Source organism: Emydura macquarii, unplaced genomic scaffold (assembly GCF_026122565.2).
Source record: "Emydura macquarii macquarii isolate MOO-44397 ecotype Brisbane River unplaced genomic scaffold, CSIRO-AGI_Emac_v2 contig_1253, whole genome shotgun sequence".
NCBI lineage: Eukaryota > Metazoa > Chordata > Testudines > Chelidae > Emydura > Emydura macquarii.
Window position 1 is genome coordinate 39,347,737 of NW_027131390.1, and position 71,943 is coordinate 39,419,679.

The following is a 71,943-nucleotide window of genomic DNA, read 5'->3' on the forward strand; positions in this document are numbered from 1 at the left end:
AAACCAAACTGCACCAATCTGGGTACATTTAAAAAGATAGCTTTGAATTGTTTCAGTATTGGGATTTGCATTATAACCCCCCAGGGATCCTAGTTCCTGCAGGGATTGAACCAGAAATCCAATCACTAGCCAGCCCATAACGATACCTATTACCATTATACATTTGATACAACAATCTGGATATTCCAGACATCCGCAGCACATCACATCTCAAGGAATAGTCAAAGACTATTGTATTGTTCCCAAAGCATCGCATGTGTCACACCTTACATTAGCTTCAATGGGAGTATTTGTAGAATAGGTACTACTCAGTGAAGATATCACAAGCTGGCATCTTTACTCTGTGTCTCAGGCAAACAGAGGAAATGTAACACCACCCTCCACTTCCCCCAAAAAAAGGTTTTCCAAGACACAAGTCACTTTTGGTGATTTAATGTCCTTGGAAGAAGAAAAACCCTGAAGCAGAAGTTTGGATTGAGGACTGGCTCGATGTTACAGAGCACGTGTAACTGCAGAATCAGGGCAACACAAGTGAGGGATAAATCCCATACTCACTCACTCACACTCACAGACCTGAGCCTCCAACTCACTGTGGTGAAAAAAAGAAGCAATTCCTATTTTATTAGCCAAAAACAAATCTGAAAAGCTTGATTACAAAGACTGATTGAAGAACATCCTAGTGAACAGACTGTTCATTACACGGCGTTAAGATAAATGCATACATCTGACAGGGTTAAATGTGTGTGTGACTCTATGCAATAGTGTTCCCCCAAATAATACTCTACTTCAGCAAGTTGCTCAGGAGAAATTCCAGCTTCTTAAGACCTGGGGAAGGGTGGAGAGCAAGGTTAAACAAAGATCTCTGCCCTCCACCTTTGCTGCTGGAGAGGGAGGTTAAAAGAAGCTGAAAAATACATACAGGAAAAATATTTGTTTCAGAAGCTTATACATTCCTGGTGGTTTTCCCCACCTTCTGCTGCAAGGGGGAAATAAAACAGCACGTCATTATAATGGAGAGTGTATAGCCACTTCCACAGAGGAGGGGTCAGTTTCTAGTAGAATCACTCCTTGGCAATTTTGTGTGTCCCGTTTATTCAGTGGCTGCTGGATCCAGAGGAGATCACACCTACACTAATCTTGTTCCCTACCACAAAGGCACAGGTTTCACTCCAATCTCTCATCAATAACTCTAGGTAATTTCTCCCTTGCTCTAGTCTGAGTCCTGAGTGTCTGAGCTTCCTGAGGTAGTAGAGCCTTGCCTAGTAACAAGTGCTGCTAGGAGCAGGTGCCCCCTGAGAGAGGAAGGATATAAAGTGTCACTGGCTGTGTTGCCCACAGCGCTGTTCTGAGATACGGTGATTTAGACTCGAGTAATCTGGTAGCACACTGCCATGTACAAACACCACTACCATTCCAACAAAATCCTGACACACCACGTCCCACAGGCTGTAAAGGAATTCATGAATTCCACTCCCTCTCAAAGGCAAAGCTGTCAACTGAGCTTTAGCTCAATGTTTCGATGGCAAACTCCCTCTGCATTCCCCAAATTTTTACAACACCCAACACAAAGGGGATTTTCCACCCATTTCTATATCTAAGCTGTTCCTGAAACCACCCGCTGCCCCAGTGCAGTGTTTTGAACCCAAGATGTTGTAGTAAAAGCACCAAAAGCCAGAAAGTGGCACTGTCCAGGCTAGCATCACTGTCTGAGCTGCATGAAGTGCCGAGAGGTGGAGTTCTCAAATTTTCATTTTTATCCATCTGTTAAATTGTATTTATGCTTTCAAATCATGAGCTTTGCTGGCTGTCCCTGTGTGTGTGAAGCACCAGCTCCCTTTAATGACGAGAAGAGTATTCTTTGTACAGGGCTTGATGAGGTTGTTTTCCTCCCTGCTGTGATACAAAACAGAGAGCTGCCTCCTCTAGAAGAAACTGCCAGCACTAGAGCAGCCTCCAATTCATGGGGCTTGGGAAACCCACAACTGAAAAAATAACCTCCCCCATCCCAGGCTTACAGACCTGAGTTCCCAGCTCCTGGGTCACTATCGCACGTGTCCCCATTGGTGGATTACATTGGGTGTTGCAGTTACTCCATGACCAAACCCAATGACTGATGTGATGCTTTGCTGTTTAGGGGAGCGAGTCCCTTAAATGCACACTGTCACCCATGTAGGTTTCGTAGGAGTTTTATGAACCCTAGTACGCGGAAACATTCCTCTGTATGTGAACTAAATGAAGACCACTGGCTTTATATGGAACACCCACACGTTGTGTTTGCAGCACCACAGCAGCTGGCTAGTTCAGAAGAACCACACAGCGAGACCGACCAGCCCTGTTTCATTTCCCAGACTTAGTGAGCGGAAAAAAGCAAACTAACAGCCTGAAGAGTGAAAAGTAAATGAGATTTTGAGAACTCCTCTGGGCTCTCATGGTCAGCTGTCACTGGTAACAGGAAAGGGTCTGCTTTCAAAGAGGATTTCTATCTTGACAGTGTCCCTTTCAAATACCAGTCATTCCTATGCAATCCACTTCTTCCTGGGCCTGAAAGACATCTCGTTAGCTACTTTCACTAGGAAAACATAGTGTAAGATCCCAATTCTCTCCCAGAAGCAGGTTAGCGAGTTTCCCTGCACTGGCTCTAGCCATCAGGCAGAGAGAACAGAAAGGCACAAGTAGCAAGTCTGCAAGAAACACTGCAGCAGCTGAGCCTTTGCTCTAGGTGCAGGGAAACTCTCACTAGATAATGCAGCAGGCTGTGGAACCAGTGGGTACAAGCCTACTCTGCTCCATGCCAAGGAGGGGCATAGGAAATGCTGCCCTTGCCTTACACAGCTGTGATGAACTGCACCTTGCTCCCTCCCAGATCTTTCAGACTTCCCTGTCCCACAAACCTCTTTGGAGAGGTTCAATACTACACTGTCTGATCCATTTCGGTCATCAGTCAGCACAGCTTGCATTCAATTATGGGAGAAGGATGACATTGTATCTGCCCCCAAATTAACGCACGTGGTGTGGGGCCAGGGGAGGCATTTAAGGAGCAGGAAAGAGAACTCATTTAAACTCGTCACTACGCTCATGTTGGAGTAATTGGTGTTTGCATTGGATTTCGCTGAAGAAATTGTCTTGTTCTCTCTCAAGCAGGAATCAGGTCTAGCTCAGGGTCAAAACAAGGCAATCAGCTGCTCTGGCCTACCACGTGCAATGAATCCTAGAAGGCTGTTGACAAAACACCCATGGAACGTGAGGGTTTTACTACATTTAAAATCCAGAAGGCACTTGACTGGAATGCTTCGCATCAGCTGGCGTTTGTCAGCGTCTCAGCTCCTTGGTTTCTTCCTTGTCAAGCTGAGTCAGGTTGTGCTGAAAGGCCAGGGGGGTGGAAAGCAAAAGTGGTCTCTCCCTCCCCCCATAGCTGACAATCAGGTACTGCTCTGGTGACCCCTGACTTCCACCCATTCCCCCAGGCACAGAGAAGTGTTTGGCGGGGAACAGAGGGATGTTTGAGGTATTTAAAATGTGTTCATTCTGGTGACACACAGTTCTGGGAGTGCTGTAGTTGATGCAGGTTTTGTTGCCTCTCTGCTGCTGACAGTCCATGTTAAGCTTGCAGCCCCAGGAAGCGTGCCGTGTTTACCATATCGTCCCTCGTCAGGTAGCATCCACACAGCTGCCGGTATCCTGTGAACGATTCCCGCCCATGCAGGACGCGCCAGTTATCCACAAACAGCGCCTACACAAGAGAAGAAAAGCACTGAGAACACGGAGTGAAAGAAGCGTCCACATTAATAGAGGTCAGAATAGAGCAGAGACCCCACACAAGTTCAGACATGAATGGCACATTGACACATTAGCTGAGGCCCTTGAGCTGCTTCTGGCAAGCTGCCAAATCAATATACAGGCATTGAAATGAAGACTGAATTATTATTTGTATTGCAGTTGCTCCTAGGAGCCCCAATCATGGACCAAGGTTCCACTGCGCTAGGTGCTGTACAAACACAGAACAAAAAGAAAGACACTCTCTGCTCCAAACAGCTTACAGTCTACATATCAGGCAAGAGATGACAGATGGATACAGACACACGGGAGTACAAAGAAACAATGAGACAGTATTGGCACAGCCCATACCATTTGCTTGTGCTTCTATGGTAGTGGCCTGTTGGCAGAGTTCACCAGCCCTTCTCCTGCGGTAACTGGGAGAGAGCGGAAGGGACACAAACTCTGACCTGAGGGGCTGCCACATTCCACTTTACAGGCTGCCCTGTCTCCACTCAGCCATGCAGGAGCAGAGGGAGGTTGCAGCAGCTTTCTGACGCTCCTCCACCCCAGCAGACTTCTCCATTACTGGGGCCTCATTCTGGGCTGAATCTGGCATGCATAAACCCTTTCAATAGGCTTGGACTGGTGTGTCCACAGGGCCAAAATGCGGCTAGGATCTGCACACCTGTCACATGGTCTACTTCTGTGCATTGCAGTTGTAATGCTAGACAAGGGGTTAAAACACAGCACACCCCGGCTGGCATTGTAAACCCCGGGGGAGAGCATCTTTCTGCTTCAATGGTTCATGCACCAAGCACTTCAGCTGTTTCTGTGGTGGGGGAATATTTGATGTTATAGATTGGTCTGCAATGTCAGACTCTGAAAGCAGCCCAAGCAGACAAAGCTGGATAGGATTGTTGGTCTCATCTGTTTCCTTGGATGCCCGCTGCATCTTTCGTATATTTCCATTAACAAGATCTCCCACTTCTACAAGACCTCAAAGCACTTCTCACATTAACTCTCACAGCCTATCTCACACTCGTATTTTTATTGGTCCTACTTCACAGATCAGGAGATCTATTTCCCTATCTGTGGCAGCCCTCCGACCACACTGTTTTTGGGTGAATTTTCATTATTTTTGCTCTGTCTTGCATCCACATCCTCCCTCTGTGTCTCCCTTTTTCTGGTGGTAAGAACATATGCAATGGAGATTTGTGTGCTGCTGATACCATGCCCCTTACCATGGGATTGTGAGAGGGAAACTGAGGGACAGAAATTTGTCCAAGGTGTTATTACAAGTCAGGGGCAAAATCAGCCATCTTGACTGCCAGGTCAGTCTGTTATAACAAAATAGGTGCTCTTCCTCCCTCAATGCAGTGAGCTCACATGCTCCCCATGACCTGTGACTCTACCTTGCCTGGCTTCAGTTTGACCCAGAGTTCATTTTCTGGTCTTCGTAACTCTGTGGTGAGTGTGCGGTGTGCAGCGTACCAGCGATGCACAACATCATAAGGCACTGTGTTGATGACAGCTCGGTCGTAGTTATTGTACCTAGGCCAGAACAAAACAGAAGAGATGGTCACCATGGATCTACAAGCAGAGCAGAGAGAGATATTTTCACAGGAAACCTCTAGAGTTTAATGCCCAAAGGACATCTTTAGGAAGGCCACAGAAAAACTCATTAGGGGTTGCTGTGTTTTTGTAGTGACTGGGAGGGAGAAAGAGGGGGTGGGATTTAAGCAGGAACAAGTTTAAATCCAAACAAAAACTATCCTATCTGACTTCTTGTCCAAAATCAGAACAAAACACCACACCACACTTCTGTTAGTATTTTGTTTTGGATTTTTTATTTTAAACCTGCTGACCTCAAATGACCTGACTGTGTCCCTTTCTTAAAGCACCCCTTTTAATTACAATTGACAATTTACACTGTGCACATGCAAAATGTCAGAGCACTGCAGTGTAAGACAGGCAGCCTGCTGGGAGGGTGAGATTCAGAGTGCAGAGAATGCAGAGAGCTGGCAAAAGGCTCGCACACCAAAGTGATTATTTCTTTATGGCTGGCAAATAGGAACAAAATCAAAAGATGCCCAGTTAGTGACCTGCATGTCAAGGGACAGATGGGTATAAACTCTAAGTCAAAGATCAACCCTGATGCATCATGGAGAACCTTAAACTCCTCCTGTCATAATAAAAGAAGACTGTGCAGAAAGCGCGCGTGCAATCTACTAACTTACCCTCCAATCAGTAACTAGCTCAACACTGTTTTGGGGATCATCTTAGGTGCTATTATGAGGCACGAAGATGGCAAACAAAACTGATCACCACCCAAAGTAAAGAGTACAAGCTGGACAGCCTGCATTCTAACCAGAATCAAAGACTCAGAACTTATTTTTCCAGATAAAACTTAAGCTAGGTTTTACCCCACCTCAGTGTAGACTAGGTGTACATCCAGAAAGACTTGCCTAGGAAGGGCCCAATCCTGCTGACATTGAAGTCAATGGCATGACTGTCATTGACCTAAATAGTGCAGGATCCAGCTCAAGAGGAAGACCTATACCATCTGCAGCCCCCATGCAGAAAGGTGATTGGGCAGGGCACTGGGGTGGCTGCACTGAGTGTGGCAGATACTCCCAGTCTGAGAGTAAAGAGCCGGCGTTATCCATTGAAATACATACAGCGTTTGGACTGTGATTTCATGGTGGTGTGGCTGCTTGTACAGGAGATGATGACCTGAAAATTCCCTGGACTTCCCCATTTGAGATCTCCACACTGTCTGTCTGGTAGCTCAGCAGGGATACAACAGCCCCATGTGATTGTTTCAGACAGTTAAAATGAATGGCCTCAGTAACCATTAACAACACGTGTGTGGAAATGGGTGAGAATCACATAAAATTTTCAGATTAGAATAGTGGCTTCCACCCTTCCTGGGCAACTGTCCTCATTTTTCAGACAAAGCCCTGGCCCGTAGCCAGGACCCGTCACCTCCCTTTCAGCTGAATGCCTGTAACCCATATTAGAGCCAAAGCTGCTTTACACTCTGTCCTGCAACTGCTCTGTGGCTGGGCAGACTGCTCGCAGCTGAATGGGAGATGGGCAAAGTGGCATCACCAGAGCTCAGGACAGAGGCTTATGTTTAAAAGATAGGGCAGAGAGTCTATAGTACCAGTAAGAAAAGCCTTCAGCTCCAGCACTGGTACAGGGACCGATGGCTGGGAGGGGTAGAGAAAATGCAGGATGTATTTTGTACAGGAGAGTGGTTCTTTCAATCTACACTGCAAAAGGACCAGTGTGTGCTGGAAAACGCACAATGGCTGCTCCCTCCCTCGTGAACGATGGTACAATCCATTACTCCTCACCTGATCAAATACAGCTCATTGTTCCAGGGGTAGATATTCAAAACCGGCCCAACTCCAATCATGTGGTTGCGACAGCCCCCGACGTTCTCAATGTACTCATGCTTCAGCGGCACTTTGGTGAGGAGCTCAAATTCTTCAGGAGCTTGCTGGAGAACCTGCTCTGCTGCGTAGAAGCCATCCACCAGCAGCGTCCTGCCGCCTGTTCCTTCGTGTTTGAGGCAGTGGAACACTTGGATCCTGCAAGGAGGGAGAGAACACACATCACAAAGGAAGCACCCGTCAGTCTGTCACATGATAGAGAACGAAGCCATGTGAGCAGTTATAGGATGATAGTTACTACCAATGTAGGGGAAAGAAGCTGGAAAAGAAGCAGCTCATGACAGCTTCAGAGTCTCTTTAGTAGTATACTTCATTTAATTGAGACACCTGCCAGGGAACTGGTATGGCTCAATAGCAAGTGATAGATGCTGCTGTTTTATTATGTCAGGTATCGTACATTTCACTGAATGAGGACAGAGTCAATCAGTGAAGAAAGCTAAGTGTATTTAACCTGAAGGTATTAGTTGAGAAATTCTAACGTCCCAGTCTTAATACCGAAGTTATCAATTGAAGATGCCGGTTTATTTAGTACAGTGTCCCCCTCCACCCCACCCCGACAACTTAGGTCAGAAATGGCTCCTTCTCTTACTAGAGGTGAGAGGACATGCTAGGACATGGCTTAATTAAAATACCGTGTTACAGTTTTTATAGCAGTTTTCACAACAATCAAATCACTTTGAAGTACTTTAAGCTACTCCCAACCCAAAAGAAGATTCATCCTGGATTTAAAAAGTTCAACAGGCATAAAACTAATCCCTCTAGAAAATGTCTTAGAATAAAGTAAATTAAAAAAAAAGAGTAAGCTTTGAAACATGGGGAATCCAAAGTTAAAGTTCTATTTAAAACATGAACCTCTGTCCTTCTTAGGGCTTATATTGCCTCTTTATTGTAGCATCTGAGCACCTCACAATCCTTAATTTATTTATCCTCACAATCTCCCTGTGCGTTAGGGCAGTGCTGTTACTCCACTATACAGATAGAGAAACTGAGGCACAGAGCCCGAGTGACTTGCCCAAGTCACACAAGGTGTCTGTGGCAGAACAGGGCCTTCCATAAAATATTATAAGGCGTGGAATTGCTTAGACAAGGGCATCCAAACAACCTGAAACTACCATCTCCAACAGATCTTCCCCCTTTATTTGTCTTCATATCTACTTGGTAAGGTGTAGTCTGACAGACCCCTCCAGCCGCACAGAGCTCCCCAGCACAGTTTTATGGGTTGACGGTGTTACTGTTAAATTACCACCACCAAACCACTTTCTACAGCACTCAGTGCTTTCCCTGGAGCTCTCCAGTCCAATTCTGACTGACTGGTCCTAAGTTTTAGGAGGCCCCATGAGAAATGGTATGCAGTGATTCATCCAGCTCATTCTCACCTGCAGCTTCTCTCTGGTGGGCTCTAACTATTACCATACGTGCATCAGCTGCAAGGGACTTCAAAACTGGCACTACCCATTCAAAGTCGAGTCTCCTGACAATGGAGAGAGAGCTGTTGACAGACCAAGGGGGCTGCAGAAAGGTTGCATGACGACACTTTGGCTTTCAAAAGGTCAGTGGCCTTGCATACAGTAGCACCTAGGGGTAAATCCTGCCTGCTTATCTTAGGATCTCAGAACCAGTGATAATGCTGCAGGCCATTGCAGACAGTGACCATGTTTGACTCGGGAGATGGGTTTCTTTCAGAGCAGAAAGGAAAAACAATAGCTAACAAACAGCAGTTTCTCCAGCTACTGGTTTAATCAGAAACTGCTCTGCAAGAAATAAAGGCATTCACTGTTAAGGACTTTTTTGTATTTGTCTCTGTGGAGCTTTTGTTGGATGGTTCCTTAATCAAATCAGCTGTGCAGGGAACCCTACACAAAAAAGGCCTCAAAAGAATGCCCAGCAGTTCATAGAACATAAGAGAGCAGGCTAGCACCTGGGTGGGAGTGCACCAGCATGACCTATGTTTTATGCACATACTCCCCTCCCACATACCCGGCATGCTAATAAATCATTGTCCATTTAACATCCCTAGCTGCTATGCAAGTTACTCCCTGACACCTAGAAGTTTCATTGCCACGGTAGTACCTGGGATGTGACCTGGGCAGCTGGCCCTTAACTCCAGTAGGAAGCTGTGTAGATTCCCTCTACCATTCCTGAGGGCTGCTCTGCAGTGCAGATCCAGCCAGAGGGTCTCTCCCCATTAGTCCCTCCTCTACTTGAGAAGCTCCATGTTGCAGTTGCTGCCCTTTAGGGTGATTAGAAAGTGCTCAGCAGCACTGGTCCTTCCCTGGGCCAACTCCTGGTGACCAAGGAGCTGCCTCTGCAGCATTCCCACCCTCCTGCCATGAAAAGACAAATTGCAAATGGAGCTTGAGTCTCCTGCACAACAGTGTGATCAACATTAGGCCGGCTGCCTTTACCTCTCAGGGCATAAAACCTGCCTCACAAACAGAGTATACAAGCTGCACCACAGAGGCCAGATTGGGCTAAAACTACTGTGAACATAGAGTCTGGAAATGAGCATTTAATGAGCACCTTGCAGCTCCGAACAATTAACAATGGAGACTTTGGAACTGAGGAGTCAGAGAAGCAGGCTGTGTAACTGATTACAGTAACACATTACTGGCGGAAAATAAATCCAAACTAATTTGATAACTGACCTTTCTTGGCATTCTTGCTCAGAGCATGTGTAATGGTGGTACAAAAGTCAGCATTACCCATCCATCACACATCACAGCCTACAAATAAACAGTCACTAACATGCAACTTGTGAATTTTGGGATTCTGTAATCCATAGTCTCAGAATAGATTTTCATAGTAATTTTACTAATGCTGGAAAGCATACTAGGTAATTGGGTGGCTGGGCCTACTCTATATGGTTGTATGGCCAACTTCATCCCAAAAGAGCACCTAAGATGTACCTGAGTCACCTTGGTCGCAAGAGGTAGTCATCCAACAGCCAAGCCCCAGTAAATATGTGTGCCTGAAGGACTAGGAAGTTTTAGGTGGGGGAAAAAGGGGATTTATAATATAAAGCATGCTGACAGATTCCCAAATCAAACAGGATTACAGTGCAGCAGTACCATATTGTTGGAATGGGTGAGACTGTGTAGTGCATGGCTAAGGTCTAGAGCCAGCCAACCCACTTATAAAAAGTTCTGCCATTAGAAACTTCACTTTAGTGAATTACTCTTGCCTTTTGAGCTGCATCTTTGGGAACCAGCAAGCACATACCCACAGGGCTCCTGGAAGTAGGTGGTGTCAGTGTGACGATCCAGAGCCAGTTTCGTGTATGCAGTGTCTCCCCGGGAGAAGTCAGAGGTGAAATACCACATTCTACCATAGATGGTCTCCCTGGAAGAGAAAAGGCAGGGGATATGGTCAGGTGTACATCATATAGAGGGGGCAGTAAACACAACTGGTGTGGCACAAACTGTTTTAGGGATCATCCTAGCTGTTTTCATAAGTGTAACTTTCACCATCCCCCAAAGTGTACAAGTCAGAATGATATAGTATGCTGCATATTTTATCATTTAAATTTTAAGTGACTTTAGTTACTAATGTCTCGAGTGATGGGGTTTCTACTACTTTCTTTAAGCGTTTAAATCCTCTTCCTCATAACAGAGGCTCAACCTCTCCCCCGTGTAACTCTCATAGCTCTTGAAGTCTCATGACCACCTTCCTTCTAGTCTAGCAGGTGAATTGATCTCCTCTTACAGCTGAACACCAATCCTATAAAGTCAACAAACTTATCACTATGGAGGCCCTCCCATTCCCGCAGTGTGAAGATGGCAACCCCCCCACAGCACATACTCTCTTTCCACCCATCTCCTCTGGGACTGCTCAGATCCCTGCTTGAGTTTCCCCCCAACACCTGCTCTCAAAAGCCCTGAACTGTGGGAAAGGAAGATGACTGGCAAAGGAGGAAGTAGGCTGAAGACAAACAAAATGTGTGACTAGAAAGCTGAAAAACACTCAGGCCTAACTCCCAGTGCAATCAAGGGGAGTTAGGCTCTTAAATACCTTTGAGGAGCTGAGTCTCAGGTACTACAGTGATGAGGTCTATAAGTACCTAGATAGAGAACACATATGGGACTCCCTTGGGAACCTATCGATGCCACTCCTTAACCAGCATGAAGAAGAGTGGAAATTCCTTGATGTAAATCCATGCACTGCTAAGGGGCTGAGGCATGTAAGCTGTGTCTACAGCACTCAGTCTGGAGACAGCCTGAAATTCAAACCCAGGCTAGACCAGTGGGGATTTTGTCTTGTTTTAAACTTGAAATATCTTTCCCACACTTTTCCTTTAGAGCCAACAACAGATTGTTTTGATCTTTCCAGTTCCCAGGCCCACGCTGCCCTCCCAACCCTTTGTATCAAAACAGGAAACGTCTCTACTAGTGAAGCTCAAATCTACCCAATCCACCACTCATTTATGGCTCTGCACATTATCCATTAGCACAACAGTGGCTGGGTGCTAGCTGTGCAGCTCCACAATGCCGTAACCCCAGCTTTCATAAAGAGGTGGGGCCTGTGGACATGGCAGATTCTGCAATGCAACGTTTCATCTTGTATCAAATGGCCTGGCCACAGAGACTGCAGGTCCTAGGGTGTAATGCTTCATCTTGACTTCAACAATGTGGCCACATCATATTCTGGGATGTGGGATACGTGAAGGCTTCACCTTCATATTAAAAAGGGAGACTACACTCTGTTCCTTGTTATGCCTGTGGCCCTTTCAGCGCCTAGAAAGTTTCATATGGCCATTCTTAGGGCACCTCTAGTTACCTGATCAAGCTGATCCTCTCTGCTAAGATTTCCGTGTCCTCTTTGGTCGCAGGGACATTTTCTACAAAAGCAATGCCATACAACAGGAAGTTTTTCAGGAATTCCTTCAGCCCCTCGTTCGTCTGCAGGAAGCTCTGGCAGTCAACAGAGGGCACTTGGGCTTGCTGATAGATCTCTGCATTCCAGAGAATTCGAGGATGCATGACCTGCCGCTTCTGACCCTCATAGCTGTTCTTCACCAGCCACTCTAACCCATACCTGGTCACATGACCATCTGGCCCTGTGATAAAACACACAATGTTATTGCCACTGAAGTCAGAAGCTAAGGGGCTTTGGGGGTGGTTGGCCGGTTACAACAGGGGACTGGAAGGGATGTAGTCCTCACCTACCATTTTGTCTAGCGACAGCTCCTTGCTGCAGAGCTAGATTTCTCTTGGACAAGTCACATGGCAAAGTTATCTTTGAGATTACAGCGAGAAAGTGAGTATTTGACACCACATTGTTATTTCATAGTTTAGTGCACCTGGCAGATCTTTTATTTGCATTAAGACTTCTAGTTCCCAGCTAAGTTACTTTTATCTTAATCTTAGGACTCCATATAGGATGGGGTGCCTTATTCAAAGTTCAGAACAGAATATATCAGCTTTGCAGCCCTATAACCTGAAATTAGATCCATTAAATAAAAAACCCTAGAAAATACAGAGTGGTAATACACTGGGAATGAGGCACTGATAACAAAGGAATGGTACGAATTAATTGCTGCGCTTTAAAGGGACAAATCTACAATCACTCCTCGGAGCAGGAGAAAAAATGACAAGCTGTGGAGCACAGAACAAAGGGTAGAGGATAAATTAGGAGACAGGAGTCCTGATAAGACCCTCACACTAAAGGGGAAAATGTAAAAGAAAGGAAGCCATTCATCTTCTAATTTATTCTTTGAATGTCTGCATCTTCTCTTGTTCAAACAAAAACATTAAAAAAATTACATATGACTGCTCATATTTGACTCAGACAATGTTTACAACCATGGCACAGGCCAGAACCACACACTGTTCCAAAGTCATCTATTCACAGCTAGGTCTCTTCCCAAAACAGCACTTGATCTGGAGATAAGCCTGGCCTTCCCCAGTAAACATAATAAAAATATAAGCCCTTTACTGGGATCCATCAGCATGCCTTTCCCACAGCAGGACTGCCTTACAATCAGGCCAAGAATGTAAGCTAAAGAGCACCCATTGGGCACTGGTAAATCTTTACCAAATGTCCATATTCAGCTCTTAAATTTATTTGGACTGTTTTTTGATCGGAAGAAAGGCACCACTTTTATTTTATGACTACAATGGTTTTATTTTGTCATATTAAAAAATAAGCTTTACAAAGTCACCTCTCTGAATTTTATTTTTTACTTCTTAAAAAAGAAAATCCAAGAGAAAAGAAAAAAATCATTTTTAAGTTCGTTTACTTTGTGCAGTGTTTGCACACAAAGTGCTGTCAAGCTGAAATGTTCCCCCATTTGTGTGATAACACAATTATCAGAAGAAAACCCCACTATATAGTGGGAAAATGTGATTGTGAACCACAGGTATAGGCAGGAGACTGAGGTGATGTGTGGGACCTGAAGCTACTTTGAAATGGACTAGGTTTCTAATTGACATTGTCTCTTAAAGACTAAATCATCAGTTCAGTTCTCATGAACCACTGTATGACAAGCTGTCAGTGTGCGGGCAAAAAAAAAAAAAATGCAAAACAATGAAGCCATGTCTAAACAGAGAAACCTATCACTAGTTATACTGCTATAACTCCCCGTGTGGACACACTTACCAAGCTTATGTCATGGTATAAGCTAAATTAGAAAAAGGCACTCTTAGAATAAGAGTGGGGATTTATAGTGATATACCAGTATAGTTATGCCAGTAAATTTCCCCATGTGGACAAGCCCCAAATTTCAGATCTCCATGGAGTAACAACATGGAGAAACAGCTTTTTAGACACATTGAAGACACACTGACAGTTTCCTTTTCAATTAAAAGCAGCACAACTCCGGAACTGCTTTAAGGAAAGTAGAAAGCACCTCGGGACATCTTGCAGAATGACAGTCTTCAATGTTTACCTCAGCTGCAGCTAGGGCCTTTCATAACATTTAGTGCACAGACTCCCTTGACTTACATGTTAGAAAGAGTGTGGTCTCATCCACTCGGACAGTCTTTGGTTTGATGCACAGCTCCACACTAGCTGTGTCTAGGCTGCGCTGGTTAGTCTTGGTGTTGTAGCAGGATGCTGAGCGGCAATGATCACGCAACCACACGTAATCAAAGCGCATCAGGGTGTCTGCGTACCTGAGCTCTGGGGAAATAGAGAGTTAAAAGATTCCTTGGTCAAACAGGTTAAACCCAAGGTGCTGTCTACGCTGCAGTGGGGAGGTGTAATTCCCTGCTTAGACAGACACGCATAAGCTCTGTGCGAGCTAGCACTCCAAAAAAGCAACGTGGCCGCAGCGGCACACACTCGCCACCTGAGTACGTATCTAGGGTTTCAGACAGGGTTGTATTGGGCAGCTAGTCTGAGTCATCGTGGCCACACTGCTATTTTTAGCATGCTACCTTGATCAGAGCTAGCACATGTTCACCGGGCTGGGAGTTATACCTCCCAACAGCTGTGTAGATGCACCCCAAAAGGCTAAGAACCCCAATGCCTATAATCCCACTTGCAGCAACTACGAAGTCTGTTAGCACTTCACCATAAACCACTGCACAAACATTACCTGCCTCCCAGGGGTGTTGTGAATATTAGGCAGGAGTTATTTTTTCCAGTGCCTATAGATTGTTCGATTTTCACTGAGCCCAGAGGTCCCCTCCTGTGACACTGTAGGGAAGGAAGCTTGCAGCCTTTGCCATGCTAGTGACGTATCTAGGCAATTACTTATTCCTTTCCTCCCTATTCCTTGACAGACCAGACTATTTCATTCCCTTTGCAGAAGTGCTGTCAAGCAACTGTCCTAGATAAGATACTCCCTTCAGTATGGCTGAAAGCATACTGCTAATTGGCAACTGTATAAAAACACAGAAAGAGAAAAAAACCAGCCAAATAAGATAGGTATAAACAAACAGGCCTATATGGATACAATGAAAAACATCACTGCACTGGCACTAAGCTTGACACAGAAATATTAACTGGACCCACAGCACGGCCAGGTGCTTTCTCCTTGCTCCCACCCTCAAACAGCTTTAAACTGTCTCAGCCAGCTCTATCTCTAAGAATGTCTCTGTGTAACAGGAGTGTCCTTCCCCCTCTAGTCCAGCGTACCCACAAATCCAAATACCCAGATCCATATGCAAGTTAGCATTGTATCATGCTTTGGACCAAACATATTTTAAATACTGGGCAACTTCCTTTAAATACACACTTAAAAGACTCTCTGAAATACAAAGGTTCCTTAACTAGCCTCATTTGATGAGGCCAAGGTATAGCCTGACATGGGAACTGTGTGTCCCCCGGCAGGCTGTGCTGGATGGCTACACATCCATAGTTAATTGCCTTCAGGTAACATATGAACAGAAATTAACTAAGAAGTATCAGATATCATTTAAACACTGGAGCTATTAGGGAGTTATTGACTTGTCTGTCAGCTGCCCTACCTGTCAGACAGATAAGGGGGTAAAGTGGCTTGCCCAAAGCCATGCAACAAGTCAAGGCTGAGATGGGATCAGAATTTAAGAATTTCCTGCTTCAAGCTCTGTTTTAGTCTGCTCGACCAGGCTGCCTCAAAACAGTTAGGGCATGAAGATGACCTGGTCCAATATGTCTCTGAAAATACCAAATCAAACCTCTAAATCATAGCCAGAGGGCTGGGGTCTGACTCTTCTCTCACTTTCACTAGAGCAAATCAAGAGTAACTTCACTGAAGGAGCAACACCACGGTAAAGCGTGATCAGAAAAGGTTTCCTTCCACCCCCACACGTTGAGAGGGACACACACACATGGGCACACACAAACTCTTTCTCTCTCCTCACCTAAATGATCACCATGTAATTGCCAGGCACAGTTCAGAGACACTGGAGCCATATGGTGCCAACGGGCCACAGCCGGGAAGATCTTCCTGGAAGAGGGCTGCCATGATATCTGGTGTCTACTCAGCAGGCACTGGGTGCTGGAGAATAGATGTGTCAACCTACGGCACCACATACTGGAGAAATTCAAGAGGAAGGAGAGAGACCAATGTTACTGTGGCTGGTTCTATGTTACTATTTATCTTTATTACAAAGGTGGCAATCAGGGACTGGTCCCTCCTTATGCTACACATATATAATAAAAAGACAGGATCCACTCAAAATAGTTTACAGTCTACATTAGTGACAAGACACGGTAGGTAGATGAAAGACAAATGTGTGGAGGTGAAAGTAACAGTAATAGGAGCAAGTGTAGGTGAAGCCTGGCAGTGTGCCCAAAATAGCATGCCATCTACCTAGATATCATCAGTTGGACAGTGAAAATAATTTAATATGTTTCAAGGTTTTAACTAAAAAGCTCTTTAATAGGGAGCTTTATTGCTGAGCTTTGAATACTACTACGTCTATATTCTCTCAGTTACCGCACAGCCATGCAGGTTTCTAAGATTAAATCAGAACCCGCCCAGCTATTTCCTGGCAGGCTGGAATTCACACCTGTTATTACAACACTGACAGGGCACCCATCACAATGATATCTGGGTTCTCTTTACTCTGCTTTAAATCAACAGCTTTAGATCAATAACATTAAATATAGGAACGTTTGGAAACTATAACTGCATCAAGCAGGAGATGGTGAATATAGAAAGTGACGTTTATCTGTTAAATACCTTTCTGCTAAGGTTACACTCTCTGAATAACATCTGCTAGTCTTAACAGCACACACAAGAACCCTTGTAAAATGGAAGTTGTTTGAGATTAGACATAAGAGAATTCTAAGGTTACAATATCAGAAGATGATGAAATCAACTTGGTACATAAATCATTTATCGAAAATAGGAAACAACAATCGGGGGGTTGCTGATTTTGGTGGTTACTAAAATCTAATAATCCCTCTGAAGCAGGCTATAAACAAGCAGGCTGTTTTGCTGATCATCTGGTTTCTGCTTAGAATCCAAGTGTTTTGGGTCTGTGCACTGAAGAGGGCGAGGCAGAAGGAAGGCAGGGAAAAGAGAAGAGAATGCTGCTGGCCTGTGGCTTGGGACAAGTACTTTTGAACTCCTGAATTATCACCCTAAGTGCCCAAGCACGAAAGACATTAAAAACTTACATGCACCATTACTAGTACCTGGAGTAACCAAAGTCACCACCTACATAATTCTTTTATTAGGAGATACCATGCTATGGAAAATCACAGCAGAGTGGCCAATGTTAAGTTTTTAAATGGTGTCCAATGTACACCCATTTAAAAAAAATGGGTCAAATAAATTGCACTTGGGATACTTTTCATCCAAGGATCACAAAGCACGTTACCAACAATGACTAACTACGCTTTCCCTGCCTCTGAGAGATTGGGAAGTATCCCCACTTTACAGTTGGGGGAAACTGAGGCACAAGGTGCACCGATGAAGCAGAGACTACAACTCAGGAGCCTTGAATTTAACTCCTTTGCTCTGACCATACAACAATGCTCCATCCTACATAAAACTAGCAAATTAGATAGGATCAAAACAAATACGTACCCAGCATTTTCAAGAGCCAGGTGCCACAGGAAGGACTTGTCTAAATGAACACTTTGTTTATGGCCAGCTGGGGTGTAAATCTACCCTGCAGTAGCCGGCTGTGCACCACGTGTCCACGTGGATTCTGCTGCCATGCACTAAAAGTTCCGTAGTGCGCTTTAATCGACCCTGCTTTGACACAGCAGTAGGTCAGCATGCACTAGGGGACTTTCAGTGAGTGGCAGCAGGGTTCACAAAGCAACTTAGTGAGCAGCACGCTAGATTTACACACCAGTTTGCTGCAAACTAAGCGCCTGTTTAGACCAGCTCTGAGTTAGTGCAATGGTTTCTTACATCTAGAAACCTAGTTACACATGAAAGTGAGTCAGGCAGGTCTCAGTCTAGACCCGAATTATTCCCTTCACAAAGCCATACAATTCCAGTGTGTGCTCAAGAAAAACCCAGGGCTTGACTGGCAAGACATAGTGCTGCAGCTCGGGAGTAAAGTGCCCTGGCAGAGCTGTCTGAGGAAAGATGACAATGCCTGCTTTTCACCAAGCCCGGCTCTAGCCAGCCACAGTCAATCGTTTTTGTGAACAAACTTTGCACTCTTAACACCAGCAACCCTAAACAGAGAAAAAGCCAAATCTGGTGAAAAACCTTTACAATAATGAAATGGCAAACAAGTTTTCAAAAGATGCTACCTTGAGCTAAATTGACTATATGACATTTATACAATTTACACATCCAAATTATATTACATCCTATTGCACACACTGAACCAGAGATGATATCCTTGAGACACACTCTCAAAAAAAAAAAAAAAAAAAAAAAAAAAAAAATCTAGAGTTTTTGCTCCTTAGATCTGTTTTCCATAAAACAGGTCCAACAGAAACAGTTTGAACCAAGAATTAAATTGCTTCAGATTATGAATGGGTGGATCTTTAGATGAGACACACTTCTGTACTATATATCAGTTATAAACTAGTGCAGAAGAGGGACAAAAATGACCTAGCCAAGGTAGGGATAAAGTACTTATTGCTTTGATATCAAAGTGTCAAGTAAATAAAGACCAAATTAATTCAGTTTTGAAACTCTCTGCAAATAAGAAATGAATTTTCATTTTGGTGAGCTGTAAACTACAGACTGCTGGTCAAAAGGCTAAACTTTAGCTAATGGCTTCACTGAAGTTCAAGCAACAGGGTAAGAAAAGCCCAGCCCAACCCCATGCATTTGGTATTTCATGACATCCTCTCCTTTCGTACTATACATTAAAGAGCACAGTGGTTTATTTCAGTTTTTGGAGCTTCTGAGAGCATCCACAGGTTTAGCTGAAGGAAAACCACAGGATCTACATACATTTTTATATACAAATACACAGAACACAAAATAGACAGATTGCTGCTACAAACCTGTTTAGAAAATGGCCTCTGAGTCTGGGAGCTTAGTTATCTGTAGTTAAGAAACTGTAGTTATCTCCTTCCACACACACTCCTTTTATCTCCTTCCTCTTTCAATATCAAAGGTTGCCAGAGAATAAAAACATTTCATGGGTAAATGATCTGTATATCTAATCCAATCAGAATCACACTGTTTCTCTAATCTGTTTGCAGGAGTCAGTCACTGTAATAAGCGCACTCTGTATATTTTATTCAAGTTTCCGTAATGGATATTAAAACTAAAAGGAGAATTTGAGGAGCTGAAACCAAAAATCCATATACTAGAGAGCATTTACATTTTATCTTGGGTGCCAGTTTAATGAATCCTGACTGAAAGCAGCAAGTCCTCATTAAAATTAGCCATTTAGACAGCTAAATTTTCTTGTATTCAGCTTACCTTTTATACTGTTGACCTTACAGTTGTCCACATTACAGACAGACCTAGTTATCAATGCAGAGATGTGCAGTGGCTCAATGTTTCAAGACAAAGTCTCCCTTAAGATTTGATAAAGGGTGCAGCTAAACTATCTCAGTCTGAATTCAAATGACTAGAGGCATTTGAAATGGGAGACATGTATTAGATCATCAAGCCCATCCCTCTACCAGGGCAGGGTAGAGTCCCACCAGAAAGTATAAGATAGTATCTGAACTTATTTATCCAAAAGGCCAAGAACAGGAGTGAGAAAGACATAAACAAGTCAAGAGACTCTTAACCCCAAGACAAAGGCATGGAGTGGGAGAGAGAGTCTAATAGAGAAGGGAATGCAAAAGGGTAGACCATTTAAACGTACTGGGACCACTTCTTATTTGGGTTTTTAAGGAAAAACATATCACAGACTTCTTGAGAAAGAGTAAAGAAAGCCATCTGTTGCTGTAGGAGGCATAGGGATGATATCTGCAAGTAACAGAACAGTACCTCTGCAGAGGGTACAAGAGGCATTCAGTGAGTGAAATTAGATGGCCTTTCAGTTCATTTATTAAAGTCCTTGCAGTTCCCATTTCTAGGAAAAAAAATATTTAGTAAAGGAAGGTAGTCAGGATCCAAGTATTTTAAGCAATACAATGTTTTTTTTGCTAGAGTATTAAATGAACTTGTACTCTCCGTCCAGTTCTTAGCGAGCAGGTCACCATAACACAAACACCCACGTTACACCTGCCACTACGTGGGAAAGAGGATTTCCTATTCCAGTGCTGTTAATCAAACAATAACATTAACTCATGATCAACAGGGCTGCAAATGCTTCTAATTTGGCTTTAACATTTTTTTCATCAGATGCTCAGTAGCTCATATTTACTCTTCCTTTGATTCATTCTTTACTTACAAGCTTCCAACTAAAACCAAATGTTTCCCATTAATGACTTGTTAACGGGACAGAATTTTAGTATTGCAAAAAATCCTAACAAACAGCAGCTTTATTTATTTATTTTTTTAAAAGCAAACTGTTCCCCTAAGCAGCCTGGGAAAAAAGTATGTTGTCTGCAAGTCTCAGCCAGGATAAAAATTTGGTGCTGGTTGCTTGGAGACAGTTGCATCTTTAATCTAGAATTTCTATACTGCTTTACAAATAGCAACCAACCATCCTGCAGCAGCACCACTAGAGTTAAGATAACCTTTGTGAAGAGAATGCTGATTAAACAGGGATAATGGCAAAGGCTGATAAGGAGATGTCTCCTGTGGAAGGTTACCATTCAATGCCAGTGGTAAATGACAGAGTTATTAAAACTATATCAAGCACTGAAAGTACAATTATAAACCAAGAGAAACAATCCATAGGTACATAAAGCCCAGTGATGATGGGTGTTTGAAATTACATGCATGTTCATAATGCATCTCCTACAGTAACATACCTGCAGTTGTAAGAATTTCTGGAGCACATTACATAGTACAAGTTCCCATTATTAAAAAAACAAGAAGTGGATTACACTCTTGTATTAACCTGGATTATTTTCTCTGCCAAGAAGCAGTCTTCTGGATTTGCTGTACTATACTGCAGCAGTTTTCCACGTTGTATCTTTGCTGTGAAAATTCCCCGCTCCCTCTTCCCCCCCCCCCAATAAAGGTTAGTTACATCAACAGCAAAGTAGCTAATAAAGTCATCAGGAGACAATGTCAGCTTTGCAATTAATTTTGCTAGAAATGGAATCCGTAAGCAAATACCTGGTGTTTAATGCTGACTGCTTAAGACAAGACCCACTTTCCAGTAATCGTATTGAAATCTGCCAACACTTAACTCATTTGTAACAAGACTTTCCTTGGCAGATTTCAGTTTAAAGCCCATAGCACATGATTCTTTCTTTAATTCTCTTTCAGCAGACTAGCCAACTCTCCCACACACAATCCCATTTACAATAGTACTTACTGCAGTCAAATTTAACATGGTTCTTTTTTTACTAGATCTGCACTTTGACACTAATAAACCTTGGGCTAAATGCAGGAAGGCTAGCTTGCAACATGTCAGAGGTGTACTGCCACCTACTGGAGAAGAGGGAAAATAGTGCCCTACTTCTTAATTAACTACCACTGATAGAAGCACAGAGAAAGCTATTGTCATTCACAGATTAATATGATTTGAAGTAATAATTCCTGTGTGAATGTTGGGTCCAACCACATTAGACAAAACTGTGCTAATATGGGTTTGAACTGTACTGAAGACAGGGCCAAAATTCAATATTATCATCTAGTCTGACCTCCTGAACAACGCAGGACACAGAACCTTGCCCGCCCACTCCTGTAAAAACCTCTAACCCATGACTGAGTTACTAAAGTCCTCAAATCGTGGTTTAAAGATTTTACAGTACAGAGAATCTACTAGCAAGTGAGCCGTGCCCCATGCTACAAAGGAAAGCAAAAAACCCCCAGGGCCTCTGCCAATCTGCTCTGGGGTAAAATTCCTTCCTGACCCCAAATATGGTGATCAGTTAAACCCTGAGCATGTGGGCAAGGCTCACCAGCCAGACACCCAAGAAAGAATTCTTTCTAATACCTTAGAACCCTCCCCATCTAATGTCCCATCACAGGCCACTGGGCATATTTACTGCTAGTAGTCAAAGATCACTTACTTGCCAAATTAGGATGTCCCATCATACCATCCCCTCCATAAATTTATCAAGCTCAGTCTTGAAGCCAGCTAGGTTTCTTGCCCCCACTGCTCTCCTTGGAAAGCTGTTCCAGAACTTCACTCCTCTGATGGTTAGAAACCTGCGTCTAATTTCAAGTCTAAACTTCCTCATGGCCAGTTTATATCCATTTGTTTTTGTGCCCACATTGGTGCTGAACTTAAATAATTCCTCTCCCTCCCTTGTATTTATCCCTCTGATGTATTTATAGAGAGTAATTGTATCTCCCCTCAGCCTTCTTTTGGTTAGGCTAAACAAGCCAAGCTCTTTGAGTCTCCTCTCATAAGGCAGGTTTTCCATTCCTCGGATCATCCTAGTAGCCCTTCTCTGCACCTGTTCCAGTTTGAACTCATCTTTCTTAAACAGGGGGGACCAGAACTGCACACATTATTCCAGATGAGGTCTCACCAGTGCCTTTTATAACGGTACTAACACCCCCTTTCTCTACTGGAAATACCTTGTCTGATGCATCCAAGGACCACATTAGCTTTTTTCACAGTCACATCATATTGGCGGCTCATAGTCCTCCTGTGATCAGCTAATACACCCAGGTCCTTCTCCTTCTCTGTCACTTCCAACTGATGCAACCCCAGCTTATAGCAGAAATTCTTGTTATTAGTCCCTAAGTGCATGACCTTGCACTTCCAATATTACATTTCATCCTATTTCTATCACTCCAGTGTACAAGGTCATCCAGATTTTTTTTTATAATATCCTGGTCCTTCTCTGTATTGGCAATACCTCCCAACTTTGTGTTATCCGCAAACTTTATTAGCACATTCCCACTTTTTGTACCAAGGTCAGTAACAAAAAGGTTAAATAAGATTGGTCCCGAGAACAATCCTTGGGGAACTCCACTAGTAACCTCCCTCCAGCCTGACAGTTCACCTTTCAGTATGACTTGTTGTAGTCTCCACTTTAACCAGTTCCTTATCCACCTTTCAATTTTCATATTTATCCCCAACTTTTCAAATTTAACTAATAATTCCCCATGTGGAACTGTATCAAATGCCTCACTGAAATCTAGGTAAATTAGATCCCTTTGTCTAAAATATCTGTTGTCTCCTTTTTTTGAGAAGATCAGGTTGGTCTGGCACATCTACCATTTGTAAAGCCATGTTGTATTTTATCCCAATTACTGTTAACCTTGATGTCCTTAACTATTTTCTCTTTCAAAATTTTTTCCAAGACCTTGCATGCTACTGAGGTCAAGCTATCAGGCCTGTAGTTATCCAGATCACTTTTTTTCCCTTTCTTAAAAATAGGAACTATGTTAGCAATTCTCTATAGCCTCTGAATTTACAGATTCATTAAAATCCTTGCTAATGGGTTTGTAATTTCATGTGCTAGTTCCTTTAATATTCTTGGATGGAGATTATCTATCCCCCCCATTTAGTCCCATTAAGCTGTTCGAGGTAATTTCTTCCTCCATATCCTCATTCCCATTAGCCACCCTACTACTATCCCAAGCTCATCATTAGCCTCATTAAAAATGGAGGCAAAGTATTTGTTTAGATGTTTGGCCATGCCTAGGTTATCCTTAACTTCCACCCCATCCTCAGTGTTTAGCGGTCCCACTCCTCCTTTCTTTGTTTGTTTGTTTTCCTCCTCTTTATATGGCTATAGAACCTTTTACTATTGGTTTTAATTCCCTTTGCAAGGTCCAACGCTACTTGGATTTTGGCCTCTCTCACTTTATCTCTACATGTTCTGACCTCCAAGAGGTAGCTTTCCTTGCTGATCCCTCTCATCTTCCACTCCTTGTAGGCTTGCTGATTTCTCTTAATCACCTGTCTGAGATGCTTGCTCATCCAGTTTGGTCTACAACCCTTGCCTATGAATTTTTTCCACTTCCTTGGGATGCAGGCTTCAGATAGTTCCAGCAACTTTGACTTGAAGTAATTCCAAATCTCCTCCACCTTTAGATGTTCTTCAGTCCAGTCCACTTCCCTTAATTCCCTTAATTTTTTAAAGTTAGCCCTTTTGAAGTCAAAGACCCTAGTCACAGATCTATTTTTGTTTATCCTTCCATTTAGTTTCAACTGAATTAGCTCATGGTCTCTCGAACCAAGGTTGCCCCCTACAACTAGTTCTTCTTTGAGGTCCTCTATACTCACCAATACCAAATCTAAAATGGCATCCCCTCTTGTTGGTTCAGTAACTATTTGGTGAAGGAATCTGTCAGCTATCACGTCCAGGAAAATCTGGGCCCTATTATTACCACTAGCACTTGTCCTCCAGTCTATATCTGGGAAGTTAAAGTCTCCCATAATCACAGAGTTCCCAGAAGTATTTAGTTCATTAAAAGCCTTAAGGAGGTCTCTATCCATATCCAAATCAGATCCCTGTGGTCTGTAACATACCCCAAGCACTATGCCAGGTGAAACTCCAGTAGTTTTCTTCCTGAATGTGATTTTTATCCAAAAAGACTCTGTCTTATCAATTCCATCACTTTTAATTTCTTTACAGTCTACCTCATCGATATACAACGCTACTCCACCACCTTTGCCTTTATATCTGTCTTTCCTAAACAGCACATACCCTTCAATACTTATACACCAGTCATGGCTACTATTCCACCATGTGTCCGTTATCCCTATAATATCTGGTTTCACTTCCTTTACCAGTAGCTCTAGTTCCTCCATTTTATTACCCAGGCTCCTTGCATTGGTATACAAACATCTTAATTTTTGCTGTTTGGCAAAATTTACCTGATTTGGCATAGTCATTCTACTGCCAATATCACCTATTAGACTAATATCTACACTACCCTTCCTCCTAATGTCCATTCTGCTCCCCACTGCTGTGTCCTTTCTTACTTCATTTTCCAGCTTTACCCGGCAAGTTCATCTCCCAACCGTCTCCCCCAACTCCCTAGTTTAAAGCTCTCTTAATCAGTTGTGCCAGCCTCCATCCTAGAACTGCATTTCCCTCCCTATTCAGATGAAGATCATCCCAAGAGAACAGTCCTCTGTCCATGAATGCCTCCAGTGACCATACATCCCAAAACCCTCCTTATAGCACCACTGCTTGAGCCATCCGTCGATCATCCGAAGCTTGTCACACCTTTGTTGTCCTCCTCATGGACAGGCAGAATCCCACTGAAGATCACCTGAGCCTCAATTTCCTAAGAGTCTTCCACAGACTGGCATAGTCTCCTTGATACGTTCTAGTGAGAATCTAGCTACATCATTTGTACCCACATGAAGGACAATCAGTGGATACTTTCCCTCTCCTGTTAGGATCCTCTTCAGCCTCAGGTCCACATCCCATATCTTAGCACCCGGCAGACAGCACATCCTTCTGTTCTCTGGATCAGCTCTGGTTACAGGCATATCTGTTCTTCTCAGCAGGGAGTCCCCAATCATGCAGACCTGCCTTTTCCTGGTAACGGTGCGACTCTCCAGCCTATCCCCTGTTCTTTCTGGCTGCAAATCATCTCGTCTATTATTCTCCTTTGCAATCCTCTGCAACTGTTCCTGTATCCTCCTGGGGCTCTTAATTGGTGGCATCTCTATTGGCTCATCCACTCTTTGTATAGGACTAGCTGCTCCTCTTCTTCCTTGACCTCCCACCTTCAGCAACCACCTGCTGTGCCCCTTCTTCATTTTCCAACTCCATAAACCTGTTTCTGAGCTCTATTTCTCTTCCATGAGCCCATCTTTTCCTCTGCTGGGTTCTTGCAGTCACATGCTTCCGCTGGCCACTTTCTCATTCTCCCAGCATTCTCCTTTCAGAGTTTGTTGGTCCTGCTTCCATCTGCAGGTCTGGGTTTTCCCCTTCAGCCTCCTTATTCCTTTGTTCCATCATCATCTGCTCGAACCCCCTTCTAAACTCAACCAGAGTTTCCACTTGCATCTCCAACCGCCAAATCTTCTCTTCCATCAGCTCTATGAGGCGGCACTTCATACAAATAAAACTCTTTTGAGGAACCCCCTTCAGAATCATGTACATCCCACAGCTTCCACATCCAGTCATCTTCATTGTCTCTTCCACTGCCTGGGTGACTACAACTACTGCCTCTGTATCTGTCATAGCCTTTCCCCTACTTCCTGTCAGTGAGAGACAAAAACAAAAAAAACCCCGCACCAAAACAACCCCCACGAGCACCCCAACAACACCAGAACACCACACATTCCCACTCAAATTCCCCTGTTTTCAGCTCTGTTTGCTGGCTCCTGTGCCGCTGCCTGATTGAGTGGCTGCCTTTTTAGGACCCCTAATTAGGGAAGCCCATCTCAGTACGCCATCCAGTACCAGCTCCTGCAAACTAAAAGAACAAAAACCAAAAAACCTGAAACAATACAAAAAAACCCCAAAGACAACACCACAAAATTCACCCACTGCCCCTAAGGCCCACTCAAACTCCCCTGTTTTCAGCTCTGTTTGCTGGCTCCTGTGCTGCTGCCTGATTGAGTGGCTGCCTTGGCATTTTGATAAATGCAATCAGAGCAGACACCACAAGCTGGTAATTCTTGCCTAGTTTTTGTAGGGTTTTTCCATTATTGCTTCTACAAAGGAAAATATTTGGTTTAACTTCCTTATAAAGCTAAAATGTCTTCAACACTAAAATTTTACAGCACATAAATCAATATATAGTCAGGGTTTGATTAAATGAAGTAAACAAAAGTAAAATACACCAAATATTTTAAAACTCTGCATGCTCTCATACAAGTTATTTTGTTATGGCCAGAAGAGTTAATAATCAGACATGCTACTGGACTGGAATCAATGTATAACTGAGTAGAGAGCTCAAATGTAATCTAGTGGACTGAGTTTGGGGCTGGAATTGACTGTGTACGGTTGGACAAGACACTTAACACCTCTCTTTCAGCTTTCCCTTCTGTAAACAAGGACAATAATATTTACATGCTTCTTATAGCTGCTGGCAGGATTAAAGTTTGTACAACACTTTGAGGATGTTAAGTGCTAGGAGCGAAGTATTAAATAACATTGTCCCTAGTGGGTGAAGAGATGATAATACTGATTGGGGAAAGGCCTCTCCACCCCACTGAACTCATGTCCCCTCCATATCTCTGACTAGCAGTAGGGTAACACACATACACCATGTGAAAGTTAGTCATTTGGGTAAAACAGACTTAATCAGACAGCTGCCAAAAGTCTCTTGAAAGTTCAGCTCCCTCCCTAACTGCTGGCACTCCTGCCCCCATAGCTAGTTATGGCTAAATAACCAGACAGCATCATCTGAGCAAATGTTGCCAGCAAATCATGGCTTCTACTGGAAAAAAAGGTCAAGCCACACATCTCTCTCCACCATATCCATCACTCAAAGAGAACAGGCTGAGCCTCCCTTTCACATCCACTGAATGTCATTCTTTCATTTTAAGGACTTTTTAAAAAAGATATTAAAAACAGAAGACCAGGATAATGTACTTTTGATCTAAGCAACATGCAATGCTGCTAGAGTAAGCTGTGGCCTACAGAGACAACATTACATACTTATCCACATCCCCAAAGCAATCATTTGGCTGACAGTCTGGAAAATGCTAGTGTTCTAAGGATTAAAAGCCACCCAGTGAATCAATTGCTACTTAAACCAAATGCAGATTGCTGAAACAATCTGCTTCTACAAATAAACCAAGTTTGTGTACCAAGTGTGCTATCATTCAAGCTTAGAAAGTAGTCTTGTCTAGATTCAGGTGGTCTATCAAATTGTTCAAAGGTCAGCTCCCTCTCCCGCCCTGAAGTGTAGTCCAGTAAATGGGGCACAGGACATCAGGATAAAACACATAAATCTAGTTTTGACTGTTTAGTCCATCTAAAGTAGCAACACTGTGTAAAATCATTTGGGAGGGCTGGGGGGAGAAAGAGGTCAACTGTTCTCTCTCATCCCTCCAACCCTTTCACTAATTCGCAGAATAAGTTATACAAAAATTACAACATACCTCACTGGTCTTCAGGCAAGACAGTACGTGGAATGTTTCTCCAATAGCTTTAGAACAGGAATAAAGCAGTTAAGATAGTTGCTCTGACACTTTGGGAAAGCAGTTTTACTACAGAAATTGAAGGCTTCAGATAAGCTTTGGGAACTAAACAGCTCCAATGAAGCTTTGGGAGCTGGGCAGGGGGAAGGGGAATTAAGGTGTGAAATTTTTCTGAGGGGGGTGGGAGGGCTGTACAATATACTAAATGGTCAACAGAGAGGTCATAACAAGAGCAAATGTCTATATCCTGAAGAGGGTTTTATATCATGCCATGAACTAGTGAATGTTGAAAAAAAAAAAGGTAATCCCTATTATTCCATCTCTTGCTAACTAATGAAGTAGTGATGGCTCATGTGGATTCTGAACACATTTTGTTTACTGTATATGTTTTCCTCCTCCTAGCTATATACAATGAAACCTTTTTCAAAGAGAACTTTTTCTTCCTTGTCACAAAGCCTGGGTCAATTAGTGCAACTGACACTATCTGAAATCAGACGTGTAAGTGACATGATCTCATTAGTTGCCGCCACTAAAAGCCAGTGTTCTGCAATAATTCTGAAACCAGAAGCCTTTCTGGTCCATATTAGCATTATGCACTTTTGTCTAGAAACTTAAGAGTTACTTCTCACATCCAAATCATCTTCAAAATCCTACTTTTGTTTTTACAATGTAATGTAAAAACATCCTTCAAACATTTTCCTCTCCCCTCAGATCTTACAGGCTAAATCCTTCCAATGTTTGAGGAAGAATACTGCCAGCTAATAAGACAGACTTTTCATGTCCACATTTTCTGTATCTATCAACTTCCTTATAAGAGAGGGGCATAAAAGGACTATTTACTTTTGTAAATAGTCCTCGTATGCCCCTGTCTTATAACATTGTTGGCCTCATAACATTGGTGTTTGTCCATTATATACAAGGTGTATATCAGGGTATCTAATATAATTCATCAAGTGCTGCTCTACGAAGTTACATATAGAGAATATTAACAGACACTAGAATGAAACTTCCTATTCATTTATCAAGTTCCCACTTCGGGAAGGTGAATGAAACATGGAGCAAAGAAATGTAGGCCTAGTCTACACTAAAAAACATTTGCCAGAATAGCTATCCTGGCACACCCTCCTCCTAGTGCAGATGCAGCTTTTGCTAGTATAGCTTGCACTGGTTTCCCCAATTAAATATGCTATACTGGCAAGAGCCCTTTTTTGCCAGCATAACTGCATCTACACTAGGGTTTTTGTCAACGTAGAAATGCCATAAAAAGCCCACCCATAACTGACATTAATATACTGGCAAAAGTTTCTAGTGCCGACTTAAGCTAACACTACATGCCAAGTAGAATCATAGAGTTGGAAGGGACCTCAAGAGGTCATCTAGTCCAACCCCCTGCTCAAAACAGGACTAACCAGGACTAACCTCAGCTAAATAATCCCACCCAGGGCTTTGTCAAACCGCAGCTTAAAAACCTCTAAAGATGGAGATTCCACCACCTCCCTAGTTAACCCATTCCAGTGCTTCACCACCCTCCTAGTGAAAAACTTTTTCCTAATGTCCAACCTAGACCTCCCCCACTGCAACTTGAGACTGTTGCTTCTTGTTCTGTCATCTGCCACCACTGAGAACAGCCTAGCTCCATCCTCCCTGGAACCCCCCTTCAGGTAGTTAAAGGCTGCTATCAAATCCTCCCTCATTCGTCTCTTCTGCAGACTAAACAAGCCTAGTTCCCTCAGCCTCCCCTCATAAGTCTTGTGCTCCAGCCCCCTAATCATTTTTGTTGCCCTGCACTGGACTCTCTCCGACTTCTCCACATCCGTTTTGTAGTGGGGGGCCCAAAACTGGACACAATACTCCAAATGTGGCCTCACCAATGCTGAATAGAGGGGAATAATCACTTCCCGCGATCTGCTGGCAATGCTCCTATTAATGCAGCCCAATATGCTATTAGCCTTCTTGGCAACCAGGGCACACTGCTGACTCATATCCAGCTTCTTATCCACTGTTACCCCCAGGTCCTTTTCTGCAGAACTGCTGCCTATCTCATCGGTCCCCAGTCTGTAGCTGTGCATGGGATTCTTCTGTCCTAAGTGCAGGACTCTACACTTGTTCTTGTTGAACCTCATCAGATTTCTTTTGGCCCAATCCTCCAATTTGTTTAGGTTCTTCTGTATCCTATCCCTACCTTCCAGGGTATCTACCACTCCCCCTAGCTTAGTGTCATCTGCAAACTTGCTGAGGGTGCAATCTACCCCATCCTCCAGATCATTAATGAAGATGTTGAACAAAACCGGCCCCAGGACTGACCACTGGGGCACTCCGCTTGTGACCGGCTGCCAGCTACACATGGAGCCATTGATCACTACTCATTGAGCCCTATGCTCTAGCCAGTTCTCTATCCATTTTATAGTCCATTCATCCAACCCATACTTCTTTAACTTACTGATAAGAATACTGTGAGAGACCATATCAAAAGCTTTACTAAAGTCAAGGTATATCACATCCACCGCTTTCCCCACATCCACAAAGCCAGTCACTTCTTCATAGAAAGCAATCAGGTTGGTCAGGCATGACTTTCCCTCGGTGAATCCATGTTGACTGTTCCTGATCACCTTCCTCTCTTCCAAGTGCCTTAAAATGGATTCCTTGAGGACCTGCTCCATGATTTTTCCAGGGATTGAGGTGAGGCTGACCCATCTGTAGTTCCCTGGATCCTCTTTCCTCCCTTTTTTGAAGATGGGCACTATATTTGCTTTTTTCCAGTCATCAGGGACCTCCCCCAATTGCCACGAGCTTTCAAAGATAATAGCTAATGGCTCTGAAATCACATCAGCCAACTCCCTCAGCACCTTTGGGGTGCATGGCATCTGGTCCCATAGACTTGTGTATGTCCAATCTTTCTATACAGTCTTGGACCTGTTCCTTCAGCACTGTGGGATGTTAACCTCCTTCCCATTCTGTCCTGCCCAGTGCAGTAGTCTGGGAGCTGACCTTGTCTGTGAAGACAGAGGCAAAAAAGGCATTGAGTACCTCAGCTTTCTCCACATCCTCTGTCACTAGGTTGCCTCCCCCATTCTGTAAGGGGCCCACACTTTCCCTAATCTTCCTCTTGTTGGTAACATACCTGTAGAAACCCTTCTTGTTCCCCTTCACATCCTTTGCTAGCTGCAACTCCAATTGTGCTTTGGCCTTCCTGATTTCATTCCTGCATGTTCGAGCAGTATTTTTATAATCCTCCCTAGTCATCTGACCAAGCTTCCACTTCTTGCAAGCTTCTTTTTTGTGTTTAAGTTCACCAAAAACCTCTTTGTAAAGCCAAGCTGGACGCCTACCATATTTGCTATTCTTTCTGCACATTGGGATGGTTTGTTCCTGTGCCCTCAATAAGGTTTCTTTAAAATACAGCCAGCTCTCTTGGATTCCTTTCCCCCTCATATTAGCCTCCCAGGGGATCCTGCCCATCAGCTCCCTGAGGGAGTCAAAGTCTGCTTTTCTGAAGTCCATGGTCTGTATCCTGCTGTTCTCCTTTCTTCCTTTTGTCAGGATCCTGAACTCGACCATCTCATGGTCACTGCTGCCTAGGTTGCCACCCGCTTCTACTTCCCCTACCAAATCTTCCCTGTTTGCGAGCAGCAGGTCAAGAGGAGCACGGCCCCTAGTTGGTTGCTCCAGCACTTGCACCAGGAAGTTGTCTGCAACACTGTCCAAAAACTTCCTGGATTGTTTGTGCTCTGCTGTATTGCTCTTCCAACAGATGTCAGGGTGATTGAAGTCCCCCATGAGAACCAGGTCCTGTGAACTGGAAACTTTCCCTAGTTGACTGAAGAAAGCCTCATCTACCTCATCCTCCTGGTCTGGTGGTCTATAACAGACACCCACCACGACATCACCCTTATTGTTCTTGCTTCTAAGCTTAACCCAGAGACTCTCAACTGGCTTCTCTCCAGTTTCATACTGGAGCTCAGAGCAGTCATAGTGCTCTCTTACATATAGTGCAACTCCTCCACCTTTTCGCCCCTGCCTGTCCTTCCTGAACAGTTTATACCCATCCATGACAGTGCTCCAGTTGTGCGAGTTACTCCACCAAGTCTCAGTTATTCCAATCATTTCATAGTTTCTTGACTGTGCCAGGACTTCCAATTCCTCCTGCTTGTTTCCCAGGCTTCTTGCATTTGTGTACAGGCACTTGAGATAACTAGCCGATTGCCCTACTTTCTCAGTACTTCAAATCAAGTAGTTCAAATCAAGTGTAAATGGGATGGCTCTTGCTGCCTCTGGTTCCTTACTTCCTATATACCAGGTTGTGGGAGCACTCAGTGCAAGTTTGATTACCGTGAAGTATGTTTACTTCCCCAGTAATGGAAGAAGGTATGATTTCAAAGAGAAATGTCGTAGAGTTTTTTGGTTTCAGCTGAAGCCCAAGGAGAGAGAGCAGGGCCTCAGAACCATGGAACCTGAAAACCCTGATGCACAAACAGCAGATTTATGGTTAAGATATACTATACAATAGCTGGAAGAACTGATAACTAAAACAAGCAGGATTAAAAAGAAGGGCACAGTTATCTGACATCAGCTTTTAAATTAGTAAACAATACACTTTGTTAAATTGCTTCCTAACTCTTATGAACACAGTGGGCTTCATTTCAAAGACTTATACCTATATCTGAAGTGGAGCAGGCATTTTAGCTGGCACCAAAACTTGCTAGCCTTCTATCCCCACTTTTCAATGGGGGCTGCTTAACAGCAAGATTTGTAGAGAATATCTAAAAGCAGGAGACAAAACTCAAAGGTAAGACAGGCCTGAGTGCAATTCTTATACCCTCACAATTCAGTGTCCAAAAGCTGAGTTTGAGAGATCTGCACATGAATCTCATCATGAGGGCTATTAAAATAAACCCTTTGACCGTTCTGCTTGGAAGCCTCCTGAGGTTCGTGCATGAACTTAAAAAAGAAAAGTAGACCTGTTTGTTTACTAGGGAGAAATATTGTCAAGATGCAAAAGGAGCCATCTGTGCCCCGCAGACTTTGACTGCCACATCCAGAGCTTGCAGACCAGGTTTTATGCATTTAGTAGGGGATGTCTAGAAGGCAAATAAAGACAACAGGCAAGTGGCCTGGATTCAATCACGGCTATACAATTGGACATTTAACATTGGAAACAGTTTAGACAGACAGATTAACTGCATTTAAGTGGTCAGAAGCTAAACAGCTCAAATCATTATCTGTAAGCCAATTTTTAATACACGTATGTGGCTCTTGCTATATATTGAAAACTCCAGATGTGTCCTGGAACTGCTCCTATTATTGTCCTAAGACATACAAATTGGAACCATTAAAAGGAGGAAGGACAGGTCCTGAATACAGGGAGACTGTTCAGTTAACATATGCCAACGATTTAAGAGTTCTGAAACACAAAGGAGACACAGTTGCCCTCATACCTGAAACCAGCCTACTTATAACATTAGCAAAGCAGGAAGAAGATTTACCAGCAACTGAATTTTCAGATGAAGAAGTCTACCTCACTCTAGATTACTGCTAAGGTGGTAAGCAGTGAGGAATGAGATTGCTCAGATACTATTATTAAGAGTAAGATTTTGTTATGGGTATTTTTAGTAAAAAAGGTCATGGACACGTTGCAGGCAATAAACAAAAATTCACAGAAGCCCATGACCTATCTGTGACTTGTACTAAAAATACCCTTGGGGTGGGGCCTCCTGCTCTGGGGGAACCCGCAGCCCCAGCTCCTGCTCCAGCCCCAGAGGCCGACTCAACCCGGATGCTGCTCCGGCCCTGGGCTGACCCGGCCCCGGTGGCTGCTGCCCTGGGCCATTGCTCTGGCCCAAGCTGTTGCTCCTGAAGCGGGGTCTGACCGTCAGCTCCGGCCCTTGTGGCCACAGCTCTGACAGCTGCTCCAGCCCCGTCACTGTGGTGGGTTGTCAGCCGAAGAAGTCACGGAGGTCTGTTAAAGTCATGGAATCCATGACATCCGTTGGATACTTAACTATTATATGCAAGGAAGATAAGCCTATGCATTGGAGAAGAACATACCTATAGCACACCAATGAGACAGCAGAAGCAACTTATACATCCTTGATGAGCCAGTAGACAGGTAATCATGTAACCAAACAGGCCTTTATTAGCGAGGGGAAGGAAACCAACTAGTAAGAAAAGAACCCAGAACAGACATTAGCAAGTTCTGGATAAACGAAAGAGAAATCTTTTGACCAATAAAAGATAAAAACACGAATAAGATATTTACACATTCTGATGACTTTAGATTTTTGCTGGTCCATGTTTACAATTTATTTTAGAGTTCACTATGGACTTGTCTACACAGGGATATTGACCAGCATAGCTATTATAAGAACAGCCATACTGGGTCAGACCAATGGTCCATCTAGCCTAGTATCCTGTCTTCCGACAGTGGCCAATGCCAGGTGTTTCAGAAGAAATGAGTAAAACAGGTAATCATCTAGTGATCCATCCCCTCACCCATTCCCAGCCTCTAGCAAAAGAGCAATCCCTGCCTATCTTGGCTAATACCCATTGATGGACTTATCCTCCACAAACTTATCTAGTACTTTTTTGAACCCCATTATAGTCTTGGCCTTCACTACATCCTCTGGCAAAGAGTTCCATAGGTTGACTGTGTGTTGTGTGAAGAAATGCTTCCTTTTGTTCATTTTAAAACCTGATGCCTATTAATTTAATTGGGTGACCCCTAGTTTTGTGTTATGAGAAGTAGTATATAACACTTCCTTATTTACTTTCTCCACACCAGTCATGATTTTATAGATCTCTATTATATCCCCCTTAGTTGTCTCTTTTCCAAGCTGAAAAGTCCTAGTCTTATTAATCTCTCCTCAGATGGAAGCTTTTCCATATCCCTAATCATTTTAGATGCCCTTTTCGTACCTTTGCTATGTAAAAGCAGGTGTTATTCTTGTTCTGCTCAGTCCAGACAGAAAGTACACTCCTCTGCTTGCCTTCCTGGAACAACAGCAGGGCATAGCACTTACTCACACCCCATATACAAGCCCATTTGGGAGACCCCTTGGGAATGGTCAAGAAGCTCATGCAACAGCTTGGTCTCCTTGCTTAGTGTCCAGTCAATGATGGGCGCAGGACAGGAATCTGCACAGAGGAGAAGCTCCTCCGATTAGAGATACCACCCTTCCAGCTCCCCCCAACCACAGCCCCCCCGCACCGCACCCTCCCTCCCCCCAACCGCAGCCCCCCGCACCACCTCCAACCCCCAACTGCAACCCCTCCCCCTCCCCCAACCGTAGCCCCCCCTGCACGGCCCCCAACTGCAGCCCCTCCGCCTCCAGCTGCCCCAACGCAGCCCCTCCACACCACCGCTACCTCCAGCTCCCCCAACGCATCCTGGCCTGGCCGCACGGCACCCCACTCACCTGCCAGGCAGTCCCGTGGGGGTGGGGTCGGGGGGGCGCACACAGGCAGGCTCCGTGCCGTCCCGAGAGCGACTCGAGTCCGCTCCGCCCAGCAACAGCGCGGCCGCTGCCCGCTCAGCCTGAGCCTCCCGGGCGGGGCGGAGGGCGCCCAGGGGCGGAGCCTGCGAACCATCGAGCGAGAGCTAGGGGCAGAACGGCACAGGAGGGGGAAATGAGGGCTCCTAACCATAGAGAGCGCAGATTCCGTGCAGAGCGGCTTGTGCAGCCTCCTTCCTAACCATAGAAAGCGCGGGGTCGGCGCAGAGCGCTGCAGGCGGGCGGGGGTCTCCTGGCTGCAGAAAGGGACCTCATCCTCACCAGTGCGGTCCTCCTAACCATAGACAGCGCTGTTTCCTGTATAGAGTGTCCGCCGAGAGCCCTGCACGGGGGAGATGCAACACTCGCAGGGCGCCTGGGTGGCGTTCCTGGGTCTCCCGTGTGATCTGCCGTGTGCCGGCCTCGCAGTTTCTGTGTCACACATGGCGATGCTTGTGCCTGCGTCATGTCATTTGTGTCACATGTGATGTTGGTAGGAGCGACCTTGACAAATTGGAGGATTGGGACGAAAGAAATTTGAGCAGGTTCAACAAGGACAAGTGCAGAGTCCTGCACTTTGGCCAGAAGAATCCCATACACAGCTACAGACTGGGGACGGATGGGCTAGGCAGCAGTTCTGCAGAAAAGGACCTGGGGTTTACAGTGGACAAGAAGCTGGATATGAGTCAGCAGTGTGCCCTTGTTGTCAGGAAGGCTAATAGCATATTGGGCTGCATTAGTAGGACCATTGCCAGCAGATCGCGGGATGTGATCATTCCCCTCTATTCAGCACTGGTGAGGCCGCATTTGGAGTATTGTGTCCAGTTTTAGACTCCCCCTCCCCCCACTACAAAAAGGATGTGGACAAACTGGAGAGAGTCCAGCAGAGGGCAAAGAAAATGATTAGGGGGTTGGAGCCAATGACTTATGAGGAGAGGCTAAGGGAATTAGGATTGTTTAGTCTGCAGAAGAGAAGAGTGTGGGGGATTTGATAGCAGCCTTCAACTACCTGAAGGCTGGTTCCAGGGAGGATGGAGCTAGGTTGGTCTCAGTGTTGACAGATGAGAGAACAGGGAGCAATGGTCTCAAGTTGTACTGGAGGAGTGTGATACCCTGCAGCCCCATGTTCACCCATATAGTGTAATTGTATATTGTTTAAAGCAAATATGTCATGTAAGATTTTTTTGGAATGCTCATGATGCACTGAGCATTATTGTTATAGTAGCATGTTTGTTGCAATGTCATGTATATGATTAAGAGGCTCCACTATGTAATAGTCTAAAAAATGTGGCCTCATGGCTTGATACCTATCCAGGCAAAACTCTGCAAGGCAGAGGGGCAGTTCGCATCTCATTAAGGTGTGTATAGAACAAACCCAGCTCAGCCTTTCAGGAACAAAGGACTGGCCTAAGCATCCATGGGTGATCATCTCGAGTGAGCCACCCCCTTCTCTGGGACAGCTTGGAATCATGGGGAGGTAATGTTCACTGACACAGGAAATGGATGAGTCCATGTCAGGACATTGTTTGTCACTTGACCAATGGGGTGTGGGCAAAGCCCCAGAGGGGAGAAGGAAAATTTTAAAAAGGGGAATGATTTGCCATGCTCTCTCTCTTCCACTTCCATCTACAAACATCACCAAACAACTGAAGTGCTGATGAAAAGGGAGAGCCTGGCTGACGGGAAACCAGCCAGCCAGTGGTGAGAAACATCTAAGTTCGTAAGGTTGAAAGTGTTAAGCTTAGTTTAGAATTCATTTTGAATTTTGTTTTCTCTTGACCCAATGTGACTTGTTACCTTTTGACTTATAATCACTTAAAATCCTTCTGTAGTTAATAAATAAATAATAAAGCAGTGCCTTTGGTTTGACGTGTGTGGGAGACTTCACTAGGGGTAACAAGGCTGGCGCATATTACTTTCTTTGTTAAATTGACGAACACATATGCAATTACATTGTGCAGTGGGCAGCACTGAACATTGAAAGATGGAAGTTTCTAGGGTTGCACCTGGGACTGGGGATATGGCAGGGATCATTCTGTTGTATGTATTAGCAAAGAGTGGCTGGCTAGAAGCAAAAACAACGAGAGTTCTGTAGCACTTTAAAGACTAACACATTTAATTTCAGCAGGCATAAGCTTTCGTGAACGTCAGCTCGCTTCCTCAGATGCAGTTGGTAGAAATGATACAGCAAATAGGTAACATATATAGGAGGCAACATATACATGTCCAAGGGCGTAGATAACAATGGGGTAGGTGGATAAAAGCTGGGTACTTGAGGCCTAATGACAACCATTGAGTAGGAGGTGAGAATGGGTGATCAGAGCACTAGAAGCACTCACTCATTCAGTTAAGTGCAGCTTGCTTGCTGGTGGCTGTGCTTGGACATCCCAGGAGTGGGCGTTCTCACAGCAGAATGGTTAGATGGGTTGCAAGAGTGAGGGATTGGGATGACATAGCAATATACCAGTCAAGATTGCACTAGGAGAACTTCACAGGGAGGTCTAGGTTGGATATTAGGAAAAACGTTGTCACTGGGAGGGTGGTGAAGCACTGGAGTGGGTTACTTAGGGAGATGGTGAAATCTCCATCCTTAGCGGTTTTTAAGGCCCAGTTTGACAGCCCTGGCTGGGATAATTTAGTTGGGGTTGGTCCTGCTTTGAGCAGGGGGTTGGACTAGATGACCTCCTGAGGTCACTCCCAACCCTTATCTATGATTCTATGACCTCACATCACAGTGACACGTGTGACCATGCTGTGTCATCACATCACCATGCCCCCGCATCACAATGTTTGTGTCACGTGACTATGCCATGTTCCTGTGTCACACACTGCAGTGTCATGTCTCTATCACAGTGCTTGACTCACATGTGACAAGGCCATGTCCCTGTGTCACACATGGCAGCGCAATATACATAAACAGTGTTTATGTCACATATGATGTCACCAAGTCTCCTTGTCATGATGTTTGTCTCACATGACAGCACTGGCTCCCTGTGTCACATGTGCCATATCCCCACATCATGATATTTGCATTATATCACATGGCAGAATGTATAGTAAGGGTTCAATATGCATCAGATTCTCCTAAACCTCTTGCAGGCTGAAATTAAGACAGTCCCATACCCTTCCCCATTTGCCAAATCATCTCTGCGTTTTTACATAACCATGGAGACATTTAGAATTGATTTTCCAGGGTAGCCTATTGCATGTAATGCTGTCCTTACTCTGACTCGGTCATGTTTCTTCAGATCATACAGCCTTGCCTGGTGTTTGCAGATATTTTGCTGACTTTCATGGAAGAGATTTTTTTTTTGTCTTACAAATTGTTACGGCAGCCATACCACGTTAGACTTTTTCAGTTCTACAGGAGTCTACAGAGTTCTTTTGATTTCAATGGCCTATGGATAAGGTTTGCAGGTGGATTTCATAGTAAATTGCTACACTTCTGAGTCAGCACACTGAGAAGGATATGACTGTGAAAAGAATAATTATTTATGAAAAGTCATGGGGAAGTATTCAGGTACTGGAGAAAAGCACATGTAGTACCAACCTTATATTCAGAAAGAGAAAGAAGGGTGATCTGTGACTAGATGACTAACAGGTTTTTTCCATCTAGATACTTTGGTCAAATTCAGACCTGATGTGACGGCACAACTTAGCTGAATTTAAGAGTCTTTGAATCTGTGAAAACATATCAAAGTGTGAGTCAAAGGGGAGATGTGGTATGGAGAAGACCTGCCTCAACTATAGTATCAAAGGACCCCAGTGTCTCTTTGGCCAACACTCTGTATTCTGGGTTCCCATTGTTTCAGATCACAGATAGGTGAGAGATTGCATGCTGTACCAGGGAGAGGTCCCTTCACATGGCACTTACTTGCCTTAAGACTGGTTGAGGACACATCTCTCACATTTTAAAAATGGTCCAAGCTCAGCGATTCCTCCCATTTCTCAACATATTGCAGCATGAATATGAATGCTAATGCTGGTCCAGGCCCTGGTGAGCCTGTTCTGTGGATATAGAGACAGTTTTAGTCTCCAGGGCTAGGAATGTGGCAGCAAATTCACTTAGAAAAAGAGAAAGAGAATCATGATGCTTGGGGGAATCTTCAGGGTGATTTGCTCTTTCTGATGGCTGAATTAATGGGCTAAGATCAGAGTTCAAGAAACTTAAGACAAAGAATCTTTGGAACTGGAACAAAAGACGAATATTGTAGCCCACTGGTGAATCAATATTTTGGATCCAGGAAGTTGAAATGAATCAAGATGAGTTTTTCCTAATGTATTGGCTCTGTGCAAACTATTTGTGTCAAGTTTCTGTCTGCTCACTAGATGGCCTCATTGTCAAAGGATTGTTAGACTTGAATCCTTTCTGTCTATTCAAAAGGAGTTCATACCGTACCATTCCAGTGAATGTGTATGTTGGCCTGATTCTGCATACTACAGCCAGAGAATGAGATGTCTCTTCCTGTTGGTCCTTCATTCCATGTTCCTGAGACCAGATATATTTTGTTGAGATCAGTGTGTTCGCTTGCATAATAGATTCCCACACAGCTCTGCTAATTCACTTTCATTCCAGTCCTGGCCCCCATTCCCAGATATGCCAATCCACCTGACTGCTGACCTCCTTCATATTCCACTCTTCTTCTCCCAGTTCTTAGTGCACCTCAGTCCTGCGCTATGATATTCCAGTCCTGGAAACCTCTACAGTTTTACCAATGCTGAGAAGTTCTAATCCAGAATGCTTCCTATTTTCAGCCTCAGGTGTGCTCTGAGTAGGGACAGAACATTGTGCCAAACTCTATTAGTTCTCTGATGTGGCTAAATGTCCATGAGGAGCCACACTTGAAACCTCCAACCTCCATTCACGTATGGTACAATAGGCCACTTGTCTTTTTGGATGATTTTGTAGATGGTTTAGGTGGACATTGTGATTCTCTTCTGTCCACCCTTTTCAGTGAAGTGGTTCCTTAATGCCCCTTCATTTGCCCCATTCTGATAGATTTCCTGGGTATGCAGATGCAATGCGATAGACAAAGCTGGATGGGGGAATGTTAGCATCTTTGATCATTATAGAAACACATTTTAACATATCGCACTAGCTGCCTCTATCTAAGTCCCAATCAGTGGCACTGTTCTGCATGGTGGACAGTCTTGTGAACCCTTGTTGTCTTTGTCCAGAAACAGTGCTGAGTGCCCTTCTTGATAAGGAGTTTTGTATCTACGTTATAGATATGGTTGCTTAGATTCTGATTGCGGTGGTCCCCTCCATGGTGGTGAAAATGTAGAGGCAAAAGCGACATTTCTGCCTAGGTTCTGGCTAGTTGCGTTCCCTGATGTTCTGGAAAGCTTTACGCTGCCAGCTGTGATCTGAAGCAATGTCCTTGGTTGGCAAGGGCTGGTGGAGATGCATTGTATCCATTACTGGTGGATATTGGCTTTACTTCCCTATGGAAGGGCAACTCCTAATGATCGACTGTTAGGCTCATGTTCAAGAAACCAACAGTCTCCCCATTAACCTGTTTCTAGTCTAACTTTTATAGGACACATAGCGAAGGATATGTCGAGGTGTCTCTGGTGACATCTGAACATCTCAGAGATTCTTAACCCTTCCAATATGATACCCATGGGTATGACAAAGAAGCGATGCTGGTCTCATTGGCCAGTCATGACCTCCTTCTGGTGATGGGCAAAGGTCAGGTGTTCCTGTTGGTTCCATTACACTGTAATACCATCCACTACTTGGTGTTGCTGATGTGTTTGCAGATCACAGCAGGGACAGAGAGAGTCACCCTTGAGTAGGTCCATTCATTTATCTCGGAAAGGATGCAGGCAGACGTATCGCTCTTTTTTCCTGTGGGCTGCCCTCACATAGGGTGTGGCAGAGTTCTATTACCCCTCTCTTGCTCCATGTGCATAAGGGGATGCAAAAGCGATAGAGAGGTGGATTGGAGGGCAGTATAGTCAATATTTTGCTAATGTTCAGCTGGGAATCTTTATTTCATTGGGGCTGGACAGTTTAGTTGCTTCACTTTCCTTACGTCTAGCCTAGAGGCAGGTCTGGATGAGAGCTGGCTGGAGGAAGCTTACCCCGGAGATGATACTTAAAGTCTGGGAAAGGCAACCAAAGTCTCGGCCCATTCAGCTGAGGGGATATGCTTGCCTGCCTGTTGTTACGAAGGCCTGATCCACACAGAAAGTCGCATCAGTTCACCGAAAGGTGTGGTTCTGGATTCCCAGGGACTAGAAACTGTATGTGGTCTCCCTTATGCTCTGGCAGAACATTACCATTAACTATATCCCCCATGGGTAACTTGCTGCCACCTGTGCAATTACTTTCCTGTGAAGTGAAAATAATTAAAAACCTCACCAGGCCTGATTTTCAAAAATGCATGTAGTTACACAAACAAAAAAGTAAATGCACTTGTGCATCTAAACTGACACACCCAGTGTCCATGACTGCACCTGCAAATTAGGTATGTATTTGCACAGATGGTCATTTATGCATATAACTAACCATTTGCACACACCAATACCTGGTTTGTGCATGCAATAGCAGTAACTTGCATGCATTAATGTCTGAAATTCAGGCCTTTGAATTCTACAAAAAACCTCTGATTTCCCTGACATCTGCTGTTTGTTCTGAGTCTTTGAACTATTTCTACTGCTAATCCAACAGGATGTAGTAAAGTAACTGAGTGATTAGCAATGAGTTACTTTTAGGAGAAAAAACACGGGGATGTGTCATTGTGCTTTGTATTTTTAGCGTATGTTCTTTGGGGGAGGGGGATGTGACTGGAGCTTGGAGAGGAGCTGGCTGAGATCTAATGCTTCCCAAACGCTTGATTACAGCAGAGCAGCTCCCACGAGAGATAAACAAGTTAGTCACTTATAGTGAGCTCAGAGCCGAGGTATTTCAGCCTCCATGAGAATTTGTTGCAGCCCCTTCCTGGGATTCCAGAGAGAGTGCATGAATGTCCATGTGTAACATGCTAATGTCTGTGAAGGAGATATCTACCAGCCAACCTGTGGACAATGACAAATCCTGTGTTCCTGGGATAGATCCTTCTTTTCCCCAATGGTTGTCCATTTGCCTAGCCCAACCACCTGCTCCTTTTCCCACTCATCATGCGCTTGGCCAATGTCCCAGCCCACTCTCTCTTGCTCAAGCCCTGTTTGCAATTCTACTGCAGGACGCTCAGGCTGAAAGGAGATCTCAGTGGGTGTCTCCAGGAAACAGACCTATTCTCCTCGACCTCCCCGAGGCGGTGGTGGCCTCCCCTTGCAATAGCACATTGTTGCACTGTGGCACAATGCCAAGACATCGCAATATGATGGGGCTACATTGAGATGTATTGTCATGGTGGGATGCCTCAATGGCATACTGTCCCATGATATCATGGAGGGGTGACATCGCATTGGGCCCACAGGTATTTCAGTATGCAGTCAAATTGAGGCTGGGCCTGAAGGAGAGAACGTGAGATTTCCACCACTGGTGTAAGGCAACAGGTTGCTCAATGTGTGAGGCTCAGAACATGAATCTCAGCCCATCTCTCCCTTTTCCCATTGGCTCTCTCATCCACAAATGTCCCAGCTCCCTGCGGTGCCCACCTGGCAGCCACTCTTCCACAGCCCAACAGCTCCAGAGGTGCAGCCCAAGAGCTGCAGAGAGCGATTGACATAGAGTCACAGAGACCTGCTTGTTAGGAGATGGTGCTCCTCGAGACAGGGACCATCTTTTTGTTGTGTGTTTGTGTAGCACAAGCACAACGGGGTCCACTAGGCTACAACTGGGGAGCCTACATGCAGAGTACTAGAGATAAATAATAATTCATAACTGATGAATGCACATTGAAAATGCAGAAGTGGGGTGACAAGTTTATTACAAAGCTCCAGTGGGCAGATGATAAGGTTGGTGGGGAGATGGGCTGTACAGCACTTGTTTTATCTATTTACAATAATAATAATGGTGAAAATGCCAGACCTATTGTTTGCCATTCAAATTGCATATATTTGGTTGTATCCTTCCCTTCCTACCCTTTGTTTGTCACTTGTCTTCTTAGACTGTAACATTTTCAGGACAGGGATCAGGTCTTTACATGTGCAGCTTGTGGCACAGTGGGCCCTGATCCTGATGGGGTGCTATCGGATAGTCCATACATTAAATACAACAATATAAGTACTATTGAATAATCAATAACAGGGACCAGCTACTAGTTCGGACTCCTGCAGAGATCTGGCAATCTAGGTAGAAAAGCTGAGAATTCTGGTCCTCTTCTTGGCACTGAATTCACATGTCTGAGGGGTTCAGTGAGCATGGCAAGAGCTCTGCTTTATGCGGTGCTTTGTTCCAACTGGCTCAAAGCTGAGAAGACAGCCACCTGCGGGGCATGTGTCCCAAGAGCTCGCATTGATTATCACAGAGAGATGTACGGTGGCCCCTAGGGGACATCTACCATGCAATCAAAGGTGCACGGCTAGCCCAGGGCAGCTGATTCGCAGTGTAGCTGTTGAGGCTGGGCTGGTGCCTGGGCTTGGTGACCCCGTGTTGTGGGGAGGGCCTTAGAACCCCTCAGCCCAAACTCTCCAGAGCTATTTTTAGCTCTGCAGCTGAGCTCCGCACACCCAAGTCAGCTGAGCTGGGCCAGATTTATGGCAGTGCTGATATCCCACAAGGTTGATTAGGGCACTAGACCCTGCTGTGGATCTGGGAACTTACTTTCCCCCCACTCCCCTCCCCCCCACTAAATTACTGTAATTTAGATGCAATTACATGGGTCACAAGTTGTTTAAAAAAAGCAACAGCCCTCACAAAGCTTCTCTTCCCTTCCCTGTGCTGAGGACCAGTGATGGGAAGTTACATCCGGCCTAGGACACAGAATTAGCCTCCTGCCTGGGAAAGGCTCTGACAATTCTGCCTGCAGATCCATCACTCCTGGTTGCTGAGGTCAGCAGCACATCACCGTGCTGGTAGGAAAGCAGTTCCACATCCTACAGATGTATCCTCAGCTCACGCCCTCTCTGACGACTTACCATGGAAAAGACAATCGCCTTTTTGTTTTACCTTTCAAATTCATTTGAACTCTTGATGGTCACGTGGCCAACTCTGTTGGCAAACGGAGCCTTCAGTTATATTCTCCAGTGTACAAAGCACCAGAATGCTCCACTCCAGGCAGTCTGGCGAGGAAAGGACAGAGGAAACTCATCTGACTCTGCCATCAGTGCATGCTTGTTCAAAGGCTAACTCCTGGGTGGAAGCACTGTGTAGTGGTTAGAGCAAGACTCCTAGGTTCTATTCCTAGCTGTAGCCTTGACTTCAATTGACTTCCTTTCTCTGGGCATCTATCTCCTCCACTTGAAAAATGGGGATAATGTTTGAGCTAGCCACAAAACGGGATTTCCAGTCCACATGAAAAGGAATGAAAACCCGAAATTTCAAACTTTTCTGCAGAACAAAAATGCTGAAAGATTTCAGTTCAGGACAGTCAAAACATTGCTTTTTTAATAATGCCAAATCGTTTTGTTTCAATAGGGTAAACCCATTTTGCTTTGATAACGTCAAAACGTAATAGAAAATAGTAAATATAACATATTCTTTTCATAGTAATAGAATGCAAAAGTCTAACTGGTATTAATCAAAACAATAAAGACAAAATTAAACATTTTTACCTTATTGAAATGAGACACTTGCCATTATCAAAACAAGAAAATCAAAAAGGCGGTTTTTGATTTTTTCAGAATTGACGCATTCCCACAAAATGTTTAGATTTTGCAAACCTGCATCTGCCGACAGAAAACTGCGCCTTTGAACTTGCTTCCCCCAGCTCTTGTCACCCTTATTAAGTGTCTTGGGATCCTTAGGTGAGAGGCATTCCTTAAGTGCACAGTATATCCTACACCACAGAGCGTGGCTTGCTCAAACAGTTGGAGGAGGAAGGCACATGGCTTTGGTGAATATCAGTGGGTGCTGGGGATGGTTCAGCAAGGTACACAGCGTTGGAGCCCAGTGTATGATGGGAATCCAGTATGGGAGCTCAGTTCTACGTGAGTAAGAGCTGCAGGATGTTGCCCTATATATATAAATTCAATTAATCGGCATTCCCCCCTCAGGGCAGAATGACAGGAGCGGGGAATTGCATAAAAAGCTGAGCTATCCAGCTGGAATGTGTGGACTTCATTTGCCCCATCACAGTCCCTGTGCAAAAGAGCTCCCCAACACATATTAAAAATGATCAGCTATTGTCTAGAAATGGCTAATTACAGATGTATGGTCTGACACTTCATTGCAACTAACATTCTCACCTGCAGCTGTGCTTGTTCTCTGAGCCAATATTTTGATCTCTGTGACACTTTGGAAACATCTTGTTGTTTTCAGATAGATGTTAAGCACTTGGTAAGTAAATCCAAGGGTGTGTGGTGTAAATCTTCCACACTTCCAGGTGAAGGAAGAGAGGAGGCCATTGTGCAGTTAGTATCTAACACCACCTTGCCCGATTCAGCTTACTTGGGACAAGTAATAGTTTTGATGGGCTATCTAGGCTGTCTTCTTGCAACCATGACACAGGGCAGGCAAGAAGATTTTATACCTGGGCTGGTAAATTTTTCAGGCAATTTTCCAAGGAACAGAATAAAAGAGAAATCAACAGAAAGATCATCCCTAGCTAAAGCAGATGTGCAGTAGCATAAGTAGTACTCGATCAAAAGCCCACTGGAGAATGGAAAGGCCTCAGTGGGCTGTATGCATCAGGCTTGTAGTACCAGGTGGACTATTACCAACGCAGGGCAGGGGCTGTAACAGTATGTCTACACAGCAATTAAACACTCACAGCTGGCTTCTGTCAGCTGACTAGGGCTAGCGCTAAGGGGGAGGGAGAAAGGATCCCGAATCCCACGCGTCCGAGTCAGCTGTCATGGGCCAGCCACGGGTGTTTAATTGCAGTGTACACTCACCCTAAGGGCTACCCTGCCTGGCTTCTCAAAGACATTGGGGCCTTGCCATTCACGAGAATTCCTTGGAGATGTCCCTATGGAGACACAATCGCTTATTTATTTGAGTTCATTTTTACATTTCATGTAATATTTTTTTTTGTTACTCGAAGGAAGGAAGGAAGCCCAGGCTCGGATGTTTATTCATTCTGTCCTGGCTGATGTTCCCTTGGTCTCGCTCCAGTGGCCGATAAACTGGCAGGGAACTGGAGCATGGGGCACAGCAGAGCCTGGGAAAGGTCAGCACCCCGCTCTCCCCTGGCCTTGCGTCATGGCTCTTCTCTGATTAGCTCAGCCTGGGGGATGTGCTCTCCCATGCCTGCTCGTGCGGTTGCAGTGTTCCTGGGGGGTTGATAACGAATGTAACCTTGGCATCTGGGGGGATAAGCAGGGAGCACAGAGCGTGAGGGTTCACGGAAATATGTTTCGGCAAAGGCCATTGCACTGCAGAAGCCTGGAGGATTCCAGCCAGCCTCCGCGGAGGGGTGCCCAGAGGGAACTGCTGTCTGGGTGGCAGTGTGGTCTAATGGTTAGCACAGAGGTTGGCGTGGAAGGCCTCCTGGTCTCTATTGTCAGCTCTAACACTTGGTAAACTGGGCGCAAGCAAGCAATGTGTGTTTTGATATGGCTAAACGTAGAGGTTCACATCTAGGAACAAAGAACGTGGGCCATGCCTGCAGGGTGGGGGAGTCTATCCTGGGAAGCAGTGACTTTGAAAAAGATCTGGGAGTCATGGTGAGTAATTAGCTGAACATGAGTTCCCAGTGTGACGCTGTGTCCAAAAGAGCTAATGTGATCCTGGGATGCATAAGCAGGGGAATCTCGAGCAAGGAGCAGAGAGGTTATTTTACCTCTGTATTTGCTACTGGTGTGACCGCTGCTGGAATCCTGGGTCCAGTTCTGGTGTCCACAATTCAAGAAGGGCCAGAGAAGTGCCACGAAAATAATTAAAGGATTAGAAAATCTGCCTTGTAGTGATAGGCTCAAGCAGCTCAGTCTATTTAGTTTAACAAAGAGAAGGTGAAGGGGTGACTTAATTGCAGTCTATAAGTACTTATATGGGAACAAATAATGGGGTATTCAATTTAGCAGAGAAAGGTATAGCACAATCCAGTGGCTGGAAATTGAAGGTAGACAAGTTCAGACTAGAAAGAAGGTGTACGGTACATTTTTAACGGTGAGAGTAATTAACCATTGGAACAATTTACCAAGGGGGGTGGTGGATTCTCCGTCACTGACACTTTTTAAATCAAGACTCAGTGGATATTTTTCTAAATGATCTGATCTAGGTATTATGTTGGGGTAGTTCTCTGGCCTGTGTTATACAGGGGGTCAGACTAGATGATGACAGTGATCTCTTTTGGCCTTGGGACCTGTGAATCTAAGAATTGGCCGGTTGTGTGTGATTTCACATTACTTACTCTTTCTGAATCAAGCTTGCCCCAGTTTAAAGGGCCAGCACATGGGCCTGGCAATTTTGCCTGATATTGACCCACTGGACATGGGGTGAATTGCACCTTTGGTGCCTCAGTTTCCCCATGTGTAAAATGGGGATGCTGACACTTACCTCCTTTGGGAAGTGCTTTGAGATTGAGGTAAATATTGAGTCAAATATTGTTACAGTTCCTTATTCAGCTAGGTCTTTTCCTCAAGGGATAATGTTCCCAACAAGGAAGCACGATAACATCAGCAGAAAAGGAAATGGTTCCCTGGCTTGGGGAGGCTATCCCCAGAGCATGACCTTCCCAAAGTCCCTCCCCCTTCTCTGCCTCCTAAGTGGTCCCTTTTATAGACTCATAGACTTTAAGGTCAGAAGGGACCATTATGATCATCTAGTCTGACCTCCTGCACAACGCAGGCCACAGAACCTCACTCACCCACTCCTGTAATGGACTCTAACCAATGACTGAGCCCTTGCCCCAGCACCCATGCAAAGGGAAAGGGAGCTGTGCGGAGATTAACCCCATGTTCACCAGGGAAGAAGGAGTGTCTCTGCAGCCTGTGACACACAAACACTGTGAATGTCTGAAAATACGTGGCAGCACATGAGCTGCAGGAATGGATGTCCCCTCTTCAAAGAATCAGACTTGAGCACGGATACAGTACGCCTGCCTGCGTGGCTGGTTAGCTGGGTAGCATCCTGGAGAGAGCAGGTGAATTTAAACATTCACGGGCTATTAAAAGCCATGGGAGGAGGCGCTCTGTGCAGGTCTGAAAACCTGTCAGTAACTCATTTTGCAGCTCTTGACTTGAGCCATTAGGTTGTAAACTCTCTGTTTCCTACGAAGTATGATATATGTTTGACATGGCCCATAATGGGCAAATATTGATGGGATATTGAATATATGCCATACGTGAATGGATGAGTGGCGCGTAACTCACTCAGCTGAGCTGGAAGGGCCTCTCAATTCCTGGGCAGTGTCCAGTAGTGAGAGAGACTCAATTCCAAGAAAAAGAGGAAGCTGCAACACTTGCTCATTCAGTTCATTAACATCCTGCTCTAAAGCTGTCCTATGCCGACGGGCCAGGCCAGGGCGTCAGGATTTGCTGAAATAGAAACAGAAATGCTTCAATAGCAAGGCAAAGACAGACTGATTGGTTAATAATAGTTATTTAATTTCACACTGCGACTAAAGGGTTAATGCTGGATCAGAGGGGTTTTGAGCTTCAGGTGTCCCATACAGCAAGCTTTCTTTCTGAGGGTGCCTTTCTCTGGCAGGTTAGCCTAGCACTCCTTTCGGATGGCATCAGCTTTCCATGGGCTGACACCAGGAACCATGGGAGTTGTAGTGGTGCCCTTTCCTGTCACAATGGCTGCCTGCCACATCCCAGCTTCACTCTGAACAGAAAGCTGGCTCTCCAGGCTTGTGACAATGGGTTTCTCCATCCTTCTTCTGCCAGGGCCCAGGACTGCAGGGCAGATCCTCCTGGCCACCCTCCTCCGGGATAGCAAGAGCATCCCAAAGCTCCTGTTTTGGGCAGTTTCTGAAGCCTCTCACTCTTCTTGCGATGAGGAATTTCACCCTGTGTTTCAGTGAGACTTGGCAATCCTCACTTGCAATCACCATTGCCTCCTGAGAGCCCCTGGTGTCCCGCTTATTATCAAAGGGGACTGCCCAGCCAGGGAGTTCCCCCGTCACTCCATGGCACCAGTGAGGAGGGAGGCAAAGACCCACAGAGAGAGGGAGTGACGGCCAAGGAAGCTTGGGGCTCACAAGATACCTCACAGGGGTCTGGCGTTGGACTGGACCAAAGATTTCAAGGCGTGACTGTCTGCACTTCTCAGCAATTAGCAGAGCTCTGAATAGAGAAGTAGGGGACCCATTGATAGGGCAATAGCTAGCAACTTGCGAGACCTGAGTTCAATACCCTTCCCTGCCATGGATGTCTTCAGTGACCGTGGGGTGCTCTGAGATGCCTCGCTGATCCTGAGCTCTCACACCCCAATGGTGCTTATCCTCACAGGGCTCCGTGGCCTGGGCCCTGGGTAGATGGCAGATCATGGTGAGCTCTGAGACGAAACCGGTGGTCAAGGGCATTGCTCCTGGGCCCAGTGCAGCTCTCACACTGGGGGGGAGAACAAACTTTCTTGGGGGTGATCTGTGCAGTGAACTCCCCAGAACTAAGGCCTGGCGTTAACCTCCTCAGCTTCCGCTCCAGATGCAAGGCCCATGCTTTTGACAGGTGTATTTATTTAACAAACACACAATGCCCACAGTTAAAACCCTACCAAAACAAGCCCCTCCCCGCGATTCCCCTCTGGGCAGCGGATGAGAGGGGACAGAGGTGTAGACATGCTGCTGAATGTGCAGCAGGAAGGCGCTTAGGCAGTACAGCGATCAGTATGGTATGGTGCCCTACAGGACTAGAAAAGACTTAGCCCAGATCGTCACAGGTATTTAGGCACCTAACTCTCTTTGTGATCCACAGGAGATAGGAACCTAAATACCTTTAAGGATCCAGGCCGTAGTCTTTGTGTGTCTCGGTGTTCATCTATCATAGCACTTCTCTCCCTCACAGGGGTGTTGTGAGGGAAATACCGGGGAAGACTGAGGGGCTCGGATAATCTTGTATTAATGGGGGCGAGATAAGTCCCTGTGATATACCAGTCCCTTGGAGGTGGGACACTCAGGTGCCATTTTACGTTACTTCGTATTTCATAATCGGTTTTCATGCAAGAACCTCAAAGCACTTTGCACACTTCGGTGACTCACCCCTCCGCTCTGTCCGATTCTCCCCATTCTACAGCTGTGGAAAACGAGGCACCGAGGGCCAAAGTCTGGTCTCTGGAACATGGGCGTAATTCCAGAGCAGGCCCCGCAAAGCCAGTGTGTTACCCCAGATTTACACCAGAGAATATCTCTGGCACTAAGCGATTTGCCTAACGTTGCCGTGTAACGCGGTGCCGGACAGCCAGATGCCTGCTCTCAGCACTAAACCGCCCAGGGTAACACGGTGCAGCAGGCTTACAGCTGCTGATCAAGATCCTAGGAGCCATTTTGCTGGTGGATGTCCCAGGATCCATTCATGCTGTTCAGCCTGTCAGTGCCCCTCTCCTCCCCCCATGTGATTGGCCACTCCTTAAGCCCCAGGGAATGCCAAAGGATAGCAGCTGGGGATGGGGGAGGGGGCGGAGGGGCAGCTTTGTGGGTGGGGCTATCCAGGGGCACCCTGCAAGTCCCAGTCCCTGTGCAGCAGCTGCCTTGGCCACTTTGGCTGGCTGCCCGCTGGCCCGTGCCGTGGTCCCACAGGATAATCTATGGCTGTGAGGCTTCTAATAAGAGCTCTTTCCATACACTTCCTCCTTTCAATCTTCCTCCGCCCCCGGCTCTGCAGGGTCAATAAGTGACTTGCATTAAGGCAGAGGCTCCATCCTTCCCGTGTGCCTAATGCAGCCTGGCCTCCGATTTGGCTGGGGCAGGGATTGGGGGTTCTTCGCAGGGCTGGTGAATCCTCCACAGTTTGGGGAAGGGAGATGAACCCCGATGGCTTCCCCCATATGGTCCCTCTCCCAGACGTCACAGGCCACTGTCCTCCCCCGCCCCTCCCAGCGACTTCCCTCTCGCTCCAAGCTGACTGCTCTTCCTTCCAGGCTCTCTCTTTGCCCTTGCCCTCCCCCTCCTCTGTCTCACTCACTCACTCACTCCGTCCATCAGCAGACAGCCGCTATTGATTTGCCTGCTTCAGCAAAACCCGGCTGCTGTTAGCCGAGGCCATTTACTCCCCCACCCGCTCCCCCAGCCCTGCCTGCCATGCCAGGGCACCAAGGCCACCGTGTCAGTGGGAAAATGCAGCCGTGGCTGTCACCGCATCCAACTGGTGTCACCTGTTAAAAAAGTACCCCCGAAGGTGTGACCCCAGGGCTGCCTTTGTGTGAACGTTCCTGAGTGAGGCCTGATCATGCCTGCTGAGGTTCCTCTCTTGCCTTCTGCTGCTAGCGGGTATCACGGGCTCAGCGGTCTGCTCCTGCTGGGTTACAAAGCCTGGCCCTATGGAGCTGTGGGAAAACTGCCTCCCCTGGCCTCCCGCCCCCTCATGCCAAGTCATGCGCTCCCCTGGCTAATTAGGCACATCTGAGTCACCCTGATGTCTTTCAAAGCTGGCCCAGGAGGAAATGCAGCTGGGTTCAATCACGCTGAATGAACAGGGTGACAGCTCCCCCTCTAGCTGGTTCTCCACGGGAGGGAGTAAAGACTGGAATGATTCGCTGGGAGGGCATGTGGGGCAGGAGAAAGGGAGAGGGAGTGCAAGGACCTAGGCAAGGCTGTCATTCCTCCAGGGTGTGACTGGAAGGCAAAGGGGCTCCCTAAGAACTCATCTGAGGGCAGGCAGATGGGAAGCCCAGAAGTTCTCACCATGGAGTCTGGGGCAGAGGGGAGTCTGGCATTCTGGCAATTCCTCATGTCAGACCTCAGGGCTCCCACAAACTCTCCAGGGGAGAGCCCAGGAATGCCATGAACTCTTCAGACGTTCTGGGAGGGAGGACCTGGGAGCCATATATGCTCTGTTGAGGGGACTCCAGAAGTTTGTATGGACCCTAGTGAATCCATAAATTCTTCTTCCAGGAAACCTGTAAATCCCTTAAACGCATCCCCTCCAAGCAGTTCCATAAACCCTTCTTCAGAATCCTGTGCTGGTTCTGAGGCGTGGCTGGGGATACCCATGAGAACATGGGTCTGGATCATCTCTAGTCTGACAGGCCATATGATCCCATTCTACATGGAATATTTAGGCTTGGTCTCCTCCATAATGCCACAAAATCTTCAGCAATGATCCTCTGGACCCATATCCTCTGAGGGCCACAGAGAGCCTCTGATGGAAGAGAGAACATTGTCCACACAGACAGTAGGTTCGGTTGGATAGCCAGCAGGATTATTCTCAGATTCCCCTTACTGCCAAAAAGGAGCCAACAGGCCCAGCAGAGGCTGGGATGTAGGAGCACACCTGGATTCAAACTACAGTCAACAGGTTTGGTACAACCGCCTCTTTGTTCCAGGTTTATTTATGGAGTGCTGAGTGTGCACACAGTGTTGTACAACCAGAGAGGAAAATGTGAATGCTGCCTCACGAAGCCCTCAGTCCAAGCCAGGCAAAGGACACTGCAGTTCAGTCAGCATGCCTTTACATTTTAAATGTGTCTCTGCTCGAGAGACACCCGCCCAATCACTGCTGATGTGCAAAGCATCCCTACTTTAAAGAAGCAGAACACCGACATGACTGGGATAGCAAGCTCTGTGGGGCAGGGACTATCTTCTCCTTACATGTGTGTACAGCACCTAGCACCACGGGGCCCCAATCCTGCTGCTACTGCAGTGCATGTAAATAATAACAACAGACTCTTCATGGGTCATTACCGTGTTCTTGATCATGCAGCTCAGAAGAACTGGCTGTAAGGGGGCGTGCCCAGCAATATGACATACAATAGCATGAGAATGCTTTCCCACTGTTCTCAAGACCCTCTCAAGTTCTTTCCCCCTAGCGTGAACCACACTGGAAAGGATTCAGTGGCCTGCAAGGAGCTGGGGCCACTGCTCCAGGAGGGCTTCCGATGTAGGCTGAACGGCGCCATCGCTGGTGCATGGATTGCATTCACCGGTTCTTGCCCTGGCTGCAGTTCCAGAGATGTGACGGCTGCCTTGCTCCTCACGCCCCAGGTTCCTCTTTACAGGAGAGACAGGGTAAGGCAACTGTTTACTCAGCTGCAATAGCCCTAACCGGCTGCTGTGCTGTGTGTCATAGCTACAGGCAGACGCTCTTCCTGTACCTCCACAGCAGATGTTTGCAGGGAGGAGGGTGCTGAGTTATTTTCCCATGGGGAGGGGATGAGTCAGGTGGAAAGCTCTTTGGAGTCCATCCAAGATATACTAAGGTTTTTCACCTCCCCCCAGAGACTCCATGGCCTTTGGATGTGCATCAGGCTTGTTACTTTTGCTCCTTTCAGTGGCTCTCTCTGGCCCCACCAAGACGTGGCACCTGGCAGGGCTCCTGCATGGAGGCAGTGTGTCTGCCATGTGATGGCTTGCTGTCAGGTCTCCCGAGACGGCTGCGTGTGGACACCTCACCCCATCATGCTGCCAAACTGCAAGGCTACTGTTGCCTTTCTGAATGTGGCTCCGGGCCCAGGGTCCTGCCCAAGCCCTCTGTCCTCCTCTGTTATCTTGGCTTCCCAGGATGTCCAGCCTGTTTCAAAACTGGTCCCAGATGTGACTAGTTACTGGAAATAGGCACAACCACCATTGTTTTGATCGAGGTTTGGAATACCCCAAAGATCAGGGAGTGTCCGGAGCTGGAGTGTGGCTTGGGGAGTATCTCTGTTTGCTAGCTCAGGACACACAACACAGTTTGGTTTTTCACAGCCCACTGGCTCTGGGAATCCATGCCAAAAATGAGACTTCAGAATCAGGCTTGGGATGAGAGGGGGAGAATGGAGAAGGCTATAGGACGCTTCACCTACACCCACTTCCCCACTGGTACACCCCATCTATCGTGCCACTTCCCCGTTCCTAGGGCAGTTTGCTTTGGAGTTCTCCACTAGCTGCTAGAGGGGATTTCCTCTGCTCTAGGGAATGAGCAAACATTCCTTTATAGAGGAGGCAAGAACCAAACCTGTAGCACTCAGGGACTGAGCCCTGTACGATAATAACCGACACACCTTAGACCTAGCTCCTGTACTTGTGGGGAAAGGGAAGCTCAAGAGCCTAGGGCATCTCTGGTAGCTCCAACCACTAGGATCCTGCTGTTGTCACAAGTGGAATGTTTTCACTAGGGCAATTTTCACTAGCACACAGTAGGGCTGGACACCCGGGCTTGGACAAGGTAAGAGGAGGCAGTATTATCTTAGGACAGTAACTGAGTTCTCTTCCTAGCTCTGCTGGGTGACCTGCAGCAAGTCATCTCTCGCTGCTGATGCCCATCCATCTTGACCGGCAGCACTCCCGGGTCCCCACCCTGGCTGTGCCAACCCTTCTTGGACCCGACCTCCAACGCCCCTGCTGTTCCAGTCCATTGCAGGGTCTGCTAAACACATTTCCCTCGCAGCCATGGGAAGGGATGCACCCTGAGGGAAATGCCAGCTGGGTCGGCACTGGACCCCAGTGTGCATTTACTGGCTGCCCAGGGGTGGCCAGGACTCTGCCAGCTGGGCCCTCATCTTACACACATTCAGTCCTTTATTCCCAGTGAAGCCTTAACCCTGAGGTGGCTGTCTGAGCTGCGAAGCCATTTCCCCTTCCCCTCCTCTCCTCCCTCCATGCACCACCATGTTCCCACTCTCCATGCCGCTGCGCCTGGCCTGCATGCTGGCTCAGCAGGAAAGAATGCAGCTCTCCCAGTCGGATCGGTACCTTGCTCAGCTTGAAGGCCTAGATGACCCTCCACAGAGCAGCCACCAACAACTCCTCTGGCTACTGTCTCAGGGAGCTGGGCTCTGCCCCAGCCCCTGGCTTGTCAGTTACTCACCTTAGATCTCCCTGCAATGGACTCAAGTCTAGCCCCCTCCCACTCGTGGGCGGGTCGCAGTGCTGATGGGTGCAGAGAACATCTGGCTTACAGAGGGGGGGCTCTCTCGGAGGGAGCCAGCTGCTTGTTCCAACCCAATTCTGTTGCTTTTTGTCAGAAGGATCTTGCAGACTATTTCCCCCTGGCCATTCCCTCCTCTCCTCCTAATCATTCTTATCCCCCCTGGCAGGAATACAGGCCACCCTCATATTCCAGTGATGGGTCCTAGGCAGCTGGGTGACCAGCATATGCCACATGCTGGGTGTTTCTCCCAGTGCCCCAATATTTGGCAGCGTGAGGGATTGAAAGTCCTCGTATAGCCCCAGGGGAGAGTGGACTCCCCGTGGGTGTCGTATCATGGCTGGGCATGGAAGAGCAGATCTCTCCTCACCTAGTGCTACCTGCCATCCGCCACTCTGGCCTGCAGGCCACGTTAAGGGCACTCCCCTTCTGGGGTCTCAATGTCCATCCCACACAACGCTGGTCATCAGTCTATCGCCCCTCCAGGGGCCTCTTCTGTCCCACTCCTCTGTCAGCACTGTGGCCCCAGGGTGTCTCCATAGCGTCTTTTAACCAAACCACAACAAAAGCAACTTCTGCCCCCTCCCTCAGGCTCAAATTTTGTCTATCCTGGGTCCTCTGCAGCTCACTGTTCCTCTGCAGCACGCTGCCTCTCAGGGGAGTCTGGCTTCTATTCAGGGGGCTCTGTTCCCCTCCAACCCCCAGGCCATCTGCCTGTTGGCTGGCTTCTCTCAGGCCTGCTGCAAGAGCCTCCTTCGCTCCTGGTGCCCTCTTGGATCACGCCCTGTCCCCGGCTGCAAACTTCCTTTTCAGTGAAACACCTCACTGGGTGTCTTCCCCGGAGGTCCAGCTTTTGCCCATCAGTCAGCGCTCATCTTCAGAGCGTGCCCTGCCTCGCTGACACCTCCATCTTGCTCCGAGTGCCTGGCTCTGCTGCTCACAAAGGGACTGTCCCTTCCCTGGTGACGTTCAGCTTCCTCTCTTTATAGTAACCACCCAGCTCCTTCCCTGGCTGGACTCATCTTTAACTAGGCCTGGGTCAGCCTCCAGGTGCAACTAGGGTGGCTAATTGGCCTGTCAGGTCCACATTAATCCTTTCACCTTCTGCGGGGGGCAGACACCCCATCACAGCACGGGGGAGGGTCTGGAGTCCTCACTGCAGGGTTGGCCCCCTCACCATGTGCTGCTGGGGATGCTCCCGGGTGAATGGCAGGGGTTTTGCCATTGATTTCGACAGAGCAGGAGTTTACCTTTCAATGCCCACACATGCAACAGGACAGAACAGCCCATAGGGAGGGTGCAGCTAGGGCCAAAGTCACCAGTGTGTGCTCAGTGCATTTGCACAGAGCCCCCATCTCCAGGGCCCCACCGCTGGGGACACAAGCACAAAATCCACCAGGGGCCAGGAAGGAGGCCAGGCGGGGGAAGGGCCTTGCCTGCAGGCTGTGGTGAGAGCCAATGGGCCGGAGTGGGGAGCCAGCCCTGCAGGGTGGGTTCACTCTACAACACCCCTCGCCAAGAACCCCCCTCCCCCAGTGGCAGGATGTGACCCTGCCCCCCCAGAACTCCCACCCCTTGGGGAAAGGACCTGACCTCCTGTCCCAGGGTCTCCCATTCCCCTGGGACAGGACCTGACCCTCCTCACACAAGGGCCTCCCACTGCCCAGGGGCAGGACGTGACCTAACCTCACCTGACCTGACCTGACCCCCATCCACACCACCAGGCTCTCATCCCTTAGAATCATAAACTCATAGAAGATGAGGGTTGGAAGGGACCTCAGGAGGTACCTAGTCCAACCACCTGCTAAAAGCAGGAACAACCTCAGCTAAATCACCCAGCCAGGGCTTTGTCAAGCCGGGCCTTAAAAACCTCAAAGGATGGAGATTTCCCCACCTCCCTAGGTAACCCATTCCAGTGCTTCACCACCCTCCTAGGGAAAAAGATTTTCCTAATATCCAACCTAGACCTCCCCCACTGCACCTTGAGACCATTGCTCCTTGTTTTGTCACCTGCCAACACTGAGAACAACCTAGCTCCATCCTCGCTGGAACCCCCTTTCAGGTAGTTAAAGGCTGCTATCAAATCCCCCCTCATTCTTCTCTTATGCAGATTAAACAAGCCTAGTTCCCTCAGCCTCCCCTCATAAGTCTTGTGCTCCAGACACCTAATAATTTTTGATGCCCTCTGCTGGACTCTCTCCAACTTGTCCACATCCTCCCTGTAGTGGGGGTCCCAAAACTGGACACAATACTCCAAATGTGGCCTCACCAGTGCCGAATACAGGGGAATAATCACTTCCCTCAATCTGCTAGCAATGCTCCTATTAATGCAGCCCAATATGCCGTTAGCCTACTTGGCAACCAGGGCACATTGCTGACTCATATCCCAGCTTCTTGTCCACTGCAACCCACAGGTCCTTTTCTGCAGAACTGCTGCCACGCCAATCAGTCCCCCGTCTGTAGCAGTGCATGGTTTTCTGCTGTCCTAAGTGCAGGACTCTGCACTTGTTCTTGTTAAAACTCATCAGATTTTTTGGGGGCCCAATTCTCTAAATTGTCTAGGTCACTCTGTATCCTATCTCTACCCTCCAGGGTATCTACCACTCCCCCCAGCTTAGTGTCATCCTCGAACTTGCTGAGGGTGCAATCCACTCCCTCATCCAGATCATTAATGAAGATGTTGAACAAAACCGGCCCCAGGACTGACCCCTGGGGCCCTCCGCTTGTTACCAGCTGCCAGCTAGACATGGAGCCATTGATCACCACCCATTGAGCCTGATGATCTAGCCAGCTTTCTATCCATCTTATAGTCCCTTTATCCAGCCCATACTTCTTTAATTTGCTGGCAAGAATACTGTGGGAGACCGTATCAAAAGCTTTGCTAAAGTCAAGGTATATCATGTCCAACACTTTCCCCACATTCACAGAAGCAATTATCACATCATAGAAGGCAATCAGGTTGGCCAGGCATGACTTGCCCTTGGTGAATCCATGCTGACTGTTCCTGAACACCTTCCTCTCCTCCAAGTGCTTCAAAATGGATTCCTTGACGACCTACTCTATGATTTTTCTGGGAACTCAGATGAAGCTGCCTTCCCCCAATCACAGCAAGTTTTCAAAGACAATGGCCAATGGCTCTGAAATCACATCAGCCAACTTCCTCAGCACCGTCGGATGCATTGCATCTGGACCCATGGACTTGTGCATGCCCAGCTTTTCTAAATAGTCCTGGACCTGTTCTTTCAGCACTTAGGGCTGCTCACCTCCTCCCCATTCTGTGCTGCCCAGTGCAGTAGTCTGGGAGCTGACCTTGACTGTGAAGACAGAGGCAAAAAAAACATCGAGTGCTTCAACTTTTTCCACATCATCTGTCACTAGGTTGCCTCCCCCATTCTGTAAGGGGCCCACACTTTCCCTGGCCTTCTGCTTGTTGCTAACATACCTGTAGAAACTCTTCTTGTTACCCTTCATGTCCTTTGGCCTTCCTGATTTCACTCCTGCATGCTCGAGCAGTATTTTTATAATCCTCCCTAGTCATCTGTCCAAACTTCCACTTCTTGTAAGCTTCCTTTTTGTGTTTAAGTTCACCAAAGACTTCTTTGTTAAGCCAAGCTGGGTGCCTGCCATATTTGCTATTCTTTCTGTACGTCAGGATGGTTTGTTCCTGTGCCCTCAATAAGGTTTCTTTAAAATACAGCCAGCTCTCTTGGATTCCTTTCCCCCTCATATTAGCCTCCCAGGGGATCCTGCCCATCAGCTCCCTGAGGGAGTCAAAGTCTGCTTTTCTGAAGTCCCTGGTCCGTATCCTGCTGTTCTCCTTTCTTCTTTTTGTCAGGATTCTGAATTCGACCATCTCATGGTCACTGCTGCCCACATTACCGACCACTTCTACTTCCCCTTCTAAATCTTCCCTGTTTGTGAGCAGTAGGTCAAGAGGACCACGGCCTCTAGTAGGTTCCTCCAGCACTTGCACCAGGAATTTGTTCACAATATCCAAAAACTTCCTGGATTGTCTATGCTCCCCCTGGCCCTCCTGCCCACACTGCCCTGGGATCTCTCATCCATTGGGACAGGATGTGCCCCCCTGCCCTCCAGGACCTCCCACTCCTCGGGGGCAGGGAAGGTGGTAGAGGGTGTGGGGGCAAGATTTGATAACGTGGGTGTGCTCCCGTGGCCTGGGAAGCACAGTGGGCGCACATCACCCAATGCACCCTCGGACAGGCCGTTCATCCTGACAGCGGGGGGGGGGGGGGGGGGAATGCAACGACTTATTTGACAACAATTGTGGAAACTGTCAGTCACCAAGCGCCGCCCAGCACCTCCCAGGAGTGGCTCAGAGGCCTGTCACTCCTGATGGGCTCTGCCCCCTCAGGATCTGGAGGGCCCTGTGCTAGTGAACATCCTGGGCCATGTGCTGGGCTCAGTGATGGCGCCCTTGCAACCCAGCTTAGTTGTGGCCACTCCTAGCCGCCCAGGGTGGGTCTGTGTCTCCCTTTAGTGGTGGGGCCGCCAAAGAAGGTTCTGAGTCTGCTTCCGCTTGTGGCTGCTGCTCTCCAGTCTGCAATTGAGCCGTCCGGGCTCAGGGCTGCGTGCTCAGCAGCTGCCAGAACCACCCTCTTTGCTTGTGGAACACAGTTTTATGTTGCCTTCGGTGGAGGTGCCCAGGAAGCAGTAAAGGAGAACATGCTGCCGAAGTTTTCCAACAAGTCCAAGTCCAGTCTTCAAGAAGAGCTCACAGCCTGCTGCCAGGCTGCTGCTGCAAAGCTAAGATGCTCCCAAGGTCTAAAAGCAGGCAGGCTTGGATGTCGGCTATCACAGGAGTATGCCACCTGGCTGTTAGCCGAGATCAGGATGAGACCGATGCGGGGGCAACGTATCTCACATCTCCCTATGGCAGAATTTTTATACCATCTGGTCTTGGCCTGTTTCAGAGGCAGGTTGCTGGGCTAGACGGTCTGCCCAGCCTGGCAACACCCACGTTCCCTATACTACCCTTCGAAGTTCCTAGGGCCACAGCCCCAAACAGGCGCTGCGGGGGATCGCTGAGTTTTTCCCACTACCGCAAGGGCGGTGTATGTGCTGTCCTTATGAGCTGCGCCCGGCTGCAGGTGCATCGCTGTGGCTAAGCAAAAAGTTGATACATTGGACATGCGAGAAGGGATGATGGCAGGATGTGCTCTGGGTTACTCACTGAGGTAAAGGACTGTGGCTGGGGACAAAGGGGGGAAACTGAGGCAGCCTTTGGGCTTACATAGGGCTTGAGGCAACTGAGGGTTATTTATAGCTGGCGTGTGTTTGATTGCAATGGGAGCACCAAGGTGTGCAGCACTTCTGAGCACCAGGCCCCTCCCTCACTGTGGATGCAGGTGTCTGATGCTAGTTCCCCTCACCAGTTTGATATCGCTGGCTTATGTGACTTGCTCAGGGCAGGGAGGGAGTTAAAACCAGTGCTAGGATTGGAGCCCAGCAGGCCCTTAGGGGAGAGCCCTATAGAATTTCATAGAACACAAGAACCTTGTGATGGGTCGCTGTTTGGTTTTTTTTTAAACCACCCTCTAGAGTTATTTCCCTGCTGTAGAAAATTTCAGGGCGCTTCAGAAAAGCAAGCGAAAGAAGCACGCTCCAATGGCTTTTCCAGATACCTCTGCAGAGCCCCTTTACACTGCTTCAGCCCCTCTTTGATTGCCTAGGACTGTTCCGGGTGCATGTGTGGACTGATTTGATTGGACTGTTCCACGAAGAGGGGGGATGATATCTGAGTTGATAAGACTGTTCCATGCGCGGGGCGGGGGAGAGAAGATCTGTATTCGATTTGTTAGGACGGCAGGCTGGGGTAAGCAGATAAGAATCCCATGGACCTTTCTGGACCAAATCCCAAAGTGGCAGGAGCAGTGGTGTAACTAACACATTGTGCCCAAAGTGGGCTGAGCCGGTGCAACGCAGAGGATGCACCAAGGTGTAGGTTCTGTGTAGAGCATGGGCACATGAGTGTGGCTGGCACATATTGGGAGGAAAGGGGGCTGGAAGCAACTACCAGTAGGTGTAAGATAAAGCAACACCCCCATTTTAATTTACACCGCACCATCTTCAGCGCTGCTCGGCAGTGGCATGTTTCATAGCAGCAAGAGGCAGAACAAGAACCCAGAGATGGCAGTTAAAGCCAGACAAATTCAAAGTGGAAATAAGACAAAAATTTGTAACACTCAGCATGATTAACTATTGGAACAAAGCACTGAGGGAAGTGGTGGAGTCTCCGTCTCTTGATGTCTTTAAATCCAGACCCAAGGCCTTTCAGAAGACCTGCTTTAGCCAGACATGGGCTATTGGGCTCAATACAGGGTGCGTGGGTGAAATTCTCTGGTCTTTGTAATACAGGAGGTCAGACTAGTTGATTTAACAGCCCCTTCGAGCCATAAACTCTAGGAACAAGTCACTGGGTTGGTGCCATTTACACTGGGGAACAGCCGGGGGGGGGGGGGGGGCGCGTGCCCCGCTCCACATGGTAGCATTTACACCTGCTTAGCACAGGTGGGGATGACAGAATGGGCAAGGCAATGGCGATTCAGGCCTGTTGTTTTTGACACTGTGAGGCTGTGCTGAGATCAGCTCCCTCCTGTCCTGCACAAACACACAGGCATCCGTACACACACAGAACTAGAGCGATGAGGCGATACCTCTGAGAACAAGCGGTGAGGCAGGTACAGGCAGTAGATAACTATCACTGTTGGGCTACAGTTCTTGTTTCCTGCAGGCACAATTTCTCCCCCGTCTGCTTGCCTGGTGTAACTTTAGCTCTCTCCCTGATCCCGCCAGCCCGGGTGCTGACTCAGGTGCTGCTAATTGAAACAGCAGAGCGGTGAGATTGGCAGGGCAACAGCAACTGGTCTGATGGGAACTAAATGTGCTGTTAAAACCCAATTGAATTAAGATATTTCCTCTCTGCGCGCCTCTCCCAGAAAGCTTAGCTCCTGCTATCAGCTGTGGCTGTAATTGCCACCCAGCCCCTCCCATAACCGCTCTGCTTTCATCTTTCTGCTCTGGGGGGCAGGGGTGGGGAAAGAGTACCAGGCCTGATACTCTGCAGTTGGCGCTGTGTTATGGGACAGACGCACTGCCCTGGCTTGCACTCCTAGACTCAACACCCTTCACGATGGGGCAGATCCCCAGCTGCTGTGGGTGGACGTAGTGCACTTGAATGGATCTAGCTCTGTCCAGTTTTGGGGTGAAATTGCTCAAGTGCTACGGATGAAAAAGGCTTATAGCAAGGAGCAGAGCCAGGCAGGGTCTGTGCAGGTTGCTCAGCAAAGATCCCCTCTATAAATTATAATGCAGGAGCTGCTGTGAACACCCTCTAGTGGTGGTTGTAGTTATATTTCTCAGTACAGGAGATGACTGCTGGGCCACACACCCAGTCATGGGGTAGCGCATACCAAGGCCACTGTCCATCTTCACTAAAACAAAACAAAACAAATTAGGTCCTCAGGTATGCACATTCTATGGCCTTCTGTAGCATTAGGGTCAACCACAGCCCCAAAGTGCATGGGAGAGACATGGTTGCCACAGATCTGTCTGTAAAACCCATAAAAATCACTGACTTCAGTGAGAGATGTATGTACTCAGCATCTGTTGTGATCTGATTCAGTGGCAGGAGTGGAACTGGGAATGACTTGATCGGTCAGGTAGCACCGTGTCAGCAGACTGTCTGCTGTCAAACACTGGGAAAGCATAACAATGGCAAATTCATAAATCTCAGTGTCGTGTCCTGTGGGAGGAACTGCAGGTGAGTACGCAGATGTGGGGGTTTATTACATCAGGCCATTCCTGCATGTACACCCTCGCCATCATAAAAACCATTCAGCATATGGGCTTACCAGCACTAGCACTATTTGATTCTCCATAATCCTCCTAGCCTATTAAGAGAATTTGATCTTTAATCAAGGCTGTTGCTAATATGTAAGAGCAAACAAAGCTGCATCACATCATACAAAGACCTGTGGGGATGCGGTGTCGTCTAGTGGTTAGAGTACTGGACTGGGACTCAGAAGACCTGGCAGACCTCAGGCAAGTCTTTACATGGCTCTGTGCCTCAGTTTCCCCATTAGTAATATGGAGATGATACTGGCCTGCTTTGTAAAGCACTTTGAGATCTCTGTCTGAAAAATGCTATATCAGAGCAAGGTTTTATGGTTAGTGCTCCGTATCCAGTTCCCCACAAACAGAGTGAGCACATATGCTGCTCAGATTTGTGCAGTTTGCCTGTGGCAGGCTGAGCCAGTGACAGAGGGTACAAATGTTTGTCTGTGTTAGTGCCTTTGCTTTTACACATTACATGCAATGCAACAAGCAGCTCTTCTAATTGCTTCGGCAGTCACCGAGGGTTAACAAACTCTCCATCTTGCTTTCAGTCTCCTGAATGCGCACCCCTTAGCTCCCTGCACCTGCTGGGCACATAACCATGTCTGTATCTCTCGGGGTTTGTGTAATGCTTTTTTAACCCAACACATTCAACCCCTGGAACTCACTGACACTAGATCATGGCCTCTGAGGCCAGCAAGAGCTTAGTAGGTTTAGACATTTATATGGCCTGAAGTTAGGAGAGAAGTAAGCCCTCCTATGTCGGGGCATAAACTAACCCCTAACTGATAGAGGTCAGGAAGGAGCTTCCCCAGTGGGCAGATTATTCCATAACTGTCCACTAATGAAGCTTCTTGCACCTTCCTCTGAAGCAGCTAGTGTCTCTGTCAAGGACTGGACACTAGACCAGGTGGACCATGGGTCTGATCCACTCTGGCACATCCTATGCTCCTAATGAGGCAAAGGTTTTGTGACCCATGGGGAAAATGGGGCTGCAGGGTCTCCAGATTCCCAGTGGGGACAGAGACAGCATCAGTGTCAACAGAGCTCAGTGCAGACAGAATTCCCCTCCATGGTGAGCTGTTAAGGCCTGACCAGCACTGAGTAGCGTGATGGACCCCATTATGTTGGGCTAGGCTGAGGCTTATTGAAGAGGACTTGGAATGGGCTCACGGGTTCTGTCAACAGCTCCTGCATGATTCAAAATCTTTCCTGGTATATTGACCCCTGCCACGTGGCCCTGCCCAGCGTGGGCTTCCTGGCATCCCACTGAGAGACCACCCAGCACTGCCAGGGTATTGCCACTTTTGTGCCTTTTGGGGGGTGAGTGGGGGAGAATCTGCTGATGCAATGCCGGGGCAAGCTCAGCATGGAGCTCCTAGGAAGACTCCTTTCTTCTCCAGAAGTGCTTCAGCACCCTTCTCCTCATCCCGGCTCTCGAGAACAGATTAGTCAGGCCAAGTGGGTGGTCATGATCAGGACTCTCCATGAATGCCCTCCCACATTGGAGACCCTCTGCAAGTGCTGCAGGCGGCTGTCTGCTTGGGCAGTAAGTGCCTGACAGATGCATGGGTGAATGCCACGCACAGCTTGGCCGAGCCTCTGTGGGCTGTAATATTGGGCCTAGCGTGCAGGTGCTGCTGGTGGCCTGTGATCCACAGCAGGTCAAACTAGATGATCTGGTGCTCCCTTCTGGCTGGAACTTTCCGACTCTGGTTCTGTGCAGGCGCTTGGAACAGCTCCTGCTCCTCAAGGCAGCTGCCTTCCAGATGCCCCATGATGGCGCTCCAAAAGCACCAGCCAAGACCCCTTTCCTGGTTAGCACAGAGCGAGAGCTGAGCCTTCCCCTGGCCTCCACTCTGAGCTAAGGTCTACGAATGGCAGCAGCACCAGAGGGCTGGTGGGATTTCCCCTGGGGAATGATGGGAATTTGATCTTCTCTCCCACAATTCCTGAAAGGTCTTTCAAAATTTCCTAGAGGCCACTGCTTCGGAAAGCTGTCTCTGGCACTGTTGGAGAGATCAGAAGGTGCAGTACACTGGTAATGTAAATGCAGGGCAAAAGTACAACCACAACCGGCATGGCTGGTGTGGATTCAATGCACTGCCAGTACCTAGGCTGCAGTTACCAGCGGTTCTGTTCTCCAGCAGACAAATCCCTCAAGTAGCAAGTTCCCAGAAGGGATCCTAGTGGCTGGGGGGTGCATGGGGGTGGGGGGAGATACTGGCCTTTCATCCAGGCTCTGTGTTTCAATTGAGAGAATAGGGGGATGGCAGGGTTAGCAAAGTTCCTGGCTGGCATCAAATTGCTTAGACAGAAGGTCCGAGACTATGGCTAAACCAATGGTATTTAATTTATTTTTTCAAAATAAAAAACGGAAGGAAGTTAATAAATAATGTAAAACGGAGAATGCATTAATGAAAGAGAGAGCGAGAGGGAGGAAAAGAAAGGAAGGGCCAGAGCAGAGAAAGAGAGAGAGAGATTCCTGCCTTTATTGATTGTATATGATTACATTAGGCCTATCAAATATTAATACTCGGTCCCACAAGAGGTCCTGGTGTGTGCTTTTCCAAGGTAGCTTTGCCTTGGTGATGGGAGCAGACTCCAAGTGGTCAAAGGCTACACAACGTCTTGAGCTTCCTGTCCCAATGACTCCAGCCGGTAGGAAGTGCTACCCTCAGGCAATGGGGCTGAGCAGTCTGCGCAGGCAGCAGGATCTGGGATGCAGATCCAGGAGGCAGACCACCCTTAAGTCTGCCAGCATGGCTGCAATGTTAGGCCCATCTGCCCACAGAATAGTCCCAGCCACAACATTTGGAACTGGTTCCAGACTTCAGGTGTGTTTGGATCTAACCTGTTTTAGGGAGACGGCAATGGATCAATGTACTCCAAGTAACAGATACAATTATTACACACACACACACACACACAGCTGGGGATATGGGACTAGAACCACTGCCATTCAGCTCCAAGCACACAAGCTTCTGCCGCTTAAACTGAAAGAAAGCGCCATTAACTAATACCAGGAATAGACTCTCTATTCTGCCCGTGGGCCTGGACTCTAGAAAGCAGTATCTATCACTCGCTCAAAACTAGTAAATTACAGTAGAAGCCAGCCACAGAGTTTGGATGTGGACAGAGATCTGAGCATGAACTCTGCTTAGAAAGAAGCTGTTCAGATCTGGGGTTTTAGTTCAGGCGCATGTCTGCCTACAACATCTATTGCCACAAGGGCAGGGAGAGACGATGGCTCTCTGCCGTGGGTTGCCAGAAGACAGCTGCTTGTTCTAGGACGGCAGTTGCCAACCTTCTCGCGTGTGCGGACCCCTTTTCAATCTCCAAACATTTCATGGACCACCACATAGAATCATAGAATCATAGAAGATTAGAGTTGGAAGGGACCTCAGGAGGGCAACTAGTCCAACCCCCTGCTCAAAGCAGGACTACCCTCAGCTATATCATCCCAGCCAGGGCTTTGTCAAGCCTCAGCTTAAAAACCTCTAAAGATGGAGATTCCACCATCTCCCTAGGTAACCCATTCCAGTTCTTCACCACCCTCCTAGGGAAAAACTTCTTCCTAATATCCAATCTAGACCTCCCCCCCTGCAACTTGAGACCATTGCTCCTTGTGCTGTCATCTGCCATCACCGAGAACAGCCTAGCTCCATCCTCCCTGGAACCCCCTTTCAGGTAGTTAAAGGCTGCTATCAAATCCCCCCTCATTCTTCTCTTTTGCAGACTAAACAAGCCCAGTTTCCTTAGCCTCCCCTCATAAGTCATGTTCTCCAGCCCCCTAATCATTTTTGTTGCCCTCCACCCTCGTGCTACTAGTTTTATTTGAAATTGTACATTTCCTGAGTGAAGATGTTATTATTTTTCTTTTCTGCAGACCCCCTGTCGTAGCCTTGCGGACCACCAGGAGTCCGTGGACCACAGGTTGGGAACCGCTGCTCTAGGATATGTCTAGCGCTAGGTAAGCAATGGTGGTGAGGAAGTATTGACCTTGAGGGGTATGCTGAGGTGAGCCAGTGGAACCAAGATCAGAATCTGGTCTTAAGTAGCATAGTTTTGCCTACACATTATAGCACATTAAGCTTCATGGGCCAAATCCTCAGCTCTAGTGACATCAGTGAAGCTTTGTCAGCTGCGGATCTGTCCCTATTTCCCATTTTAGCCCATTCCACTTAGAGTACACTCCTCTTCCTCCTCCACCACTGCTGGTTAACAGGTCTTTGACCAGCCCTTCTCCTAAGGAACAGGGATCATCTGTGTAAGCAGTCATGAGGTTACAATGAGATCCCCCATCTGGGCTTATCCTTGTACGTCAACTGAATTCTGGAGAACTACAAAAAGCCCACGTGCTAGGCATTACAGCAGGGAGACACTTAGCCCATGAACTCAGGGACAAATGCAGTGTTGGGTGAAGGGTGGATCAGTGGACTCAGCCCAAATGGCAGCATACTGTGGGACAAGACTCTTCTGCTCTGTGGCGCAGTTTCCCCATCTGTAGAAGGGGGACAATGATACTGGCAGGCTTGTCAAGAGAAATTTGGGGCCTCACTACATCATACTTGCCTCCCATTTCACTTTATTTACACAGACATTGGGGGAGGGGAGCTGACCTTGGGTTCCCCTCTTGTCAGCCCTGGGTACCAGCCAGTCTCACAGAGCAACTGGGCTGACGATGGGTGAGCTCTCTGGAGATGGAAGGAGCTGTGCAGTTTTCAGGTTCACTGTTACTTTGGAGGCCTGATTGCAAATCTAGGGGATGCCACCTCTCAAGTGCCTGACTGGAGACCTACAGGCCTCACCACCAAAGTATCTGAGCACCACAAACTCGCAAACGGGCTTTTAATGCAACATCCCTGTGAAGCAGGGAAGCATCTGCTCCATGTTGCAGATGGGGAACCAAGGCCCAGGGCAGATTACATGGTCTTCCAAGGTCAGTAAGGCCATGGCTCAGCCAGGAATTGAAGCCAAATCCCTTATGGCCCAAGACAGCTAGCCCAGTCTTCCTACCTACCCCAGGGCAGCATCTCCAATGGCAATCATCTCAGGGGGGCTTTCACCCAGCCATCTATGCAGATGACAGCACCCACAGGCTCTCTGCTTGCCCTAGCTCACTCCAGAAAGGCTCCCCCAGCAGGGACTCTGTGGGTGACATTGGCTGGTGGTAGCTAAAGTTATTCAGCAAGGGCAGCAACCTCCAGGTTAGCTCCTGAATTGTGAGTGGCACAGGCCGTACTGAGCTCTGGGACACCCACCCTGTCACGGGCCTGGTGCAGACGCCCGTGAGAAGCAGCGGCTGCAATCAAGCGAGTCCCATCCAGGCTCCTCGGTATCTCCCAGCAGGCTGTGTCCCGGCCGGAGTGCGCTGTGGTGGGGCGAGGGATCATAAATTAGTGTATGGATCCGCCCATCTGTCTGACCAGGCCACAAGCTTCTTTGACTTGCTTTTGCTCTGCTGCCCTCACCAGCACACCCCTGTGCTGTGTGCTGGCCTCGCTTGGGGCAGGCAGAATGCTTTCTTCATCACTACGTTGCTCTTCCTTCTCTCACTCTCCGTGGGCCTGCCCCAAAGCTCACTGACGTCAATCAGCGTCTTTCCACTGCCTCCCTGGACTTTGGATGAGGTCCCTAGGATCCTGCCTCCCCTTTTCTGCCCCACACTCTTGGACCTTGTTGAAATACATCTGGTTTGTTCCTTTCATGGTTTCTCTCTTTACCCTCCTCAATGCCTTTTGGCAGAAGCAGATCTGGAGTATGAAGACCTGGGCCTCATTCTTGCCTCAGGAGATATTTCATTCAGTGGGAGTCACTTGTATCCTACTGGAGGGATTCAGGAGCCTTGTTTCTATTCCCAGCTCTGCCACTTCCCCTCTCTGTGCCTCAGTTTCCCCAGCTGTGAAATGGGATGATGCTGCTGACATGGCTTTGCAAAGCATGTGGCTGTGAAGTGCTAAGTGTGACTATTTTCTCTCTCTCTCTCTTGCTTAAATTGGAACTTTTGAATCAGCTTCTGCATGCCGTAGACTGGAAAGCTTTCCTGCTCTGCTAGCAGCCGGTACTAAATTATTCATGACTGACAATGAGGAGCTTCAGCCCAATCTATCTTCCCCCAGTAGAATAGGCCACGATTAGCGAAACAACCAGACTAATAACATTTAAATAAAGAAAATCGCTCCCCCTGCCCCCTGGCTGTGGAGTAACCGAGACAGCCACAGGAGATTCACCTTCTGCCTGGCGGGGCTACTGCTGAGTTTGTTAATATACTAATCCTGTGTTAAAGTCAAGCTAAGGGAGGGAGAAAGGCAGTAGATGAGAGACAGAAAGAGAGTCCATGTGTTCTAGCTCAGCTGCCCCATTCCACCCCAGAGGTGGCTGCATTTCAGTGGTGGGCAGGTTAGTTTGCAGAATGGAAGGTGCTGTACATAAGTGAAGGACACTGTGACGTAGGTATTTGAGGCACATCAGAGGCACCTTTTCTTCCCCTCTGTCCCATCACACCCCCACAGCCCTCCATCTCCTCATCCTCATGAAACCCTCTCAAGGGACCCTACGTTCATGAGTGGGTTCTCCCATGTCTGCTTTTTGGTGGGGGGCAGGTGTTATGTGGCTTCATGTCTAGTAGTGGTAGAAGAGGCCTTTTCAGGGGGAAGCCGTGGGTAATGTCTCATGGTGCTTTGAACCTGGGGAGCAATAGCAAAAGGCTGAATATAAAAAGAAATAAAAACACCCCTAATTATTGCTATTTTGTTCAGGCCGTTCCACACACCCATCACCATGGTATCTCCGTGCCTGGAGAAGTCAAGCTCCAGAGCCACATCTGCACCCCAGCTTTAAAACCCAGCTCCTGTTTTAATTATGCAACAAATTTAACCAACCCCCAGACAGAACCACTTCCCTTCTGCCCCACTCACCACAGGATTCTAGCCAGCTCGCTGACCCCACCCACCTTGGAGCCTCCAGCACTGAGACCCTACGGCATTCCCTCTGCTGTATCACGGCACCCAGGAAGCGCCGGCACCAAGGCGTCATGGCATACTCTGCCTATCAGCGCACATGGCACCCAAGAACTACCAGCACCGAGACATCTGCTCTGCCGTGTCACACACCCGAGCTACCACTATATCACCCCTACTGTCTCACAGCACTGCAAGTTGCGGCACTGAGACATGTCTGCATTGTCTGTGCTTCTAGAATAACACCACATGAGGGAATCTCCAGCAGTGCATTGCCTGTGCTCTGTGTTACCTAGAACCCCACTGGTCCTGAGACCCATGCTATTGCACCATCACTAATCCATATCCTTGCACACCTTCCACCCCACTTCCTCTCAGCCCTGCAAACATCAGTGCAGTTAGAGCCAGCAATGCATTCTCCTGTTACATTAATAAAAATTTTACAGCACGGTGGCAGGAAATGCATTTTCAGTTCATCTGCTGCAGCTATTAGATTACCAGGAAATGGCTGTCTGGCAGGCAGCCAGGGCCTTGTACTTAAAGGCCAGCACACACCCAGAGGAAGACTGGGAGAACGAGGGCTGCACGGGCCTAATGGACACATTGCTGAGACACCGTAAATACCTGCAGCTGCCACTCAGAGAGGGGGTGGGGAGCGAGATGAGGCCTCTGGACACTTGAATGCAGATTGACACGTGCGTGCAGCGGCGACACCAGGCAGCCGAGCTGGGAGAATTCCCAAGCTGGTAGTGGCAACGGGTGAGTGGAGGGAAAGGGCTGGCTTGGCTTGTCCCTTTACTTATTTCTCGATGAATTTGGGCTTTTGGGTAAGTCAGTTGAGTGTCTCTGGGTTAAGCTTAGAAGCAAGAACAATAAGCGTGCTGTCGTGGTGGGTGTCTGTTACAGACCACCAGACCAGGAGGATGAGGTAGATGAGGCTTTCTTTACTCAACTGGGGAAAGTTTCCAGTTCACAGGGCCTGATTCTCATGGGAGACTTCAATCACCCTGACATCTGCTGGAAGAGCAATACAGCAGAGCACAAACAATCCAGGAAGTTTTTGGAGAGTGTCGCTGACAATTTCCTGGTGCAAGTGCTGGAGCAACCAACTAGGGGCCGTGCTTCTCTTGACCTGCTGCTCACAAACAGGGAAGATTTGGTAGGGGAAGTAGAAGTGGGTGGCAACCTAGGCAGCAGTGACCATGAGATGGTCGAGTTCAGGATCCTGATGAAAGGAAGAAAGGAGAACAGCAGGATACGGACCATGGACTTCAGAAAAGCGGACTTTGATTCCCTCAGGGAACTGATGGGCAGGATTCCCTGGGAGGCTAATATGAGGGGGAAAGGAACCCAAGAGAGCTGGCTGTATTTTAAGGAGACCTTATTGAGGGCACAAGAGCAAACCATCCCGATGTGCAGAAAGAATAGCAAATATGGTAGGCGTCCAGCTTGGCTTAACAAAGATGTCCTTGGTGAACTTAAACGC

The 71,943-nt window shown here is 47.1% G+C and overlaps 1 protein-coding gene across 3 annotated transcripts; it reads right to left on the minus strand.

Moving 5' to 3' along the window:
• Positions 1–595: 595 nt before the first annotated feature.
• TMLHE (trimethyllysine hydroxylase, epsilon) lies at positions 596–35,684 on the minus strand. 3 transcript variants are annotated; one of them, XM_067548551.1, is made up of 9 exons: positions 35,566–35,595; positions 35,066–35,284; positions 15,998–16,170; positions 14,154–14,330; positions 11,988–12,267; positions 10,434–10,553; positions 7,116–7,352; positions 5,169–5,307; positions 596–3,730 (listed from the first exon to the last, which is right to left on the minus strand). In XM_067548551.1, exons 3-9 carry the CDS (start codon positions 16,167–16,169, stop codon positions 3,599–3,601), a joined length of 1,257 nt encoding a protein of 418 aa, XP_067404652.1. In that variant the 5' UTR covers position 16,170; positions 35,066–35,284; positions 35,566–35,595; the 3' UTR covers positions 596–3,598. The 3 variants fall into 3 exon arrangements, with proteins under 3 accessions (XP_067404652.1, XP_067404654.1, XP_067404653.1); XM_067548553.1 differs by lacking the exon at positions 35,066–35,284 and having other exon boundaries at positions 35,566–35,684; XM_067548552.1 differs by lacking the exons at positions 35,066–35,284; positions 35,566–35,595 and adding an exon at positions 19,065–19,479.
• Between the last annotated feature and the right edge of the window lie 36,259 nt (positions 35,685–71,943).

Coding starts and splice junctions, on each gene's coding strand:
- TMLHE (XM_067548553.1), bottom strand. CDS start 16,169: ATGTGGTGCCGTAGGTTGACACATCTATTCTCCAGCACCCAGTGCCTG. Junction 14,331..15,997: donor ATTACATGGTGATCATTTAG/GTGAGGAGAGAG, acceptor CTATTTCCCCAG/AGCTCAGGTACGCAGACACC. Junction 12,268..14,153: donor GACCACACTCTTTCTAACAT/GTAAGTCAAGGG, acceptor GTTTTATCACAG/GGCCAGATGGTCATGTGACC.